Raw genomic sequence first — 72,089 nt, 5'->3', positions numbered from 1 at the left:
GTTTTGTGAATTTTTCACCTTTTTTGCGAATTTTCTTGCTGTTTCGCATAGGAGACTGGCCCATGTACAGTATAGCAGCTGCCATTTTAGCTCGGTCTCTGTAGCTTCCTGCTGCAGCTCTGGCTGCTGGTAGCTCAGATTACACAGCACAGTTGGGAGGGGGAGCAAATTCTTATGGAAGGGGCAGCAGGAGAAGGGAGGGGGAGAGAAGAACAAACTGAGCAGACTCATGCCGTGCCCTGAAGGATTTTTCTGAGAGCAGGAAGTCTGACACAGAAGAACATGTGACACAAAAGAAGACGAGAAATCCTGTGTTTCTTTTGACAGAGGTTGCAGGGTTTCTGTGAGTGCTTATGGCTGTACTTACAGAGACCTTTCTGATAAAGCTTACTGAGTTTTTACCTTTCCTTCTCATTTAAGTCAAATATAAGCAAACGTAGTTATTAAAGGAACAGATTTAAGATGTTAGGGACTATATTTACTGTTCCGACATCCGCAAGCAAAGTCACATTGGTTGCTATAGGTTACTAGACCTGGGCCAAACTTTGCTGCTGTTATTGCTTTAACCCAGTGGTCCCAAACCCTTTTTGCTATTATTATTATTATTATTACATAAGCTCTTTTGGGCAGGGCTCTCTTCCCCTCCTGTATCGGTTATTGGTTGCTTTATATGTTACTCTGTATGCCCAATGTATGGAACCCACTTATTGTACAGCGCTGCGGGATATGTTGGCACTTTATAAATAAATGCTAATAATAATAATAATAATAATCTTTCCATTATCTATCTATCTATCTATCTATCTATCTATCTCTCTTCACCTCTTGTATCGGTTATTGATTGCTTTATATGTTACTCTGTATGCCCAATGTATGTAACCCACTTATTGTACAGCGCTGCGGGATATGTTGGTGCTTTATAAATAAATGTTAATAATAATAATAATAATCTTTCCATTATCTATCTATCTATCTATCTATCTATCTCTCTTCACCTCCTGTATCGGTTATTGATTGCTTTACATGTTACTCTGTATGCCCAATGTATGGAACCCACTTATTGTACAGCGCTGCGGGATATGTTGGCGCTTTATAAATAAATGTTAATAATAATAATAATAATCTTTCCATTATCTATCTATCTATCTATCTCTCTTCACCTCCTGTATCGGTTATTGATTGCTTTACATGTTACTCTGTATGTCCAATGTATGGAACCCACTTATTGTACAGCGCTGCGGGATATGTTGGCACTTTATAAATAAATGTTAATAATAATAATAATAATAATCTTTCCATTATCTATCTATCTATCTATCTATCTCTCTTCACCTCCTGTATCGGTTATTGATTGCTTTATATGTTACTCTGTATGCCCAATGTATGGAACCCACTTATTGTACAGCGCTGCGGGATATGTTGGCGCTTTATAAATAAATGTTAATAATAATAATAATAATCTTTCCATTATCTATCTATCTATCTATCTATCTATCTATCTATCTATCTATCTCTCTTCCCCTCCTGTATCGGTTACTGATTGCTTTATATGTTACTCTGTATGCCCAATGTATGTAACCCACTTATTGTACAGCGCTGCGGGATATGTTGGCGCTTTATAAATAAATGTTAATAATAATAATAATAATAATCAAATAATTCAGAATTTTAAAACTGATTTCCTTTTTCTATGTAGAAATGAAACGGTACCTTATAATTGATCCCAACTAAGATATAAATAATCCTTATTGGATGCAAAACAATCCTATTGGGTTTAATTAATGTTTTATTGATTTTGTAGTAGACTTAAGTTATTGAGATCCAAATTATGGAAAGACCCCTTATCCGGAATACCCCTGGTCCTGAGCATTCTGGATAATGGGTCCTATACCTGTACTTTGGTCCTTGTCCTGAGCAGTAGAACGCTTCCTTGGCTTGGCATATCTGTTGTCATGGCTGTGTAACACATCGGGGAGTTGGGATCACAAGTAATTGGGACCAGAGGTGGCCCGGCTCAGCACAGCCCATGGCCCGGCACCGGTCCCCGGACCCGTTGGGTTGGGGACCCCTGCTTTAACCCAATGTTCATTTTGTTTAACTTCACTATATGGCATCTATAATATTGTATAATAGGAGCCTATTAGGGTGCAGTGGGCCATAAAGTCCAGCAATGCAGTTGACCTGGGAGGAATAACTGACGGGCAATGGCTCAGCTTGATAAATCCTTTGTAGAGAGCAGGGAACCTGCAGAAAACAATCCCTAAGCATTCAGATATTGCCTCACCCCATCAGTTTATTCATTTTATTATTTCTGGTGATCAAGACAAACACTGGAACATTATGAAGCCTACGAAAACGGAAGGATCCTCGGCAAAATGGACTTTCATTTTCATATATTTTGATGGGAACTCTTTTATTGTCCCTTTTAAAAACGTCTTCTTCCATCTCTAAATTTTTAGCGCGCGGAATATAATGTGCTATAAAATCTATGAGTAAGCACTTGGGCGCCTAATTCCAAATATGCGCCCACAGCGAAATAAATACAATTATAAAGCTTCCGTATAAAGGGGGGGGGGGGAAAGAATTCCTAAACATGCCTAATTTTTGAGAGATCATTTAAGGATAGCTCATAAAAGCAGGAAGAAAATAAAGCAGGCTGAGCACTTATGAGTAATTATATTTAATCTATAGACACAGGGAAAAAAAATGAAGTCTATTCACACATAATGAAGTCTTTATGCAAAAGGCTTTACAGATAGAGTGAAAAGGACCGAAAAACGGTAACAAAGAGAACAAAGGAACAGACTGGCTGTAATTATTAAACATAGGCATAAAAGGAGACGGGACAGGGGGCTCTTTAGCTATTGCTGAACGGATGTGAGTTACCCAGCATGCACCAGCAGAACTGTGACATAGGGATGGGGGAATCTATGGATGGAGAGCTACGACATTTGGTAATGGAAAATATTACAGGTATGGGATTCCTTATCCGGTAATAATAAAACAGTACCTGTACTTGATCCCAACTAAGATATAATTACCCCTTATTGGGGGCAGAACAGCCCTATTGGGTTTATTTCATGGTTAAATGATTCCCTTTTCTCTGTAATAATAAAACAGTACCTGTACTTGATCCCAACTAAGATATAATTACCCCTTATTGGGGCAGAACAGCCCTATTGGGTTTATTTCATGGTTAAATGATTCCCTTTTCTCTGTAATAATAAAACAGTACCTGTACTTGATCCCAACTAAGATATAATTACCCCTTATTGGGGGCAGAACAGCCCTATTGGGTTTATTTAATGGTTAAATGATTCCCTTTTCTCTGTAATAATAAAACAGTACCTGTACTTGATCCCAACTAAAATATAATTACCCCTTATTGGGGGCAGAACAGTCCTATTGGGTTTATTTCATGGTTAAATGATTCCCTTTTCTCTGTAATAATAAAACAGTACCTGTACTTGATCCCAACTAAGATATAATTACCCCTTATTGGGGCAGAACAGCCCTATTGGGTTTATTTAATGGTTAAATGATTCCCTTTTCTCTGTAATAATAAAACAGTACCTGTACTTGATCCCAACTAAGATATAATTACCCCTTATTGGGGGGCAGAACAGCCCTATTGGGTTTATTTCATGGTTAAATGATTCCCTTTTCTCTGTAATAATAAAACAGTACCTGTACTTGATCCCAACTAAGATATAATTACCCCTTATTGGGGGCAGAACAGCCCTATTGGGTTTATTTAATGGTTAAATGATTCCCTTTTCTCTGTAATAATAAAACAGTACCTGTACTTGATCCCAACTAAGATATAATTACCCCTTATTGGGGCAGAACAGCCCTATTGGGTTTATTTAATGGTTAAATGATTCCCTTTTCTCTGTAATAATAAAACAGTACCTGAACTTGATCCCAACTAAGATATAATTACCCCTTATTGGGGCAGAACAGCCCTATTGGGTTTATTTAATGGTTAAATGATTCCCTTTTCTCTGTAATAATAGAATTATTTGCTTATAATGGAGTCTATGGGAGATGGCCTTCCTGTAATTCTGAACTTTTCGGATAACAGGTTTCTGGATAAGGGATCCCATACCTGTATTTCAAGTATTGTAACATTAGTAAAATATACCACATAATATAAGGAAATATTTTATTGAGCAATGAATATATTTATCATCAAATATCTTGACATTTAGACTAAATATTTGAACTTTGACTAGTGTCGCATTAGTAAAATATAAGTGTATAATACAAGGAAATATAATTTCATTATTTCAATAGGAGCAATGAATACATGAATCAGTATATGTAGATAATAGGGCTAGAGTAGAATAACCTGTAGTCCCGTAAATCTTGGCTCGGACGCGCGTTATGCACGGACTGATTGGACGGGAACTTTTTCAAGCACTTTACAAATGTCAAATGCGCCGATTTCTGCCGTTATGGCAGTTTATGTTCCACTCTGCTGAGTGAATTGAAGTATTTGCTCCTAATAACTTTGTATTACTGCACCATGGGAATGATTGTGACGGATCCTATTTTGGTATTTTGTGAAAGGGACAGAATGCCGTGCCTCGTTAAGCTGTAATCAGCCGGCTATTCATCCTCGTTACGATGAAGGACTCTTGTTTCAACGAGCCACGTTGGTGTCGTCCGGCAGAGCCAAACCCCCCGCCTGATGGAATTTGTTTGCTTTCCAATCTGACCTGCCACAAATTCCCCGCTAAGACAACAGAATGTACGGCACCTAATTTCATCCCACTCGACAGATATAAAAAAAGGCGCCGTCTCGGAGATGATTCCACCACGCTTGTCCATATTCAGCGTTCGTGGCCGGCGTGGATGCATTTAATCTTTTGTCGGAAAGATGTTATGGAATAAATTGTCTGTAAAAAACACCGCCTTTGGCTGGAATTACAGTTATTCGTTCCCCGAGCGCTCGCTATATTATTTCAGATGTATGTGCGGCTTTTTTGAAATGATACATCGCTATAAGTATAAACGTGCAGCAAATGCATCAGTAAATATACACATTATCCATTACCCAGTACATGTAGTAAGGCACCGAATCCCGGCGTTTTATTAAGGATTCGGTTTCGGCCGGATGTGCGGGCGAATCCTGCTGGGTGGGTTCGGAGGTTCGGCCGAACCCAAAAAAGTGGGTTTGGTGCATCCCACGTAGTAATACAGTTCAATGGGAGACTGGCACTTAAATGCCTAAGGAATGTGGCCCCATTGGGTCCTAGATACTCTCTAGAAGGCAGATTGCTAGCGATGAATGATTTTTTTTCGCTAGGCATGGATTCGCAATGAAATTCTGAATTGTTTCTAGTGACTAATAAATCTGGCCCGTTTCAGTTCGCTTACGGGCGGAAAATTGGTAAAACTCAAAAAATTTGACGTGTGGCACGAACTCATCATCCAAACTCATCACTAATTGTTTCACAAAACTTTGGTAAGAATTTGCTGTGAAAAAAATTGCGGTCAGGTCAAAAAAAGGCACAGTCGCATAAAAAAACGGGGTCGCTTAAAAAAATGCATGGTCAAAATAAGGGTGCAGTCACGTAAAAAGATGCTCAGTCAGGTCAAAAAGGGCTAGGGCACATCAAAAGAAGTTGGTGCCCATCAGTAGAGTTGCTCAGTACCCACATTTCGAGAATTTTTCTCAGTTTCGGGAATTTTTCTGCAGTTTTTAGAACTTTTCTCCAGGCATGGATTCGCTGTGAAATTCCACATTTTGCAATTGGCGCAAAAATTCCCAGTGACAAACATTTGCAGAGTGAGGAAAAAGTGGTGCTTGCGACAAAAAAGGTTGTGTTCATGTCAAAAAAGTTATGGGCGCATAACAGCATTTTGCAAATTTTTTGGTGATATAATAAATTAATTCTTATTTATACAAATAAGAATTTCTATAGAAAATTTGGGTGACTGTGATTCTTGTTCTACAGCAGTGATCCCCAACCAGTGGCTCGGGGGTAACATGTTGCTTCCCAACCCCTTGGGTGTTGCTCCCAGTGGCCCCAAAGCAGGTGCTTATTTTTCAATTTCTGACAAGTTTTAGTTGCATAAAAACCAGCTGTACTGCCAAACAGAACCCTGTAGGCTGCCAGTCCATAGAGGGGCTACCAAATAGCCAAAACAGCTCTTATTTGCACCCCCAGGAACTGTTTCCATGTTTGTGCTCCCTGACACTTTTTCCATTTGAATGTGGCTCACTGGCATAAAAGGTTGGGGATCCCTGCCCCCCAGTAAAGGACTCATTTATCAGTAATGTGGCAGCATCCAAAGTGTAAAGGATAGAAACAAACCTCCATGTTTTTCAAACTGTGCACCTTGCCCAACTGGCAGTGCAGAACGGATCTGCATCCCCCCATGAATATACCTGGCTACATTGGGAACTGCAGTATTCCCAGTGTCAGGGCCGGCCTTAGGCCTATTGGGAGTATTGGGCCCAATAGGACCCCGTACCCATGGGAGCCCCCTCACCAGCAGGAATAAGCACATAAACCTGTCCAGCCCACCCCCAACAATGATTGCCTGACACTGCTGCTATGGGTTCTGGAACATTAAACACAAGTGGGCACCACATTCATACTGCTACCCCTGGGTACCCACTGTCTGTCATTGTGTATAGTGTGCTTTGGGGGGCAATAATCCCTGTATATAGTATGCTTGGGGTGTCAGTGCCCAGTACTTGGGGGCCACATGGTGCCATGAAATGTTGGGGCCAATGGAAGAAGAGAAAAAGGTGAAAAGGCAGGGTTACACCATTAGTCACAGAGCGAGGGGCAGGGACTATTTGCCCCCCCAGCTCTGGAACCATGTGCCAGCTGGCAACGCCTTCTGTAGGGGCCCCGCCAAATTGATCCTAATTGGGCCCCACAGTTTATAACTGGCCCTGTACTGTATATCCAAGAAAAAAATCTCACAAAATCTTATAAAAAGATTCCCATATGCCTAAAATCCATACACAGATTTTACCTACAGCTTTAAAAATCCTTGGGCTAATGAAAACTCCTGTAAAACCCATAGCCTGCAGCCTTGTGCCTTTATATGGGCACAGAACCCCTCAGTGACTGCTAATATCCTTATCATTTACAGTAGGGGGTACATTATCCCTTATAATACATGAGTGATACTCAGAGTTCCCTGTATAACTCACTCTGCAGCCTTGTGCCTTTATATGGGCACAGAACCCCTCAGTGACTGCTAATATCCTTATCATTTACAGTAGGGGGTACATTATCCCTTATAATACATGAGTGATACTCAGAGTTCCCTGTATAACTCAGCCTGCAGCCTTGTGCCTTTATATGGGCACAGAACCCCTCAGTGACTGCTAATATCCTTATCATTTACAGTAGGGGGTACATTATCCCTTATAATACATGAGTGATACTCAGAGTTCCCTGTATAACTCAGCCTGCAGCGTTGTGCCTTTATATGGGCACAGAACCCCTCAGTGACTGCTAATATCCTTATCATTTACAGTAGGGGGTACATTATCCCTTATAATACATGAGTGATACTCAGAGTTCCCTGTATAACTCAGCCTGCAGCCTTGTGCCTTTATATGGGGGGCACAGAACCCCTCAGTGACTGCTAATATCCTAATCATTTACAGTAGGGGGTACATTATCCCTTATAATACATGAGTGATACTCAGAGTTCCCTGTATAACTCAGCCTGCAGCCTTGTGCCTTTATATGGGGGGCACAGAACCCCTCAGTGACTGCTAATATCCTAATCATTTACAGTAGGGGGTACATTATCCCTTATAATACATGAGTGATACTCAGAGTTCCCTGTATAACTCAGCCTGCAGCCTTGTGCCTTTATATGGGCACAGAACCCCTCAGTGACTGCTAATATCCTTATCATTTACAGTAGGGGGTACATTATCCCTTATAATACATGAGTGATACTCAGAGTTCCCTGTATAACTCAGCCTGCAGCCTTGTGCCTTTATATGGGGGGCACAGAACCCCTCAGTGACTGCTAATATCCTAATCATTTACAGTAGGGGGTACATTATCCCTTATAATACATGAGTGATACTCAGAGTTCCCTGTATAACTCAGCCTGCAGCCTTGTGCCTTTATATGGGGGGCACAGAACCCCTCAGTGACTGCTAATATCCTTATCATTTACAGTAGGGGGTACATTATCCCTTTTAAGATGCAGAATAAGTTCAATGTTTGGTTTCCCGCACAGAGCGGCGCTGGTAGGACCCATACGTTAGTCAGATACCATCACTATAAAGCCGTGTTGTACTTTCTCTCTCTCGGAATCATCAGACAGAAGTATAATAGTAATTTATTAGCCATTTTCCAGGACAAAGATTTCAGCGAGATAATCTGCTGTGCGAGGAGAAAAAAAACAGCTGTGATAATATATGAAATAGCCGTCCCTGGGAAATATACATAAGGAATTGATGAGGCAATCTTTATACTCTCAAATACAATAAAATGTTGTTTATTAGCCGCATTTCGGCAGAACAATCTCGGCAAGATGATAAAATAATATTTTAACTGTGGGAAAAACAAAAGTAAAAATACAGGGACTATTTACGGTCGGGCGCTGTAAATAAATAATTGATAATGCCCGTACGGTACTTTCTCAGCTTAAATAAAACGCAACTTCAAATAAACTTTCAGTGCGGTTATTAGAGCCATCAAACTGTGTGACGGCGAGAAGCAGCCGCCGACACGCGGGATATTTCTTCCCAATGATAAGGAATGAAAAAGCACTTATGTATATGGGGGCGAGCGCTCGCGCACTGCGACTGGAACACACAGGGAAGGAAAATAAAGCACTAAAAGTACAGATCAACATGGAAACATTCAGAACTTGGGCAGTGAGAGACATGGGGGGAAATGGGGCACCTTTGGTGGTAAAATAATGACAAGTGAGGCCCCCTCCTACCCTTTCCAAAGGGCCCCCTCCTACACTTTCCAAAGGGCCCCCTCCTACACTTTCCAAAGGGCCCCCTCCTACACTTTCCAAAGGGCCCCCTCCTACACTTTCCAAAGGGCCCCCTCCTACACTTTCCAAAGGGCCCCCTCCTACCCTTTCCAAAGGGCCCCCTCCTACACTTTCCAAAGGGCCCCCTCCTACCCTTTCCAAAGGGCCCCCTCCTACACTTTCCAAAGGGCCCCCTCCTACCCTTTCCAAAGGGCCCCCTCCTACACTTTCCAAAGTGCCCCCTCCTACCCTTTCCAAAGGGACCCCTCCTACCCTTTCCAAAGGGCCCCCTCCTACACTTTCCAAAGGGCCCCCTCCTACCCTTTCCAAAGGGCCCACTCCTACCCTTTCCAAAGGGCCCACTCCTACACTTTCCAAAGGGCCCCCTCCTACACTTTCCAAAGGGCCCCCTCCTACCCTTTCCAAAGGGCCCCCTCCTACACTTTCCAAAGGGCCCCCTCCTACCCTTTCCAAAGGGCCCACTCCTACACTTTCCAAAGGGCCCCCTCCTACACTTTCCAAAGGGCCCCCTCCTACCCTTTCCAAAGGGCCCCCTCCTACACTTTCCAAAGGGCCCCCTCCTACACTTTCCAAAGGGCCCCCTCCTACACTTTCCAAAGGGCCCCTTCTACACTTTCCAAAGGGCCCCCTCCTACACTTTCCAAAGGGCCCCCTCCTACACTTTCCTAAGGCCCTCTCCTACACTTTCCAAAGGCCACCCGCCCCCTCTGTCCATGCAGGGAGAAGAGAAGCTAAAGACGACTAACTAAGAGAAGGTGGAGCTTATGTCTGTGTATGTTGGACAAGCCAAAACGCAATGGGACATCACGGCACAAAGACATACGCACCACCTACCCTCTACTTGTTCAACATACATGGACATAAGCACCACCAGCCACCCAACCCCTTCTTGTACCTATATAATGTATCAGCCAGCACGACTGATTCGGGGAGGGAATTCCAGAACCTCACAGCTCTCACTGTAAAAAATCCTTTCCGAATGTTTAAATGGAACCTCCCTTCTTCTAAATGGAGTGGGTGCCCTCGTGCCCTTTGGAAGGCCCTACTGGTAAATAAAACATTAGAGAGGTTATTATATGATCCCCTTATATATTTATACATTCAGTAGTTATCCTGTCACCTCTTAAGCGCCTCTTCTCCAGTGTAAACAGACCCAACTGGGCCAGTCTTTCTTCATAACTGAGACTTTCCATACCCTTTACCAGCTTAGTTGCCCTTCTCTGGACCCTCTCTAACTCAATCATGTCCCGTTTGAGACCAAAACTATTCTAGATGGGGCCTTACCAACGCTCTCTTTTCTCTTATTGTTCTACTTTCCTTTTATATTATGTACGATTACTTGAGAATGTCAATAAGATAAAGATTTCTGGTTCTGCAACATCTGGAACACAGAGAGGACCACTAGTCCTGCAGAAGGAGATCCCTTTGCCCTGAGCTATCTCTCTTGCTCTATAAATACAGCGATTGAGGCAGTTAATCATTAATATTATCACCATTTCATTTATACAGCGCCATTAAACTGCATGGTGATTAGAACACGCGGCAACAAATCTACAAACAGATGTTACAGAATAAAAAGAAGGAGCAGCGAGGCCTCCTGGCTAAAGCTCATGGTATAACGGGAAGGGAAATTGTAATGGAAGGTTCCTTCGCCCTATGAAAAGCCAAAACTGGAACAGAAATGTATCCTTGAAGGTACAAGAAAGTTGCAGGAAGCGGAGATTTCTACAGTAATAATAAAAGTAAGTTCCAGCCAAGAGTCAAAGGGCTTTTTTGTAGGGTGGGGAGATCTTAAAGGGGTAGTTAACCTTTGAATTAACATTATAATGGCATTGATATTCTGAGACCATTTGCAATTTTTTAGGCCTTTTGCAGTTATTTAGTTTGATGTTCAGCAGCTCTCCATTCGGTGTTTTAGCAACTATCTTTGTTGCTAGGGTTGTATTTACCCTAGCAACCAGGAAGTGGTTTAAAAGAGAGATGGGAATGTAAAAAGTAGAGCGGCACAAATCCATACCTGGAGAATTTTTTTGCCCATCACTAGAGGTGACACAGCCCCCAATATATTAGCTGCAACTTGCACCCAACTGGCACGGCAAAACATGGCAATTTGGGTTTGAAAAATTGTCATTTTTTTATTTTTTTTTTTCCTTATTTTTTTAAGGATTTGTTTTTGGACGGATCTGCGGTCCCAGCCGAACTGAATCTGCATCCTAATTAGCATAAATTAGCATATGCGAATTAGAATTCGGAAACGGTCAAATTGGCAGTGCCATTTTTTTTAATCCCTTCCGATCGATTTGTTCGGGATTAGGCCGAATCTTGCTGGGTGGGTTCGGAGGTTCAACCGAACCCAAAAAAGTAGGTTCAGTGCATGCCTATTTATTATTTTTTTGTGGTTTTTCAGTTATTTATCCCTTCGTTCAGCAGCCCCCCAGTATGGAATTCAGACCCCAATGATTACATGTAGTGATGAGCGAATCTGTCCCGTTTTGCTTCGACGAAATGGCAGAAAATTGGGGAAACGGCGAAAATGTCGCACGTCAAAAAAAAATTGTTGCCCACGGCTATTCTTTCGTCACGCGGCTATTATTTTGTCGCCCGCGGTTATTCTTTCGTCACGCGGCTGTTATTTTGTCACCCGTGGCTATTCTTTCATCACGCGGCTATTATTTTGTCACCCACGGCTATTCTTTCGTCACGCGGCTATTATTTTGTCGCCCGCGGCTATTCTTTTGTCACACGGCTATTATTTTGTCGCACGCGGCTATTATTTTGTCGCACGCGGCTATTCTTTCATCACGCGGCTATTATTTTGTCGCCCGCAGCTATTCTTTTGTCCCGCGGCTATTATTTTGTCGCCCGCGGCTATTCTTTTGTCCCGCGGCTATTATTTTGTCGCCTGCAGCTATTATTTTGTCGCGCGGCTATTATTTTCTTGCCCGCGACCATTCTTTTGATGCGGGCGACAATTTTTGGACGTGCGGTGAATTTTTCTGCTGCAAATTTTTTCTTCCATTTCGTGAAACAATCCGCCAATGGCGAAATGTGGAAATTCACCTCAAATCCATGCCTGGCGAAACATTTCACCCATCACTAATTACATTAATTACACTAAAAAAAACATTTATTTTTGGGCTAATGCAGTCAATATTATTTCTATACTGTACATCTTCATTCTCAAAACAATAAACAAAACACGTCGAAGCCCGATGCTTCCGGAAAAACAAAAAAAGGTAAACAAAGGTTAATATTTATTCTGAATGTGCTCTTGTCATAAATTGCCCTTAAATGTGAGTAAGAGCGCACAGTACATATTTATCAGGTTATTCTGCTCGGCCGCACAACCCACTAAAATAGCCAAAGTTGACAGAATTCATTGGCAGGGAGAGCTGAGCGAGCGCGTTAGCAGCCTGACAACATCTCACAGTTGCTTTGACTTCACAGTGAATAGATGTTTAGCTGCAGAACAATCTCAAATTGAAATATATAATCAATGGTTTTTCTTACAAACTCCAGCCGGTAATTTTCTATGATGTGTTTTGTATTGGGAGAAGGCGATTGTTTTTCTTTCCGTCCGTCAGGGAAAAAGCCCATAGGATTTTATACATAATGGATAAGAAATTTTATTAATATTAATATATATATCTGAAACATATAGTTTAACATCCAGAATGTCTAAAAATATGACTTAGGCTCTGACTGTTAGTGATGAGGGAGTTTTTTTCGTCAGGCATGGATTCCCAGCGCATTTCCATTTTTCGCCATTGCGAATTGTTTCACGAAACTTCTGTGGAGAAATTGATTGCACATCAGAAAAAGTTGCGGTCACGTCAATTGGGCGCGGTCACGTCACGATAGGTGCGGTCGAGTCAAAAATGGGCACGGCTGCATACAAATGGGCGCGGTCTAAATAGTATATGCTAATTAGGATTTGGAAGGGTTAAATGTCCGTATGGAAGTGAAAAATGCACCCTTGGAATGGATTTGGGGGTTTGGCCAAACCCCAAAAAAACTGGGTTCGGTGCATCCCTACAAAAAGTCGCACATCAAACGCATTTTGCAGATTTTTCACCATTTTGCGGATTTTCCTGAGCCGCGGGCAACAAAAAAAAAGATCCAGGCGACAAAAAAATCGTGCGACAAATGCATTTCGCGAATTTTTCACCATTTCGTGAATTTTCTCTCCGTTTCGCGAATTTTATGGTGAAGCGAAACAGGATAGATCCGCTCATTACTACCTCACCTACCTAAGGCTCCTGGAACAGCATTCTGGATTGCTGAGTTAGAGAGTAGGCGGGACCATGTCCATTTCCTGCTACTGGGATTGGCATACTGTGTTTCCCCGAAAATAAGACACTGTCTTTTATTTTTTTAAGCTCCAAAATATGCACTAGGTCATATTTTCGGGGGATGTCTTATTTTTCCATGAAGAAGAATACAGTACACATTTATTCCATCGTTTGGGCGAGATTTATTGCCCAGCCCTAGGTGGGTGTCTTATTTTCGGGGGGGGGCCTTATTTTCGGAGGATGTCCTATTTTCGGGGAAACAGGGTAACCAGCGGAATCACTTGATCACCCGATCCCACTCAGCTGATGTCTGAACAGACAGGTAACCAGTAGTGATGAGCGTATTTTTTTTGCCAGGCATGGATCCGCAGCTAATTTCTGCATTTTGCCATTGGTGAATTGTATTGCGAAACTTGTGAAATTTTGTTTGTCGCACATCAAATTGGGCGCGGTCACATCAAAAAACCTGTGGTCGCGTCAAAAAAAAGTGCAGTTGCATGAAAAAAGTGTGGACGACAAAAATAGATGCGGGCAACAAAAATGAGAAACGGCGACAAAAAAAATTGTACAACAAATGGGTGAATTTTTTGCCGTTTCGCAAAATTTCTTGCCGTTTCGCAAATTTTATGGTGAAACGAAATGGGACAGATTCGCTCATCACTAGTAACTAGAAGCAACTGCTGAGGCTACAAAGAGGCAACTGGGATAATTGTTGCATTAGTGCCTCCCACAGGGGCACCAGTCTGCGGCCATTTCAAGTTGAAAGGCTTATAGCGCAAACTCTTTTTTCCCCAATATTTAACATTAGGAAAGACAGTTAAGGGAGACAGCGGGCCATGAACCTTTCCTCCATTAGAAGAAACACATATCCCCTGCATAGGGAACAAAGGCCCCCAACCAATTAAACCTTATTATTCACTGATTCTATTCTAACTGCCACCTCCCTGGTCCATCCACAAAAATAAAAGAGGGTGTAGGGGCCACCGGGCGCCTTTAGGGCCGGGCAGAAGATCACATGGATGGGGGGGCACCAAATGCTATGACAGCATCACAGAGAGACAACTTGGGGAACAGGGGGAACTTGGGGAACTTGGGCCTAACGCTTTCCCAAGTTTAAAAAGAAAACTTTGCTTCCAATGGGAGCAGAAGCAAAAGAATAAAAGATGCCAGTAGGGGGCGGGGTTGGTTTTTTTAAAAGATTAAGATTTGGGAGGGTCTTTCTGATGGGAGCAGGGGGAGGAGCTATCCCACTGAGTATGACATGGAGTCAGGGTATATAAGGATGGAGCTGGGCACAGTAATGACATAGTATCTAGGATATCTTGTTAATGTAACAAGGTACAAAATTTGGGAAATTTGATTGGTTGGTATGGATTACTAGACCTAAAATAATCTGGGTTTGTTACTACATTACCTCCTATGTCAGTAAAGTATACCCAGCCCTATTTTTATTTTACAGCTGGTTAGTAAAGCACTGCTAGTAAATAAGCTCCAATATTAACCTAAAAAGTAGGGATGAGAGAATTTTTTGCCAGGCATTTTGCCATTGGCAAATTGTTTTGCGAAACTTTCGTGAAAAATTGGTGTGAAAAAAATTTGTTGTGCGAAAAAAAAAGGCGCGGTCGTTACAAAAAAAAACTGGGCGTGGTCATGGCAAAATTGGGCACGGTCACGTCAAAAAGCACAGGTGACAAAAAAAACCAGCCACAGGCGACAAAAAATAGACGCAGGTGACAAAATAGTCGCTGACAACAAAAAAAATCGCACAACAAATGCGTTTTGTGAATTTTCTTGCCGTTTCGCGAATTTTCTAGCGATTTTATAGCGATCACTACTAAAGAGAGAAAATAAAGATATAATATTGTCATTCAAAGAAAAATGATCTCTGTTAATTGGAATGAGCAACATAACAGGATTCCATCAATAGAGAATTATTTTGTATTTAAGAACAGAGGAAGGATTTACTGATATAAAGTTGAACATTGGGGCTCAGTGTTACGTGGGGGGGATAGTAGCAATTAACACTGTGACACTTATAAGAAATATCCAACAGAGAACTTAGCAGAACAAGTCTTTTTGGGATAGAACAAACAATTTTTTTTTAGCAGAAAATATATTCATTCCATGTTTCCTTGATTTTTTTCTTTGCTTTGAGCTCCAGCCGATAACATTAAAGGATTTTATTCCCAAGCAGCACGACCCGGAGGTGCCACCTCAGGCTTCTCTGAGCAGATAATCCTTGTCTGCCAAAACTGGGGGAATAAGAACTCTCAGTCTGTCTGTGCCGAACGTGAGGATATTTACTTTCACTCGCTTTCCTATTCCTGTTTGGCTTCCTTTTAACTCTCACGTAACTTTGTGTCGGGACAGACTCGCACAATCAAATGCTTCTAAAGCTGTGAAAAGACAATTGGGGGCCCATTTACTAAACATTTTTGAGATAAATTTGTATTTTTTCTAAATGTTTTCTAACTTATAGAACATTTCGGAATGTATGCAAAAATTTCGCTAAAATTCCATGATTTTTTCGTGGGTTTCGTTAAATTTCCACACAAAAAAACGTATTTTGTGCAAAGAATACGAACATTTTGGAATTCTTTAACGCTTTGGTTACACTTTCCTCTGGACTATCTTTTCGCCAAAAATTTGTATTTTTTCTAAATGTTTTCTAACTTATAGAACATTTCGGAATGTATGCAAAAATTTCGCTAAAATTCCATGATTTTTTCTTGGGTTTCATTAAATTTTCACAGAAGAAAACGTATTTTGTGCAAAGAATACGAACATTTTGGAATTCTTTAACGCTTTGGTTACACTTTCCTCTGGACTATCTTTTCGCCAAAAATTTGTATTTTTTCTAAATGTTTTCTAACTTATAGAACATTTCGGAATGTATGCAAAAATTTCGCTAAAATTCCATGACTTTTTCGCGGGTTTCATTAAATTTCCACAAAAAATAACGTATTTTGTGCAAAGAATACGAACATTTTGGAATTCTTTAACCCTTTGGTTATACTTTTCTCTGGACTATCTTTTCGCCAAAAATTATTATTTTTTCTAAATGTTTTGTAACTTATAGAACATTTCAAAATGTATGAAAAAATTTCGCTAAAATTCCATGACTTTTTCGTTGGTTTCGTTAAATTTCCACAAAAAGACGTATTTTGTGCAAAGAATACAAACATTTTGGAATTCTTTAACCCTTTTGTTACACTTTCCTCTGGACTATCTTTTCGCAAAAAATTCGTATGTTTTCTAAATGTTTTCTAACTTATAGAACATTTGGGAATGTATGCAAAAATTTCACTAAAATTCCATTACTTTTTCGTGGGTTTCGTTAAATTTCCACAAAAAAAAGTATTTTGTGCAAAGAATACGAACATTTTGGAATTCTTTAACCCTTTGGTTATACTTTTCTCTGGACTATCTTTTCGCCAAAAATTAATATTTTTTCTAAATGTTTTGTAACTTATAGAACATTTCAGAATGTATGCAAAAATTTCGCTAAAATTCCATGACTTTTTCACGGGTTTCATTAAATTTCCACAAAAAAAACGTATTTTGTGCAAAGAATACGAACATTTTGGAATTCTTTAACCCTTTGGTTATACTTATCTCTGGACTATCTTTTCGCCAAAAATTAATATTTTTTCTAAATGTTTTGTAACTTATAGAACATTTCAGAATGTATGCAAAAATTTCACTAAAATTCCATGACTTTTTCGTTGGTTTCGTTAAATTTCCACAAAAAAAACGGATTTTGTGAAAAGAATACGAACATTTTGGAATTCTTTAACGCTTTGGTTAAACTTTTCTCTGGACTATCTTTTCACCAGGTTTGGTCGAGTCCTATGCAAGGCTTCCAAAGCCAGAAAGGTTTTCGTGGCGTTTACGAACTTTTGTGATATTGCGATATTTTCGTACGACCAATAAAAGCATTATCGTGGTTGCTCTGAATTTTTACCATATTGTGTTTTAAGCCCAGAAAATATCAGATTTTAGTAAATGTACCCCTTAGTGGTTCAACTGCTTTAAGTATTTAATATTGTTTCAATTATAAATTGCACAGTAAATGAGTAGTGACGAGCAGATTCAGACTGGGCCACCGGGATGCCAGGAAAAAAAACGTGGGGCCGGGCCCTAGTGGGCCCTGGAGGCCCAGTCCACACTCACCAGCACACCCTGGCCTTTCCACTCTGTTCCACCCTGGAGGCCCAGACCCGATCATTGTTGCTGCTTTCCAGGCTGCCAATGTCCTCCCCCAATGCATTTCACTTACGCGTGCTCAGGGGAGGACATCGGGAAGGTGTCGGCGGCTCCCTGCAGGGGGTTTGGGGGGGTGCGCCAGGGGCCCCTGCAGTGAGTGTGGGTGATGCAGCCAGAGGGGCACCTAGGGGGGCGCCGGCCTCGGTGGGCCCTGCACCCCCCCAGATGAATGAATCTGTCTCATGTCACTGCTAAAAAATTTGCAAAATGCATTGAAGTCAATTAGCAACATTTTTTACGCGCAACAAATTTTAACATACAACTTTTTTTCATATTCCAAATGCGTTAAAGACTAATGTCTCAGTGACATTTTTGTCTCTGAGACGGTTTTGTCTTGGTGACTTTTTTATCTTTTTGTGCAAACTTTTGCAGCAATTTCACAAAAAATTTGCCAATGCGGAAATGCAGAATTTTATTGGGAATTCATGCCTGGCGAATTAAATTTGCTCATCACTATAAATGGGCCTAAAAAAGACAGATATCCATCATGATCCAATGTAAGTCCAAGTGCAACCTAGGGGCGTTGAGTCCTCTGTCAATATTATCGAAATACTCATGATTCAGCAATGCATATAAGCAAATTGTTTTGATTTTACAGACATTTTAGTCAACCCAGCCCCATCTCAGACCATTTCTATCTGTGAATCAAGCCCAACCAGATGTGAAGAGATTCGCACACAAAACCTGCATATTTGGAATCACCATGACTAATCCATATGTTATTTTATGAGCCAATTTGCTCTTTTCCAAGGACGTTCATTGCATTGTTCTTTTTTTTATGTCTACCTAACGCTTTACCTGTGTAATGTGTTTATTTGGAACGACTGTACTTATACTTACAAAAAACCTACAGGAAGTGAAACAAAGTCGAACGTTTTACTGTTACTGCTGCGCTTTTCTTGGGAAAGTGCTTATTTTGCATAATGGTAGACACAAAATGACTTTATCTCCCATATGTTTCTTAAAGCTCCTGGGTGCCGTTCTAAATGGCTCCCATGAAGAGGAGTACACCTTGGAACAATGGAAGCTTCTATATTTCTCATCATAGAACACAAACTTGAGTTTAGAGCAATAAGCTGCTCTCTTTAATCTACAGTTACATTATTCATGTTGCCCAAGGGGTTACCAACAACTGCATTTTGCAATTGTATAAAACTTATAAAATGCTTTGTATAAAGCGGCTTTGAAGCCAGTGCTATACTCTACTAAGAAAACAGGTTGCTCCGTCATTATTTTTCTGAAGTTAAATTGAAGCCCCTTCTCCCCCTTTAGAAGTGTAGCAATAAAAATTGCTGTTGTCAGGGCCACTAAAGGTCCCCATACACGGGCCGATAGAAGCTGCCGATATTGGTCCCTTGGACTAACTCGGTAGCTTATCGGCCCGTGTAGGGGCAGAAACGAGGGGCCTGGCCGACCGATATCTGGCTTGAAATTGGGAAGATATCGATCGGCCAGGTTAGAAAATCCAGTCGGATCGGGGACCGCATCGGCTCGGTGATGCAGTCCCCGAACCGACTGCCCCATTGCCGCGTGCAGAATTCGATCGTTTGGCCCCAGGGTCAAACGATCGAATTCGCCTACATGCCTCCCCGAAGTAGGTGGGGATACCAGTAGGTGGGGATATCGGGTGAAGATCCGCTCGCTTGGCGACATCGCCAAGCGAGTGGATCTGCCCATGTGTGGCCAGCTTAAGACTTGTAGGTATATGTCAGGACCAAGAAAGAAGAAGCTAGACACTGTGGAGTAGGCCAAAATCCAATATGAGGTATTTAGAAGGTAGGCAGTGAACAGAAATTCGGGTACTGGTAGATCCACAATAGAATTAACACATCCAGGAACAATAAGAAGCAGTATTAGCCCACCTGGGAACTTAGGAAACTCAACTTAATCTCCAGCATTAAAGCTGGGTCTTTGGAATCCATTGTCCGGTTTTTGAGGACATTGCCTGTAGAATTCTTGAAGAAAACGAAGACATATTCAAAGCAATGTTTCCAATGGTCTTTATTTTTTATTTCTATGGTTTGCAAATTATTATTAACCTTGCTTTTTTGCATCTTTTTGACCTTCGTCGGGTCGGTTACTCAGCAACATTTTCTTAGAGAGTTTAGCTCTTATCTGTTTCCATTCTTAAGGTGGCCATGCATGGGGCAATTTCAGATTGAAGGTTTTGCTCTGTTTCCATTCTTAAGGTGGCCATGCATGGGGCAATTTCAGATTGAAGGTTTTGCTCTGTTTCAGTTCTTAAGGCGGCCATACATGGGGCGATTTCAGATTGAAGGTTTTGCTCTGTTTCAGTTCTTAAGGCGGCCATACATGGGGCGATTTCAGATTGAAGGTTTTGCTCTGTTCCCATTCTTAAGGTGGCCATACATGGAGTGATTTCAGATTGAAGGTTTTGCTCGGTTTTGATTCTTAAGGTGGCCATGCATGGGGTGATTTCAGATTGAAGGTTTTGCTCTGTTCCCATTCTTAAGGCGGCCATACATTGGGCAATTTCAGATTGAAGGTTTGCTCTGTTCCCATTCTTAAGGTGGCCATACATGGAGTGATTTCAGATTGAAGGTGTTGCTCTTTTTCATTCTTAAGGTGGCCATGCATGGGGCAATTTCAGATTGAAGGTGTTGCTCTTTTTCCATTCTTAAGGTGTCCATGCAAGGGGCGATTTCAGATTAAAGGTGTTGCTCTTTTTCATTCTTAAGGTGTCCATGCAAGGGGCGATTTCAGATTGAAGGTGTTGCTCTTTTTCCATTCTTAAGGTGTCCATGCAAGGGGCGATTTCAGATTGAAGGTGTTGCTCTTTTTCATTCTTAAGGTGTCCATGCATGGGGCGATTTCAGATTGAAGGTTTTGCTCTGTTTCTATTCTTAAGGTGGCCATACATGGGGCGATTTCAGATTGAAGGTTTTGCTCTGTTTCCATGCTTAAGGTGGCCATACATTGGGTGATTTGAGATTGAAGGTTTTGCTCTGTTTCCATGCTTAAGGTGGCCATACATGGGGCGATTTCAGATTGAAGGTTTTGCTCTGTTTCCATTCTTAAGGTGGCCATACATGGGGCGATTTCAGATTGAAGGTTTTGCTCTGTTTCCATTCTTAAGGTGGCCATACATGGGGCGATTTCAGATTGAAGGTTTTGCTCTGTTTCCATTCTTAAGGTGGCCATACATGGGGCGATTTCAGATTGAAGGTTTTGCTCTGTTTCCATGCTTAAGGTGGCCATACATTGGGTGATTTGAGATTGAAGGTTTTGCTCTGTTTCCATGCTTAAGGTGGCCATACATTGGGCAATTTGAGATTGAAGGTTTTGCTCTGATTCCCTTCATAAGGTGGTCATACATGGAGAGATTTCAGTTGTTGATTTGAGTCCTTCAGACTGATTTGGCAGCTTATCTGCCCATGTATGGGCACCCTGTACAGGCCTTCCCAACCAATATCTGGCCTAAAATTGGCCTGATCTTGATCATGCAGGTTTGATTTTCCCATCGCATTGGGGACCGCGTCGGCTCGTTGATGTGGTCCTCGTTCCAACGGCCCATATACCCGCCCTAGGGCTGAATGATCCAAGTAGCCCAATATCACTCATTGTAGGTAATCATATCAGGACATAATCTGCTCATTAGCCGACCTCACCAAACGAACGGATCAGACCATGAGTGCCCAACTTTACATTCAAACTGCTGCTAGGTAGCTGAGATTATTAAGTCAAATAGCAGTTGCTTGTACATTCCCTTCTACTAAACTACATACTGTAGGCGAGGAACCGCAGATATCCAGTACATTCCCTTCTACTAAGCTACATACTGTGGGTGAGGAACCGCAGAAATCTAGTACATTCCCTTCTACTAAGCTACATACTGTGGGTGAGGAACCGCAGATATCTAGTACATTCCCTTCTACTAAGCTACATACTGTAGGCGAGGAACCGCAGATATCTAGTACATTCCCTTCTACTAAGCTACATACTGTAGGCGAGGAACCGCAGATATCCAGTACATTCCCTGCTACTAAGCTACATACTGTAGGTGAGGAACCGCAGATATCCAGTACATTCCCTGCTACTAAGCTACAAACTGTAGGCGAGGAACCACAGATATCTAGTACATTCCATTCTACTAAGCTACATACTGTAGGCAAGGAACCAGAGATATCTAGTACATTCCCTTCTACTAAGCTACATACTGTAGGCGAGGAACCGCAGATATCCAGTACATTCCCTTCTACTAAGCTACATACTGTAGGCAAGGAACCGCAGATATCTAGTACATTCCCTTCTACTAAGCTACATACTGTGGGCGAGGAACCGCAGATATCTAGTACATTCCCTTCTACTAAGCTACATACTGTGGGTGAGGAACCGCAGATATCTAGTACATTCCCTTCTACTAAGCTACATACTGTGGGTGAGGAACCGCAGATATCTAGTACATTCCCTTCTACTAAGCTACATACTGTAGGCGAGGAACCGCAGATATCTAGTACATTCCCTTCTACTAAGCTACATACTGTAGGCGAGGAACCATAGATATCTAGTACATTCCCTTCTACTAAGCTATATACTGTGGGCGAGGAACCGCAGATATCTAGTACATTCCCTTCTACTAAGCTACATACTGTAGGCGAGGAACCGCAGATATCTAGTACATTCCCTTCTACTAAGCTACATACTGTAGGCGAGGAACCACAGATATCTAGTACATTCCCTTCTACTAAGCTACATACTGTAGGCGAGGAACCGCAGATATCTAGTACATTCCCTTCTACTAAGCTACCTACTGTAGGTGAGGAACCGCAGATATCTAGTACATTCCCTTCTACTAAGCTACATACTGTAGGCGAGGAACAGCAGATATCTAATACATTGCCTTCTACTAAGCTACATACTGTAGGCGAGGAACCGCAGATATCTAGTACATTCCCTTCTACTAAGCTACATACTGTAGGCGAGGAACTGCTGATATCTAGTACATTCCCTTCTACTAAGCTACATACTGTAGGGGAGGAACCACAGATATCAAGTACATTCCCTTCTACTAAGCTACATACTGTAGGCGAGGAACCGCAGATATCTAGTACATTCCCTTCTACTAAGCTACATACTGTAGGCGAGGAACCGCTGATATCTAGTACATTCCCTGCTACTAAGCTACATACTGTAGGCGAGGAACGGCTGATATCTAGTACATTCCCTGCTACTAAGCTACATACTGTAGGCGAGGAACTGCTGATATCTAGTACATTCCCTTCTACTAAGCTACATACTGTAGGCGAGGAACCGCTGATATCTAGTACATTCCCTTCTACTAAGCTACAAACTGTAAGCGAGGAACCGCAGATATCTAGTACATTCCCTTCTGGGAACAATGCAGCGGTAGATACCCACGGATGAAGTCTCTGTACATTCAATTCTGTTTATAAATAACTCTAAGTTCATGGTTTGTTAAGAACCCAAACTCATCTAATTAAACAGGTTACACATAGAAACTAAGTCTTAGATTAAATTTAGGATTCATCACTGCAAATGATGCTAAGATTATAATAAAACAACCCGTTATAGATTTTGTGTTTTTCTCTAGAGCCGGCCTCTCTACGGTTTATTTGACTTAATGAGGCTATTTAGAATCCCAGCACAAATGGCTCCAGACCTGCCTGTCTCTCCGTCAGACTAACCTTTATCAAGAGAAAGATCGGCATTAATATGAGCATACACAATAAAAGCCTTATATTTGGCAAATTAGATGTTTTTTTCCCTATCAAACAAGTGTACGTAGAAGTTAAAGACTGTATTAAATTGATCATCAAGAAATTAACCAAAATAATTTATTTACTAAAGGGGCAAGGTTGAAAGTATGAAAACTGGCCTTGGCCGTGCCTTATCAGGGGCAGCTCTTGGAACTGACTAAATAGAAATGAAAGGGAAAATTATATCTTAGTTGGGATCAAGTACAGGTACTGTTTTATTATTACAGAGAAAAGGGAATCATTTAACCATGAAATAAACCCAATAGGGCTGTTCTGCCACAATAAGGGGTAATTATATCTTAGTTGGGATCAAGTACAGGTACTGTTTTATTATTACAGAGAAAAGGGAATCATTTAACCATGAAATAAACCCAATAGGGCTGTTCTGCCCCCAATAAGGGGTAATTATATCTTAGTTGGGATCAAGTACAGGTACTGTTTTATTATTACAGAGAAAAGGGAATCATTTAACCATGAAATAAACCCAATAGGGCTGTTCTGCCCCCAATAAGGGGTAATTATATCTTAGTTGGGATCAAGTACAGGTACTGTTTTATTATTACAGAGAAAAGAGAATCATTTAACCATTAAATAAACCCAAAAGAATCCCCCAATGAGAATCCCAGCTGATCTGTATAAATCCGGCTCCCTGTTCTCTGTTCCTGCAATTGGAGTTGGGAGCAATAAGCACAGTTTCCCAGCACTGAACAAGTCTGCCCCTTTATCCCCATGTCTGATTCCTGTGCCATATAATGAAGGGAAAAATGGCATAATTATCTCTATATGTAAGGTACCAGCAAGGGGCCTGTTTGAAAAACTCAAATGTCTGGTATTTATTAAGTGAAAAAAACCTGAAAAGCCATCTTAAAGCTTGCGAGTTTCTATAGAAGTCAATGGAAATATTGGCAAGTCAAGCCGCATTTTCCAACTCAAATTTTGCAAGTTATTTGAGGTGAAAGAGAGCATTAAATATGCAATTAATTAAATAAATTTGAAAACTGGTATGTAAGCCTATAAATGTTTGTTTGTTGGCACACTTATGGGGTGCTTTAGTTCTGAGGAAGGCAGCCCTCTGTGGTGTCAAAACATTAATCGTAAGTAAGTTTTTTTTGTATTTCCCTTAGAAAAATTCTGGAGTCCATCAGAATTTCTTGTTTTTATGTTTAATGACTGTAAATGGTGATAATTACAGAATGAGAGAAGCATCAATTGTCGGACTGTCCCACCAGGATATCAGGAAAGCTCCCGGTTGGCCCAGGTGTCAGTGGGACCTCTTGCTTCTAACTATTTGGCCAATGGCATGGTCATTCCCTATTTCTGTATAGGAAAAAGAGATGGAAGGATAAAGAAAAGAGACTTGGATAATAAAGAGCTTGAGGGGGAAGAGGTTAAGGGAGGAGAGGAGGAATAATCAGTTAGAAAGTGGGCCTATGGTCCAAGGTTTTCTGGTGGGACCCTGGGATCTCAGTCCGACACTGGAAGTATCACTGACCATGACAAGGGCAGCATTGTCTCTGCAGGAAGTATAACCACCAGCTTACCCTTTCACTTACCTCACACGTATATCCATTTCTGGAACCCTTTCCCCCCCAAGACACAAATAATGACATCCAGGTTTTGTGATAAAGAAAGTCACAGCTTTAGTTACAGATTACAATACATGTATATTAACATTATCAATGTATTAACTTATCAACCAATGTATTTTTTCAACTTTGAAAAGAAAAGAACCATATCCAAGGAATGCTTGCCCAAATACCACTGCTATACTCCTTCCTGGGCTACCTTGCATGCCGGCCACCCAACCCTGTAGGGGGGCAGATGGGCAAGTGAGAACCAGGTAACCAACTTGTCACCCCTCTTGCTGGACCCATGCCCGACAAGAGCCTGCATCAGCACCAGTTGGCTATTCAGACGTAATAATCCATGGCCATAGACCCCCAGGGCAAGCATTCCACCACCCGCTGTGACAAACAAAAAATTTCTGGACCCAAGAGAGTCTCAACCTGTGTAAGGATCTGCTGGGGTTTGATCCCAGGACCTCCTGGTTGTTGGCTGCCCTCCCAACCATTGAGCCAGAAGAGCAGCCAACAAGAGGTAACTGCCTTGTGTTTCCTTTCACCTGTGTCCTGGGCTTGGTAACATCACCCCAGCAGCCTTATTGGCTAGGTGGGGTCAGCCAATCAAGGCTGACTCTGCCCTATTTGAGCCCAGCCCTCCTCACACACGTTGCCTGAACATTGGTTAACATTCAGCACTGTGGCCTGTCCCTAGTTTGTGTTCTTGTTCTGGCTCCTTGTCTTGCTCCTCTGCTCCTTAGCCTTGTTTCCTTGCTCCTCTGCTCCTTAGCCTTGTTTCCTTGCTCCTCTGCTCCTTAGCCTTGTTTCCTTGCTCCTCTGCTCCTTAGCCTTGTTTCCTTGCTCCTCTGCTCCTTAGCCTTGTTTCCTTGCTCCTCTGCTCCTTAGCCTTGTTTCCTTGCTTCCTTACACCTTCGTCTTATTCCTGTTCTCACTCCTTGCTTCTCACTCCTGATCTTTGCCTTTGCCCGCTCTGTCCCATCCTGTCCTGTCTGGTCCCGTCTGGTCTGCGCCCGCTGTGTCCTGTCCTGTCTGGTCCCATCTGGTCTACGCCCTCTGTGTCCTGTCCTGTCTGGTCCCGTCTGGTCTGTGCCCGCTGCGTCCTGTCTGGTCCCGTCTGGTCTGCGCCCGCTGTGTCCTGTCCTGTCTGGTCCCATCTGGTCTACGCCCGCTGTGTCCTGTCCTGTCTGGTCCCGTCTGGTCTGCGCCCGCTGTGTCCTGTCCTGTCTGGTCTCATCTGGTCTGCGCCCGCTGCGTCCTGTCCTGTCTGGTCCCGTCTGGTCTGCGCCCGCTGTGTCCTGTCCTGTCTGGTCCCGTCTGGTCTACGCCCGCTGTGTCCTGTCCTGTCTGGTCCTGTCTGGTCTGCGCCCGCTGTGTCCTGTCCTGTCTGGTCCCGTCTGGTCTACGCCCGCTGCGTCCTGTCCTGTCTGGTCCCGTCTGGTCTGCGCCCGCTGTGTCCTGTCCTGTCTGGTCCCATCTGGTCTGCGCCCGCTGCGTCCTGTCCTGTCTGGTCCCGTCTGGTCTGCGCCCGCTGTGTCCTGTCCTGTCTGGTCCCGTCTGGTCTGCGCCCGCTGTGTCCTGTCCTGTCTAGTCCCGTCTGGTCTACGCCCGCTGTGTCCTGTCCTGTCTAGTCCCGTCTGGTCTACGCCCGCTGCGTCCTGTCCTGTCTGGTCCCGTCTGGTCTACGCCCGCTGTGTCCTGTCTGGTACCGTCTGGTCTACAACCGCTCCGTCCTGTCCTGTCTGGTCCCGTCTGGTCTACGCCCTCTCTGTCCTGTCCTGTCTGGTCCCGTCTGGTCTACGCCCGCTGTGTCCTGTCCTGTCTGGTCCCGTCTGGTCTACGACCGCTCTGTCCTGTCCTGTCTGGTCCCGTCTGGTCTACGCCCTCTCTGTCCTGTCCTGTCTGGTCCCGTCTGGTCTACACCCACTCCGTCCTGTCCTGTCTGGTCCCATCTGGTCTACACCCACTCCGTCCTGTCCTGTCTGGTCCCATCTGGTCTATGCCCGCTCCTTCCTGTCCACGCCCGCTCCATCCTTTAACAGACCCTGCCTAAAGGACTCACCTTCCCATTCTCCCACTCGTAACAACAATGGCGCTGCTTCTCCCGTGCAGTGCTCTTGTGTCTCCTCTCCCTACCTATTACATCACTTCCTACTTCCTCCTAGCCCTGTCACAGTCCTCCTCCATGCACTGCGGGCCGTCCGGAGCCCCTATTATCAGTTATGGGAGTGAAAAATATATTTTTAGAGTGTAATTGTTGGCCTTATCTATACATGATATGTTTAAAACTAGGAATACACTGAATCCTGGATTCGGTTCGGGATTCGGCCGAATCCCAGCGTTTTTTAAGGATTCAGTTTTGGCCAGATCTGTGGTCCTTGCTGAACCGAATCTGGATCCTAATTACCATAAGATAGCATATGCAATTAGGATTCGGATTCAGTTCAGGATTCGCCCGAATCCCGCTGGATGGGTTTGGAGGTTCGGCTGAATCCAAAAAAGTGGGTTCGGTGCATCCCTATTTAAAACGATTAAAATGTTAAACCCCTTGCTGAGTTTGTAAAATAAAGCAGTTACCAGGGAACAATAATTACAGAAGAAGAAGTCGGATAAGTTTGTAGGAGCCTCCCCCCCCTCGCTCTGATTATGCACGGCACAAACTCAAAGGTCAAACTTATTTTTGTTGTCGTTTCAGCGTCAGTCGATGCTTATAGATTTCGTGGATTATTTTCCTAATAAAGTATTCTCCTGACAACAACGCTTCTTTTCGTCAATACATTTTCTTGTTCCGGAAGACCATTTGTCTGCGTCTTTGCTAACACTGCCAACCTTTTCAAAAAGTAAATAGATCCGTGTTGTATTAAAATAGACTGGAACATAACTTTATCTTCGTGAAGCCGATCGATTTTATGGATGTTCCTAACGGTTACAAAAGGACCTCGATGCTTCCAACAGGAACACATATTTATATTTTTTTAAGCTACTGCCAAACTCTTGAAGTATAAGAGGAATATAAGGTATTCAAGGTCAATTACACCCCCAGAATGAATATGAATAATAACCAACAGATATATCAGTAAATATTGCCCTTTTACATCCTTTCCCTTGAGCCGCCATTTAGTGATGGGCTGTGTGCTCCCTCAGAGATCAGCTGACAGGAAGTGATGCAGCTCTAACTGTAACAGGAAGTAGTGTGGGAGCAAAAGGCAGAACTCTGCCCATTCATTGGCTGATGGGGCCTAGCATGTATGTGTGCCTTGGCTTGTTTGTGTGCACTGTGACTCCTATGATCCCAGGGGGCGGCCCTTAATTCTTAGAATGGCAGTTTTCTATTTAGGATTACAGAATGGCACGTACTACTAAAAAAGTATATTTTTATGAAAATGGTTTATTTAGCAATATATTTTTATAGAGATCTACATTGTTTTGGGGGTATAGTTTCCCTTTAAAGGGGACAAGTTCCATATTACAGACCAACTAATTAATTAAAGTAAAAATCTGCCCAGGCAAATGTGGGAAAATAGTAATTGGTAATAGTCAAATTGGGCGTTATCACATCAAAATAGGTGTGGTTGTGTTTAATTGGGTGCGGTTGCATCAAAGTGGGCGTGGCCACTGCAAAAATAGTCACAGTTGCATCAAAATAAGCATAGTCCTGTCAAAAAAGTGTCTGTCAAAAAAAAAAAAAAAACTTTTCAACATTTCAGAAATTTTTCTCAACTTCCTGTAATTTTTCGGCAAAGCAAAATGGGACAGATCAATAGCGATGAGTGCATTTTTTCATCAGGCATGGATTAGCAGCAAAATTTCATATTTTGCCATGGGTGGATTGCCACGAAAAAATTTGGCTAGACAAAAAATCACCAAGACAAAAAAGTTGCAACAAAAAAAACGCCCATTGACTTTAACGTATTTGGAGTAAGAAAAAAAAAAAAGTGTAAACATTTTGCCCGTATAAAAATTTTTGTGTAAACATTGACGCGTGTAATAAGAGTCACCTATTGACTTCAATGTGTTTCGCAATTTTTTAGCCATTTTGCAAATTTCAGCAAATTTTTCACTATGCCACAACTACCTTTGCTGTTGTTTGAACATTCATACACCAAAATAATTTGTCTTCTACATCTGTTATTTTATATTCAATATTGTTGTTATCTCAGTAATAGACTGTATGTGTTATCGTACAGTACATTCCTCTGCAGGAAACAGCACATAGCGAGGTCCCCATGTTCTTCTGGAATGTTTTTCTCCCATGTTCTTCTGAAATGTTCTTCTTTTGTGTTCTTCTGAAATGTTCTTCTCCCGTGTTCTTCTGGAATGTTGTTCTCCCGTGTTCTTCTGAAATGTTGTTCTCCCGTGTTCTTCTGAAATGTTGTTCTCCCGTGTTCTTCTGAAATGTTGTTCTCCTGTGTTCTTCTGAAATGTTGTTCTCCCGTGTTCTTTTGAAATGTTGTTCTCCCGTGTTCTTCTGGAATGTTGTTCTCCCAGGTTCTTCTGAAATGTTGTTCCCCCGTGTTCTTCTGAAATGTTTTTCTCCCATGTTCTTCTGGAATGTTGTTCTCCCGTGTTGTTCTGAAATGTTCTTCTCCCATGTTCTTCTGGAATGTTGCTCTCCCGTGTTGTTCTGAAATGTTCTTCTCCAATGTTCTTCTGGAATGTTGTTCTCCCTTGTTCTACTAGAATGTTGTTCCATTGTGTTGTTCTGAAATGTTTTTCTCCCATGTTCTTCTGGAATGTTGTTCTCCCGTGTTGTTCTGAAATGTTTTTCTCCCATGTTCTTCTGGAATGTTGTTCTCCCGTGTTGTTCTGAAATGTTCTTCTCCAATGTTCTTCTGGAATGTTGTTCTCCCGTGTTGTTCTGAAATGTTTTTCTCCAATGTTCTTCTGGAATGTTGTTCTCCCATGTTGTTCTGAAATGTTCTTCTCCCATGTTCCTCTGGAATGTTGTTCTCCCGTGTTGTTCTGAAATGTTCTTCTCCCATGTTCTTCTGGAATGTTGCTCTCCCGTGTTGTTCTGAAATGTTCTTCTCCCAGGTTCTTCTGGAATGTTGTTCTCCCTTGTTCTACTGGAATGTTGTTCTTCTGTGTTGTTCTGGAATATTGTTCTCCCTTGTTCTACTGGAATGTTGTTCCATTGTGTTTTTCCTATATGTTTTTCTCCCATGTTCTTCTGGAATGATGCTTACACCAAACACTTGAATTGGTTCTTACCTATGTGTAGAAATCTACTCACCATAAGATTATACAATACTCCTTACTCCATACTTGTATGTAGCAATTATTCCAAGACCCTGATATCTGTTTTAATGCCTTTCTATTGCAAAAGCAAGTGTGTAAAGTCATACATATAACTACAATAGTAGGATATAGATACCGGTGGAGCCCATCCAAGCTCATAAATTGTTAAACCTGCAATTCAGTTGAACATTGCCAAGGTTCTTCCAATTAGTGTCACAACACATTTCGCTGTCACAGTTTCACATTGTACTATACATGCATTCCAGTGAAAATGTCAATACCAAAAATCTAATTGGATGAGAACATTCGTAATATAAATTTGCTATGAGGTATGAACATGTAGATGGCCTTATTTTTAAGACAGCAATACTGTATATAACAATAATGTAACAAGTGTACGTCTGAATTAGGCAGCAGTTCCTAGCGAGTTGTGTGTCAAGTTCCTAATTTGTGCGGTAACAACAATCGTGGGAGTCGTTCTACAACAGGGGCCATTGTGACCTCTAACTGCGGCGGCTGTCAGGCCGGGGATCAATCATTCTTCGCTGTAATCAGAACCAGCATCTACAAAGATTAAAAGAAAACCCTCTTTCTCATCTGTGAGATATATTGATTTTTATGATCATAATGTCACAGTGAAATATAACAGGGTAAAGACATGTTTTTGTGTAGCATACCAAATACGAGGAAAAAAAACCCGAAGGCTCAGTCACATTTATCTTTGCAAAGCAGAGCTGTCTGCCAGCGCCAACACTTTCACACTACACTAGCTTGTATATATTTGTACATAGCAAAACTAGCGTCCTGTATAGTGATGAGTGAATCTGTGCCGAAAAATTGGCGAAACAGTGAAAATGTTGCGCGCAACTTTTTTGACACAAGCGACTTTTTTTTTTTTTGACGTGGGCGAAAAATTTTTGATGCTCTGTGAATTTTCCCTCAGTGGATTTTGTTGCACGTTGCATGAAAGAATCCGTCAATGGGGAAACGTGAAAATTTACCATGAATCCATGCCTGGCGAATTGTTTTGCCCATCACTAGTCCTGTGAATTTCCCCGCGGTGGATTTTGTTGCTCGTTTCGTGATACAATCCACCAATGGGGAAATGCAGGGTTATGGGGGATAGCTCTTAGTACTATTTGCCCCAGGGTCTGGTCCGATTGCCATCTTGGAGTCAGGAAGGAATTTTTTCCCCTCTGGGGCCAATTAGAGAGGCTTCAGATGGGTTTTTGCCTTCCTCTGGATCAACTAGCAGTTAGGCAGGTTATATATAGGCATTATGGTTGAACGTGATGGACGTATGTCTTTTTTCAACCTATCTTACTATGTTAAGATGTTTGATTAACAATAAAGTTGGTTGAGGAAGGGGAAACCAGAGCAGGAAGTAAGCGGGAGGCGGCCTTTTTGGCAGTGTGTAGGAAATGGAAACAAGTTTTTGCTGGGAAGGAGAGTCGGGCCAGAGAGAATAAAGCAATAGTCATTGTAAGAGGACAAACCCTTGAAGTAGCCCGGAAGAGCGAGCATGGGACAGGTGGAGCGGAGCGAGGCCATGACAAGGGGGGTGAATAGGGACCCATAGGAAGTTGGTGTATGGGATGCTGGGAGTTGTAGTATCAGAACAGCAAGTGGGAGGAGAAAGAGGCCATATAAATAAATGAAACCGGAAGAAGGCATCCATTACCTCGTGACAGTAGAAGGGAGAAGACAGCGTTCCTGCCCGCCCGCCCTGGAGTACGGGATTTGGGGATAGGTGATAAGTGGGAACTGGTTGATTAGTCGCAGCTTTGGCGTGGTGGGGCTGCCCTAGGGGGAGCCGAAAAGGGGCTAAATAGATTAAGGGACAGGTGCTTTTATGGAGGGGCAGGCCTGGGGGCTAGGCTTTGGGGGGAAAACAGTCATAGTAGGCACAGGAGGTGGGAAAGTTTGGTTGTGGAGGCTCAGTCACAGGCTTGAAAGGGTTCTGCAATTGGCTAAGGTTAATTTAAGGTTAAGTTAAGTTATTATAATGGTAATATTTGTAATGCAGCCTTCAGCGGCTAAATGTTACGTAACCTATGTTTATGTGTAAAGTGTATTGAAGGAAACATTGACTACAATTTTGTTGTGTTTATCAATAAAATAAGCTGCGGCCTTTCCACCCAGAAAATGCAAGTTTGTCTTTTATTGTAAGGGGTGAGACCGGGGGGTGGGTTAAGAGAAAAGGGGACCGTGATTACAACCTCCCCATGTCATGTAAACATTAAAAGGTAAATAAAGAAAAAAAGATTTGGTTTAACATCTGCGTCTTCTAAGTGTTTAAGTGAACTTGCCTACAATATATATATAAACACAGACTCGGGCCCTGGCTACGCACTTAGAACATTTACCGTATATACTCGAGTATAAGCCGATCCGCATATAAGCCGAGGTACCTTATTTTACCTAAGAAAACTGGAAAAACGTATTGACTCGAGTATAAGCCTAGGGTGGGAAATGCAGCCGCTACTGCTAAGTTTCAATAATCAAAATAAAAACCAGAAAATTACATAAATTGAGGCATCAGTGGGGTATATGTTTTCCAATATTTATTTAAAAGAAAAACAGTAAACTAGCTCTGTAAGTGGAGAAGAGGGTCAACAAAAACAATATGAGTACTACCCCACACTCATTGCACATTGGCAAACTGGCAGCAGACCCAGTCCCGGAGGGATGTAAGGGGGAATAAGTATTGCTAGTGGGAGCCTAGGCCAGGGCACTGCAGGGTCTGGTTGCGGGGGGCCTAATTTACACACAAAGGACAGAGGGTGCTAGTCTAGAGGGACCCATGGCACCCGACTCGAGTATAAGCCGAGGGGGACTTTTTTTCAGCACATTTTGGGTGCTGAAAAACTAGGCTTATACTCGAGTATATACAGTAATTAGCAAACAAGCATTTTGCTGCAAAACAGTCATATTTAAAGCCTAAGCAGGAATTTTTAAGCAAACACTTATCTTACTGTAACAGTAAAATTCAGTATAATAATACGGGCTCCCTGGGGGCAAATAAAGGGAAAGTTGCGCCGTATGATGATGGATCATTCCGCTTACATCACACATTACGCCTCTATCTGTTTTCCCTTTGCACAAACGCCGGCTGTTAATCAGCAGGGAAATTAGCATGCCGCCGCAGTAAAATATTTCTTTTTCTTTTTTTGCTTAAGGCCCAATCAAATACAATCAATTGATTAATCATTTCATTCACTTCTGTTCTCTAAAATTAGGAACATGTAAATGAATATTTATGAGAATTTATAATTGCAGACGCCGGCTTGCATAAATTATCAGGTTTTTTTTTTCTTATCGCATGTATTTCTTGCCGCGTTCGCCTCTTTACGGGAAGGCTAACGCCTGGCGTTTGGAATTCATTGGGAGAATCGGCAAAAATAGGGAAATAATAAATAAACAAACAAACTTGGGCGCGACGTGAATGTATTTGCAAACGGAGCGCAGAGATTTCTGTAAGCTTGCAATTAGCTGCCATTTAATATGCCGCGAGTAGGTTAAACGCAGATGTATAATGTGGCTCATTTACTGGGGCTCGCTAAAGTGCGCCGTTCCTTGGATTTCCCAGAATTTCGCACTTTGGCTCCCAAGATGTCTGTATTTTGAACATTGAGCCTATACTTCTTCTGCATATTTTATTAACCACACGTTGACCCCCTTGATTCTTCTGTAGGGACCCATAGGGTTAAGCTCCCTATGGCTTTACCCCTACCTCTTCTTATCTGTACTGTTATTGGGCAGAGCCCTTATACTCAGGTTTCAGTTATGTGACTGTATCCCTTATAGGTTTATACAGGTTGGCCCCTCCCCTTAAAGACTGATATAGTGTCTGGCACGGAGGAGTGGCTTCCTCTTTGGCTGCAGGCTGTGTCCCAAGCAGAGCTCCCTCTGAGCCTGGGAGCAGACTGTAGGCCCCAGAAGCTATTGTGCCCTAGAGGACATCATAACCCTAGTGAAAGTCGGGGACAGGGCCCCGTGAATGAGGACAAGTAAGCACAGCAGATTCATGTAATAGCACTCTCTAGAAGAAGTGAGCATAGTCTGTTTTATTTAGAAAGGGCAGCCATTAGCCCCATCAAAGGAGATGCTAAGGGTTTAGCCTACCCCAGGCTCTGTATTCCTTGCTGTAGGGACCACAGTTAAGACAAAGGATTCAGGCAGTACTTACCCCTGAACCCCAGTTGGCTGTAGGGATCCGTTCCAGTAAAGGGCATCCATCTTGGGACTCCCAGCTACTACCTCTGCATATCTCCATTGTGGGCTATACTGTCTCTAAAGGTCACAACTGCTACTTATCACTGTGACATTCTATATCAACTGCTTGTGAGTATATGACAACCCTGCATAACATTTGTGTCTTGGACAATAAATCTGTATTATAGTTCACCATAAGAATCCTCTGGCATCCATTTATACTATCTGCACCCACACAACCTCAGCTAGTTGTAGTTCAACTACACCCTCAGCTCCATAGCAAATCTCCCACTTAGCGGAGGCCCATGCCTAAGTATTAAGGGTCGCATGTAACACATACTCTACACTACGCTACTAGCCTGGATTTGCCTTATCTAAGTCAAAATAGTGTTATACTTCCTATCTGTATCTTCCTATCTGTATGTTTTTCCATTGGCAGTTCGTTCCACGTCATTTAATTTTCCAACATGCAATAATTTTGTCGTTTCGCAACATCACTAGTAAAGATTAGTGATGAACAAATTTTTTCACCAGGCGAATTTCCACATTTCACCATTGGCGAATACTTTTGTGAAACTTTTGCAGAAATTTGCAGTGGAAAAATATATTGCGCGTCAAAAGTCGTGTCAAAATAGGTGTGGTCGTGCCAAACTGGGCACAGTCGCAGTAAAATGGGCACACAACACCCGCATTTCATACATTTTTCTGTATTTTTGCTAATTTTTTTATCAAAGCAAAATGAGACTAGTGATGAGCGAATCTGTTCCGTTTCGCTTCGCCGAAAAATTTGCAAATCTTTAAAAAGATCCGCGAAACGGCGAAAATGTTGTGCGACAAAAAAAATTTGTCGCCCGCGGCTATTATTTTGCCGCCCGCGGCTATTATTTTGTCGCGCAGCTATTGTTTCGTCGCACGCGGCTATTATTTCCTCGCCCGCGGCTATTATTTCGTCGCGCGGCTATTATTTTGTCGCGCGGCTATTATTTTGTCTCGCGGCTATTCTTTTGACGTCCGCGACAATTCTTTTTTGACGCCGGCGACAATTTTTGGACGTGCGGCGAATTTTTCCGCAGCGAATTTTTTCATCCGTTTCGCGAAACAATCCGCCAATGGCGAAACGCGGAAATTCGCCGCGAATCGATGCCTGGCGAAACATTTTGCCCATCACTAAACGAGACAGATTTGCTCATCACTAGTAAAGACCTTCCAAAATCAATATATTGGTTTTGATCTCCCAACCTGTTAAGATTGATATTTCTTGGTATAGAAATTCCAATGGATTTAAAAAAAAAAAATGATCTTAAACAAAATAGTATAATTATTTTTGAACTTGCATAGACTTGTATAGTGTTTATAGATTGTGCCGTACACTATATTTGATAGAAATGGAGGATAAAATAAGCAGGATTTGCAAAAGGAGAAACTAGAAATGTTCAGTTTGTATCGTGACAGCGGAACACGCAGATATTGTTGATGTTGTACATAGGAACTTGGCTTGTGAAGGGCCTCTATATGTGATATAAAGGAGACTCCAGGATCAGAGATGGCTTGAAGGTAATTAACCTTGTCGGGTCCAGCTGAGGCTCGGTATGAGGAGCAGGATAGAGTCAGATTAGAGTTCATTCTTATCGTGTTCCTACTTAATGTTCAGGCACTAAGGAAATATCAAAAGGAATTTGTTGACGTGAGGATATGAAAAGACATTTGGATATTATAGAGCTGAATCCATAATTCTGCTATTGCCCAAAAACGGAAAACTGTGGCTCGTTTGCAAGAGATGTGTCGCACAATATAATGGCCTCTGGGTGTAAATACCGAGCAAAATTAGGAAAATAATAAAGAAGTTTTACAATCGCTCTTTATTGATTTCTATAAAGGGGGCAAAGAAAAGAAGGCTGGAAAAGAGAGGGGACAACAAACATCTTTAACTGAAGGTAAGTAAAGAAACATTTCACGTATTTTACACTTAGTGCATATATTTGATGTAGGAAAGAATAGAACAGAATAATAAGGGGTTAATACATTGGTTAACAGTTTATTCTCCAATAGATCTTTTCAGCAGACGGGCATCAATTAGAAATAGAAGAGAGGAGGTTCCATCTTAAGATGAGAAGGTTTTTTCTTCGAGTGGTTGTGTTGGCAGATACATCAGAAAGGGCTTTTTAGTAAGTGAGACAATACAGAGTTACTGAATTTATGGCTAAATTGCCTTTTTGACAAATTAGAATATTTGTTTGTCTCTCTGAGGAATTCAGACACAACTTTATATCTATATTTTTGCCATTTTCTTAATTATTTGGAAATGATTGTGGTTTCTCTTGGACCTAAGGCTGACCGTGATGCCTGTAACTAAATACACATTTGGTCAGTGAGAGCAGCATTTAAATGGGATCTAAACCCTCCAAAAACTGTCCCATTGAGCCCACAAATAAGTTGACCAAATCTTAATTGCAACAGTTTCCCAATGAGAATTCTGCAGACCAAAAATGTTATTACAGATTGTGGTGGTTTGCTGAAGCTTGCTTGTCCAAGATTTCTTTTAGGCAGAAGAAAATATGTTATAGAGTTCATGAAAGCATGGCATCACATACAGCAGTGCAGTCTTCTCACAGGTCTTTCCTTGTAGAGATCCAAAACCAGCCTGACTCTTGCAGACTAGGATCCAGGGTCGGACTGGGCCGCCGGGACACCGGGAAAAATCCCAGTGGGCCCCGGCGGCACAGCCCCAATCCTTGCCGGTGCTCCCTCTGCCCGACCGTTCCTCCCCATGCTCGGGGTTAGGGGACGCAGCCGGCGGGGGCACCTGCAGGGCCCCTGGGACGGGAGCAAATTTAGAGAAACTTGCCATGAAAATTTGCTGCAGAAAAATGTGTCTTGAGTCTAAAAAAGTTGCAATCAGGGCAAAATGGGTGTGGTCATGGAAAAAAGGACACACGCGACAAAAAAATGACGCCGGCGACAAAAAATCATGTGACAAATGCATTTTGCTGATTTTTTTTCCATTTTGCCAATTTTTTGGCAACGTGAAACAGGACAGATTCACTCATCACTAGTGAGGGGCAAGTTAAAGGGTCAATATTAATGGAAACAAATGCCCTGTTGTTGCCATGAAAAAAATAGTTTCATTTCTCAGAATTGTGTAGGACAGACACGGGAAGCAATGGCAAGAAACAAAACCGAAGATTTCTAGTTTTCTAGTTTTTTTATTCAAACGAGTTTTCCTTATCAATAAATAAGCGACCATTCGATGTGCGAGTTTATTTGATTTAGAAAAACAAACTCAAATTCACAAGCTCAACAATTGATAAATAAGCCCATTAGATAGGTCCCCAATGCAGGGCTGTATTTACCATATAGGCACTCCAAGGCCTGTGCCTAGGGGGTGGCCTTTAGATGCCCATATGGTAAATAACTTTTTTTGTAACAAAAAAAACCTTTCCACTGCTACTGGACCCTTTCCTATACAATCCAGTGGGAGAGGTGGGGGGGTAGGGGGTACCTCTCTAGTACCGTGCCGGGAAGTGACCTCAATTAAACAATGACACCACTTCCATCGATGGGGACAGCAGTAGTCAATGCCTAGGGCAGCACCGGACCAAAATACAGCCTTACCCAATGAGACTGTTGCTTCCCAACAGTATGGGGCACATTTACTAACCCACGAACGGGCCGAATTCGTCCGATTGCGTTTTTTTCGTAATGATCGGTATTTTGCTATTTTTTCGGAAAATTTTCGCGACTTTTTCGTTACCAATACGATTTGTGCGAAAAAACGCGAGTTTTTCGTAGCCATTCCGAAAGTTGCGCAAAATCTTGCGATTTTTTCGTAGTGTTAAAACTTGCGCGAAACATCGCGCCTTTTACGTTTTAACACTACGGAAAAGGTGCGACTTTTCGCGCAAGTTTTACCGCTACGAAAAAATCGCAAGATTTTGCGCAACTTTCGGAATGGCTACGAAAAACTCGCGTTTTTTCGCGCAAATCGTATTGGTAACGAAAAAGTCGCGATAATTTCCGAAAAGTCGTAAAGTCACGATTCCGAAAAAATCGCAAAAAATACGAAAAAGTCGCAAAATGTTCGTTTTCCAATCGGAATTTTTCCAATTCGGTCGGAATTCGTGTCTTAGTAAATCAGCCCCTATGTCTTACATACAGAGATTATTTTGTAATTTTGGTTCCATGGTATTATCCGCAAAACGCACGTCACGTGATTTTTGCGATGCCAGCGTCTTTATTGGTAATCTGCATTTTTTTTTTTGTGCCCGCGCTTTTTATTGGCGCAACCACGCTTTTTTGACACAACCGCGCCCAATTTGATGTGACCGCATCCAATTGTGACGCGTGAAGTGTAGTCATCATCACTAATGACTACACTTCACTGCTTTAACCCTTGATTATATATTAAGAAATGTTGATGAACGACAGTGTCTTTAGAAGTTCTTTAAATATGACTCAAAATATGAAGAAACGTCATTAAATCTACAGCAAAAATAGTAAAAATTTCATTTGGAAGAAACCTGGTCAATCTGAGTTCATTATTCCTGAATAATGATCTTTCTTACAAATTTGATAGCTGGTTGGTGAGAATTCTGTTTGGAAATGACCTTGTCACGGTCTGATAAGGAAATGTACATGTCACCGATCCAAGATCATAAGACTTTTTGTCACTTCAATCATTCACATCCAGATCAAATAAAGTCAAACGTGTCTCCAGGTGTTAAGCAGAAGGATCCTTCTTTGCAAAATCCATCACTTAACCGTATTATCCGAAATATGAAAATCCATCACTAAATCTAAAGTGACAATAGCAACGACATAATAGGAAGAAGCCTGGTCAATCCGGGGCCATATTGAACATGATTAGTTGTCTCCTTACAAGTTGTAGAAGAGTTTGTTGAGAATCCTGTTTGGCAGAGACTTTGTCTTGGTCTTGTAAGATGTCTCGTAGGTAAGATCATAAGATTGACTATTTTATTGGTTCAGTCATTCATTACGGATCAAATACAATCATACATGCCCCTAGGGGTTAAGCAGAGCATTTAATGATCTGATGGGAAGTCAGTAGAATGAAGGAAATGTGCTTTATAAGGAATATCCCTCCGTGTAGCATTGGCACCAATGAATATATATCTATTATAGCTGAGACAGCAACTTATTATTTCATACTGCGGTGTAAGGGGTCATTATAGAAGTCATTTCTGCAGATACATAGAGAACAAATATCATACAATAAACATCTCATAAACACAGTCTAACATAACACAAATGTTTGTATAAAAAACAACCAACTCTTAAAGAACCATACACCGTAATAACCCAAAAACTGCGCAGCGCAACTGGCGCCGCCAGCTGCCATTCTAGCCCGGAACCACCTACCCCTGAGGTTCCAGGCGTGCCAGCCCCAATTAACTGTTAAACTCCCCTCCTAACCTAACCATTGTTTTCCCCCAACTCAATCACCCTGCCAACTGCACTTCAGTGCCTCCACCTGTTTGGGGAGGGAGGGAGGGTGGGCGTTTTACTGTGCTGCCTAAAATGGATTGAGAAGCGGGAATGGTTTCCTACCATTTATACCCTTGCTGACGCTTCTCCCTGCACCTTTAAATCCACCAATCCCCACTAACTGGGAGTGGCTACATCAGCCCTACGGCTCTGTCATGCCCCTGCTTCCCTACGCTTTTTGCTACGGGTCATTGGGCTACTTTTCCACAAATGGAAAACCATGAAGCAAAGAAAGATCTTCCACTTGTAAAAGAGACATCTGCCATTGACTTCTACATGATTCCGACAGGTTTTAGCTAATGAATTTTTGTCGCATAATAAATTGCAAAAAATTGCAATTTTTTTTTTTTTCAGCAACAGATTCGGGTTTTTGACAACAAAAAAGCCTGACCTGAAAAATTAACTTAAAGGAATGTTTCTGCTAAATTGTACATAGTACAGATGAACACTAGTGATGGGCGAAATGTTTCGGCAGGCATGGATTCGCAGCGAATTTCCGTGTTTCGCGAAATGGATGAAAAAATTTGCCGCGGAAAAATTTGCCGTGCGTCCAAAAATTGTCGCGGGCAACGAAATAATAGCCGCAGGCGATGAAATAATAGGCGCGCAACAAAACAATAGCCGCGGGCGACGAAATAATAGCCGTGCGACTAAATAATAGTCGTGGGCGACTAAATAATAGCCGTGCGACGAAAAAATAATAGCCGGGGGGCGACAAAATTATAGCCGTGCAACGAAATAATAGCCGCGGGCGACAAAATAAAAGCCGTGCGACGAAATAATAGCCGCGGGCGACGAAATAATAGCCGTGTGACTAAATAATAGCCGTGCGACGAAATAATAGCCGTGTGACTAAATAATAGCCGTGCGACGAAATAATAGCCACGGACAAAAAAATTTTTGACGCGCGACATTTTCGCCATTTCACAAATTTTTCGCCATTTTGCGAATGTTTTGAAAGATTCGTTAATCTTTCGGCGAAGTGAAACGGGACTGATTTGATCATCACTAATGAACACATTTTTTTGGCTGATACAAATTCACAATTTTTTTGAGCGAATCTCTAGAATTTCTCCATGTGTTTTGTTCCACTGTAAAAAAAAAAAATCTCTGTACAGTCAATGAACAAGCTGAGGGGTAATTCTTGTTATTAGTGATGAGCGAATCTGTCGCATTTCGCTTCGCTGAAAAATTGGCAAAACTTTGGAAAAAAATAGTGAAATGGCAAAAAATTTGCGTAACGCGGAAAATGACGTGTGTCTTAGAAAATTGTTTCACGCAACAATACGTTTGATGCGCGACAATTCTTTTGATGAGAGAGACAATTCTTTTGACGCAGGCGACAATTTTTGGGTGTGCAGCTAATTTTTCCATGGCAAATTTTGTCGCCCGTTTTGTGAAAAAATCCACCAAAGGAGAAACGTGGAAATTCACAATGAATCCATGCCCGACGAAGAAATTCGCTCAACACTATTGGGCATATTTATCTCTATCAAACTATTTGGATGGCCATTTGTTATCTATCTATGTATCTATCCTTCTGTGCCTTTATTGTTATTTGTCTATCTACCCGAGTCATTTGGAGGTGAAAATATAGCAAAGTTTGGTAATGCACATAATAATTTTGACTTTATGGCCAATAAAATTATTTGTACACAGCACGATATCGTCACAACAAACAATAACGCAAATTAATGTTCTCCTTCATCAGAAGCAACATGAATTGTGAGGTCGTTGACAGTAAAACCTTCACTGAAACCAGCAAAACAAGGGTAAAATAACTTACCTTTGGATGAAACAAAGGGAACATAAAATGCACTTTAAGATTATTAAAGATTACATTATTCCTAAAGTACCCATGTAATCTGCTCACTACTCCAGTAAGCTCAAATAATTGGGCATCAGTGATGAGTAGTGATGAGTGGATCTGTCCAGTTTCGATTCGCCGAAAATTTTTTGAATCTTTCAAAAGATTTCCGAAATGGGGAAAATGTTGCATGTCAAAAAATACGCTCGACGAGCGACAATATATTTACATAGTTACATAGTTACATAGGGTTGAAAAAAGACCAGTGTCCATCAAGTTCAACCCATCCAAGTAAACCCAGCACACCTAACCCACACCTACCAATCTATACACTCACATACATAAACTATATATACAACCACTAATACTAACTGTAGGTATTAGTATCACAATAGCCTTGGGTATTCTGATTGATCAAGAACTCATCCAGGCCCCTCTTATAGGCATTAACAGAGTCTGCCATTACCCCATCACTAGGAAGGGCATTCCCCAACCCCCTCACTGCCCTCCCCGTGAGGAACCCCCTACCCAACATCCCCCGGCAGGGCATTCCCCAACCCCCTCACTGCCCTCCCCGTGAGGAACCCCCTACCCAAAACCCCCGGCAGGGCATTCCCCAACCTCACTGCCCTCACCGTGAAAAACCACCTACGCTGCTTCAAATGGAAGCTCCGTTCCTCTAATCTATAGGGGTGACCTCTGGTGCGTTGATTGTTTTTATGGGAAAAAAGAACATCCCCCAACTGCCTATAATCCCCTCTAATGTACTTGTACAGAGTAATCATGTCCCCTCGCAAAAAACAACCCCAACCTCGACAGTCTCACCTCATAGTTTAACCCTTCCATCCCCTTTACCAGTTTAGTTGCAGTCTCTGCACTCTCTCCAGCTCATTAATATCCTTCTTAAGGACTGGAGCCCAAAACTGCCCCCCATACTCAAGGTGAGGCCTTACCAGGGACCTATAAAGGGGCAAAATTATGTTCTCATCCCTTGAGTCAATACCCTTTTTTATACAAGACAGCACTTTATTTGCTTTAGTAGCCACAGAATGACACTGCCTGGAATTAGACAACTTGTTATCAGCAAAAACCCCTAGATCCTTCTCCATTAAGGATCCCCCCAACACACTCCCATTCAGTAGATAGTTTGCGTTTATATTATTTCTACCAAAATGCATAACTTTGCACTTATCAACATTGAACCTCATTTTCCAGTTTGCTGCCCAGTTATCTAATTTTGTCAAATCGCTCTGCAAAGCGGCAGCATCCTGCATGGAACTTATAGTTTTGCACAATTTAGTGTCATCAGCAAAAATAGAAACAGTACTGTCTATGCCCCCCTCCAGGTCATTAATAAACAAGTTAAAAAGCAAAGGACCAAGGACTGACCCCTGCGGTACCCACTAACCACACTGGTCCAATTAGAAAATGTTCCATTTACCCCCACTCTGTGTAATCTATCCTTCAGCCAGTTCTCTATCCAATTACAAATATTATGTTCTAGGCCAATATTCCTTAATTTGATCATTAACCTTCTGTGAGGTACTGTATCAAACGCTTTAGCAAAGTCCAAGTAGATCCCATCCACTGCCATTCCAGCATCAAGGTTCCTGCTCACCTCCTCATAAAAGGCGACTAAATTAGTCTGGCAAGATCTGTTACACATAAAACCATGTGGCACAAACTAATAGTATTGTGAACTGCAATGTATTCAAGTACCCTATCCCTTATTACCCCTTCCAAAAGTTTTCCTACTACTGATGTCAGACTAACAGGCCTATAGTTTTCAGGCTGAGAACGGGATCCCTTTTTAAATAAGGGCACCACATTAGCAATCCGCCAGTCTCTCGGCACCATGCCAGACCTCAATGAATCCTGAAAAATTAAGTGAAGAGGTTTGGCAATCACAGTGCTCAGCTCATTTAATACCCTGGGATGAATCCCAATCCGGCCCTGGACTTTTGTTTACCTTTACATGTTCAAGTCTCTTTTGAATTTCCTCCTGAGTGACCCACGCGTCAGTAGCTAAATTACTAGCACTGGGCATATTACAAGGGAAGCCTTCATTATCTGGCTCCTCAGATGTATAGACAGATGAAAAATAAGAGTTCAAAATTTCAGCTTTTTCCCCGTTCTCATCAACCAACTTACCCCCCCGTGATAATAAGGTTCCCACCCCTTCTTGCTTCATTTTTTTACTATTCACATAATTAAAAAATAATTTAGGATTCTTTTTACTCCTAGCAGCAATATCCCTTTCCATTTCTATTTTAGCTGCCTGATAGCTTTTTTGCTGCTTTATTTGCCCCCCTGTACCTGATGAAAGCCCCAGCTGTCCCAGCTAACTTGAATGCTTTAAAAGCACGTTTTTTCTTACCAACCTCGACACTAACACTTTTATTCAGCCATAAGGGTTTTGCTTTGCGATGCCTCTCCTTGCTTACAAGGGGGATATACTGTTGTGTATACCTGCAAAGCAATGTTTTAAAGATGTTCCATTTCCCTTCTGTGTCTAACCCCATGAAAAGCCTTTCCCAGTTGACACATTGCAGAGATGCCCTTAAACTGGCAAAGTCTGCACGTCTAAAATTGAGCGTTTTAGTTACTCCCTTATAGAGCTGTCTCTGTAGCATTATCTCAAAGGAGACCATGTTGTGATCACTGTTCCCCAAATGCCCCCCCACACAAATGTTAGAGATGAGTTCATTATTATTAGAAATCACCAGGTCCAAAATAGCGTCATTCCTAGTGGGTTCTTGAACTGCCTGAAATAAAAAGTTGTCATTTAGCATATTTACAAACCTACTAGCTTTTTCTGACTTAGCCACCCCATTACTCCAGTCAATGTCCGGATAATTAAAGTCCCCCATAACAACAACTTGACCCAGTTTTGAAGCCTCCTCCATTTGCAACAATAGCTGGGCCTCATCCCCCTCATCTATACGGGGTGGTTTATAGCATACACCAATGATCATTTTCTTTGTGACCTTCAGCCCTACTGAAATTTCTACCCAAAGAGATTCATTTGATAAAGAGACAATTCTTTTTGTCGCGAGACAATTCTGTTTGATGCAAGAGACAATACATTTAACTAGCATGGCAATCCTTTTGACATCAATTTTTGAATGCCCAGTGAATTTTTCCATGGTGAATTTTGTCGAGCATGGTGAATTCTGTCGCACATTTCACGAAAAAAATCCGTCAATGGCGAAACGCGGAAATTCGCAACAAATCCATGCCTGACGAATTTTTTTCGCCCATCACTTGTTATGAGCAAATCTGTCATATTTCGTTGCAGCAAAAAATTTGCAAAACTATCGAAAAATTGGCGAAATAGTAAAAAATTCACGAAATGCAGATGACCTTTTTGTCATGCAACCACATAACAATTCGGCAATGGCAAAATGTGGAAATTAGCTGAGAATCCATGCCTGGGGACGAAATTCGCGCATCACTATTGGGCATGTTTTTCTCTTTATCAAGCTTTTTGGATGGCCATTAGTTATCTATCTATCTAACTATCTATCCTTCTGTGTCTGTATTGTTATTTGTCTATCTACCCGAGACATTTAGTGGTGAAAATATTGAATATATTGGTAATGCACATAATAATTTTGACTTTATGGCCAATAAAATTATTTGTACACAGCACGATATTGTCACAACAAACAATAACGCAAATGTATGTTCTCCTTCATCAGAAGAAACATGCATTGTGAGGTTACTGACAGTAAAACCTTCACTGAAACCAGTGGGGCAAAGCAAGGGTAAAATAACTTACCTTTGATGACAGAGACAATTCTTTTTGTCGCGTGACAATTCTTTTTGATGACAGAGACAATACGTTTGACGAGCATAGCAATCCTTTTGACGTCAATTTTTGAACGCCCAGTGAATTTTTCCATGGTGAATTTTGTCGAGCATGGTGAATTCTGTTGCCCCTTTCACAGAAAAAATCCGTCAATGGCGAAATGCGGAAATTCGCAACGAATTCATGCCTTGCGAATTTTTTTCACCCATCACTTGTTATGAGCAAATCTGTCATATTTTGCTGCAGCATAAAAATGTGCAAAACTACTGAAACATTGGCGAAATAGTAAAAAATTCACGAAATGCAGATTAATTTTTTGTCATGTTACCACATAACAATTCATCAATGGCAAAATGTGAAAATTAGCTGAGAATCCATGCCTGGGGACGAAATTCACTTATCCCTGCTGGGCATGTTATCCTCTTTATCAAACTATTTGGATGGCCATTTCTTTTATCTATCTATCTGCCTGTCTATCTATCTATATATCTATCTATCTATCATCTATCTATCTATCTGTCTGTCTGTCTGTCTGTCTGTCTATATATCTATCTATCTATCATCTATCTATCTATCTATCTATCTATCTATCTATCTATCTATCTATCTATCTATCTGCCTGTCTATCTATCTGCCTGTCTATCTATCTGCCTGTCTATCTATCTGCCTGTCTATCTATCTATCTATCTATCTATCTATCTATCATCAGTCCTGCTGGCTGATACATTATATAACTTTAAGAAGGGGCTGGATGGATTCTTAACAAGTGAGGGAATACAGGGGTAGGGGGGATAGCTCTCAGTACAAGTGAGGGAATACAGGGGTAGGGGAGATAGCTCTCAGTACAAGTGAGGGAATACAGGGGTAGGGGAGATAGCTCTCAGTACAAGTGAGGGAATACAGGGGTAGGGGAGATAGCTCTCAGTACAAGTGAGGGAATACAGGGGTAGGGGAGATAGCTCTCAGTACAAGTGAGGGAATACAGGGGTAGGGGAGATAGCTCTCAGTACAAGTGAGGGAATACAGGGGTAGGGGGATAGCTCTTAGTACAAGTGAGGGAATACAGGGGTAGGGGGGATAGCTCTCAGTACAAGTGAGGGAATACAGGGGTAGGGGAGATAGCTCTCAGTACAAGTGAGGGAATACAGGGGTAGGGGAGATAGCTCTCAGTACAAGTGAGGGAATACAGGGGTAGGGGGATAGCTCTCAGTACAAGTGAGGGAATACAGGGGTAGGGGAGATAGCTCTCAGTACAAGTGAGGGAATACAGGGGTAGGGGGATAGCTCTCAGTACAAGTGAGGGAATACAGGGGTAGGGGAGATAGCTCTCAGTACAAGTGAGGGAATACAGGGGTAGGGGAGATAGCTCTCAGTACAAGTGAGGGAATACAGGGGTATGGGGGATAGCTCTCAGTACAAGTGAGGGAATACAGGGGTAGGGGGGATAGCTCTCAGTACAAGTGAGGGAATACAGGGGTAGGGGAGATAGCTCTCAGTACAAGTGAGGGAATACAGGGGTAGGGGGGATAGCTCTCAGTACAAGTGAGGGAATACAGGGGTATGGGAGATAGCTCTCAGTACAAGTGAGGGAATACAGGGATAGGGGAGATAGCTCTCAGTACAAGTGAGGGAATACAGGGGTAGGGGGGATAGCTCTCAGTACAAGTGAGGGAATACAGGGGTAGGGGGGATAGCTCTCAGTACAAGTGAGGGAATACAGGGGTATGGGAGATAGCTCTCAGTACAAGTGAGGGAATACAGGGGTAGGGGGGATAGCTCTCAGTACAAGTGAGGGAATACAGGGGTAGGGGGGATAGCTCTCAGTACAAGTGAGGGAATACAGGGGTATGGGAGATAGCTCTCAGTACAAGTGAGGGAATACAGGGGTAGGGGGGATAGCTCTCAGTACAAGTGAGGGAATACAGGGGTAGGGGAGATAGCTCTCAGTACAAGTGAGGGAATACAGGGGTAGGGGAGATAGCTCTCAGTACAAGTGAGGGAATACAGGGGTAGGGGAGATAGCTCTCAGTACAAGTGAGGGAATACAGGGGTAGGGGAGATAGCTCTCAGTACAAGTGAGGGAATACAGGGGTATGGGGGATAGCTCTCAGTACAAGTGAGGGAATACAGGGGTAGGGGGGATAGCTCTCAGTACAAGTGAGGGAATACAGGGGTAGGGGAGATAGCTCTCAGTACAAGTGAGGGAATACAGGGGTAGGGGGGATAGCTCTCAGTACAAGTGAGGGAATACAGGGGTAGGGGGGATAGCTCTCAGTACAAGTGAGGGAATACAGGGGTAGGGAGATAGCTCTCAGTACAAGTGAGGGAATACAGGGGTAGGGGGGATAGCTCTCAGTACAAGTGAGGGAATACAGGGGTAGGGGGGGATAGCTCTCAGTACAAGTGAGGGAATACAGGGGTAGGGGAGATAGCTCTCAGTACAAGTGAGGGAATACAGGGGTAGGGGAGATAGCTCTCAGTACAAGTGAGGGAATACAGGGGTAGGGGAGATAGCTCTCAGTACAAGTGAGGGAATACAGGGGTAGGGGAGATAGCTCTCAGTACAAGTGAGGGAATACAGGGGTAGGGGAGATAGCTCTCAGTACAAGTGAGGGAATACAGGGGTAGGGGAGATAGCTCTCAGTACAAGTGAGGGAATACAGGGGTAGGGGAGATAGCTCTCAGTACAAGTGAGGGAATACAGGGGTAGGGGAGATAGCTCTCAGTACAAGTGAGGGAATACAGGGGTAGGGGGGATAGCTCTCAGTACAAGTGAGGGAATACAGGGGTAGGGGAGATAGCTCTCAGTACAAGTGAGGGAATACAGGGGTAGGGGAGATAGCTCTCAGTACAAGTGAGGGAATACAGGGGTAGGGGAGATAGCTCTCAGTACAAGTGAGGGAATACAGGGGTAGGGGGGATAGCTCTCAGTACAAGTGAGGGAATACAGGGGTAGGGGAGATAGCTCTCAGTACAAGTGAGGGAATACAGGGGTAGGGGAGATAGCTCTCAGTACAAGTGAGGGAATACAGGGGTAGGGAGATAGCTCTCAGTACAAGTGAGGGAATACAGGGGTAGGGGGGATAGCTCTCAGTACAAGTGAGGGAATACAGGGGTAGGGGAGATAGCTCTCAGTACAAGTGAGGGAATACAGGGGTAGGGGAGATAGCTCTCAGTACAAGTGAGGGAATACAGGGGTAGGGGGGATAGCTCTCAGTACAAGTGAGGGAATACAGGGGTAGGGGAGATAGCTCTCAGTACAAGTGAGGGAATACAGGGGTAGGGGGGATAGCTCTCAGTACAAGTGAGGGAATACAGGGGTATGGGGGATAGCTCTCAGTACAAGTGAGGGAATACAGGGGTAGGGGGGATAGCTCTCAGTACAAGTGAGGGAATACAGGGGTAGGGGGGATAGCTCTTAGTACCAGTTGCCCCAGGGACTGGTCCGATTGCCATCTTGGAATCAGGAAGGAATTTTTTCCCCTCTGCGGCAAATTAGAGAGGCTTCAGATGGGGTTTTTTGCCTTCCTCTGGATCAACTAGTAGTTAGGCAGGTTATATATAGGCATTATGGTTGAACTTGATGGACGTGTGTCTTTTTTCAACCCAACTTACTATGTTACTATGTTACTATCTATCTATCTATCTATCTATCTATCTATCTGTCTGTCTGTCTGTCTATGTATCATCTATCTATCTATCTATCTATCTATCTATCTATCTATCTATCTATCTATCTATCATCTATCTATCTATCTATCATCTATCTATCTATCTATCTATCATCTATCTATCTATCTATCTATCTATCTATCTATTTATCCTTCTGTGTCTGTATTGTTATTTGTCTATCAACCTCAGACATTTGGAGGTGAAAATATTGAATATATTGGTAATGCACATAATAATTTTGACTTTATGGCCAATAAAATTATTTGTACACAGCATGATATCATCACAACAAACAATAACGCAAATGAATGTTCTCCTTCATCAGAAGAAACATCGGGAGCTTATGTCCCACGAAAATGATTTCCAGACTTCTGTGCTTTTTCGATACCTATTTGTTTCGCCCGTAATGACACAGGAAACAGAAGACAACATCGAATTCATGGAACATTCATCAAGCCAGACGGAAAGATGAAGAGCAGCTTGCTATGTATATCATGGGAGTAAAGGAGGACTGAATTACAATATATGAATTTAAATCAGTAACCTTTCTAGAACATGAATTTCTAAGATGAAAGTACAAGATCGTAATGTCTTGGGAAGTTCCCAAGGATCTTAAAATAACTCACTAAGTCAGCAAAACTTCATAATAATCCGAGGAGCGTCGTCGTAAAATATCTCACCGCAAAACTTTTTTATTTTTTTTTCCAAGAAAATCATTTTCGGATTTCGGGCTTTTAATACAGAAAGAAAGAGCGAGTGTCTGTCGCACAAATTCAGGGCGAAAACGGCTCTTTCTTGCTTTGTGTACAACAGTAAATTTACAGGGGAGCGCTAACCCGCTGCGAGTGACGGCAATCACTAGGTTTGAAAATACCTTCCGCAGTTATAAGTCATTTTTACAGCCGCTACACAGACAGGCAAAGTGGAAGGTCACACATCAAACAGAACTTTACTCAAACATCAGGGTTCCATAAAGCATTCTCTCGCCGATCCACAACGGCTCACAATCGTATTTTAAAACTATAAAACGACCACATCAGTTCGGATGTTTTTAATAAGCCTTTTTAGGTTTGGGCTTAGGTTTAAATAGTGACGTGGCATTTGCTGTACAGGTATGGGACCTGTTATACCCCAATAAGGGGTAATTATATCTTAGTTGGGATCAAGTACAGGTACTGTTTTATTATTACAGAGAAAAGGGAATCATTTAACCATGAAATAAACCCAATAGGGCTGTTCTGCCCCAATAAGGGGTAATTATATCTTAGTTGGGATCAAGTACAGGTACTGTTTTATTATTACAGAGAAAAGGGAATCATTTAACCATTAAATAAACCCAATAGGGCTGTTCTGCCCCAATAAGGGGTAATTATATCTTAGTTGGGATCAAGTACAGGTACTGTTTTATTATTACAGAGAAAAGGGAATCATTTAACCATTAAATAAACCAAATAGGGCTGTTCTGCCCCAATAAGGGGTAATTATATCTTAGTTGGGATCAAGTACAGGTACTGTTTTATTATTACAGAGAAAAGGGAATCATTTAACCATGAAATAAACCCAATAGGGCTGTTCTGCCCCAATAAGGGGTAATTATATCTTAGTTGGGATCAAGTACAGGTACTGTTTTATTATTACAGAGAAAAGGGAATCATTTAACCATTAAATAAACCCAATAGGGCTGTTCTGCCCCAATAAGGGGTAATTATATCTTAGTTGGGATCAAGTACAGGTACTGTTTTATTATTACAGAGAAAGGGGAATCATTTAACCATTAAATAAACCCAATAGGGCTGTTCTGCCCCAATAAGGGGTTTCAAGGTTTCATGTTTAATTTGAAAAGGACTTTTATTATACAGCTTTGAGACAGGTCCCCTTTAAATAAACCCAATTCAATAATTATCAGGACAGGGAACGGGAGGAAATTCAAAAGACACCAGAACATTATAAACCATAAGCTGTCCTTCACCTCACTATCATTATGTTACCCAATACCTAATACACAGCTCTGACTGTACAGTATCTCCGTTCCCTGTGCAAAATAACTCATTTTAAAGGAGACATATCATATAAAAATTAAGAATGTACCAGGGAATTATACTCCTCTAGATATAGTAGGGTTTGTGCCTAAAAAAGTTGTGTTTCTGACTGATTTATTGAGAAATTCCACCAGAACCCCACTAGTCCCGCCCATCTGTTTCACTTCCTGCTGGCTGGATTCTCTGGATGTGCAGGGGGGGCGGTGGCTCTCAGTTCATGGCAAAGTAGGACAGGAACCAATCAGCAGCTAGGCTGACCTGATAGGGAACTGAAGCCTGTCTTTGCCTGTGTCAGCACAAGACTGTGATTGGCTCTGCCTCTCCTGCTGTGCTTCTGGCAGGGACAGTAAGGAAACGCCCACTCTTCATGTGAAACCCAGACAGGGACCTGAGAGGATCTATAGGGAGCTCCAATAAAGGGGCCATTGTTACAGATAGGGTTAATGTTTAGCCCAAAGGGAAACCAGCACCGGATATTATTCATAATTGCCTACAGGGTTAGGGTTTATCCATTTATCCAATATGTCTCCTTTAAAATGTTTGCCTATAGTGATGAGCAAATTTTTTCGCCAGGCATGAATTTGCAGCAAATTTCCACATTTCGCCATTGGCGAATTGTTCCACGAAACTTCCATTAAAAAATTCCCCGCGCAATAATTTGTTTTGCAGAAATTTTTTGTTGCGCGTCAAATTGGGTGCAGTTGCGACACAAAAGGGTGTGGTCGCGTAAAAAAACGGTGGTCACATCAAATTGGGCAATATGGATGTAGCGAACCTCCAAAAAAAAGTTTGCGAACCCGTTCGCGAACTTACGCCAAAAAGTGCGAAAGTTTGCGAACTTTGCGAACCCCATAGACTTCAATGGGAAGGCGAACTTTAAAACCTAGAAAAGCCATTTCTGGCCAGAAAACTGATTTTAAAGTTGTTTAAAGGGTGCCACGACCTGGACAGTGACATGCAGGAGGGGGATCAAGGGCAAAAATTTCTCTGAAAAATACGTTGTTGACACAGCGTTGCGTAAAAACGCAAGCTATTCCTATGTATACGCAAAGGCAGCTGGCAGACCTAGCGGAAATACGCAGCGTTTTTTGCAATTTCGCACTATTAGCACCATGGAAACGGGATTTGCTTACATCACCAGTACTAGGCTGAAAAACCGCCATGTGTGGCTTGTGCGGCGTTTTTAGGCTGAGAAAAAACGCAGCGGAAAAACGCCTAAGGCAAACCCAAATTGCGAACATCACAAAAAGTTCGCGAACTTCCGATGTTCGCGCGAATTAGTTCGCCGGCGAACAGTTCGCTACATCTCAATTGGGCACAATCTAGTCACAAAAAGGTGCGGTTGCGTCAAAAAGCGCGGGCGACAAAAAATACACGCGGGTGACAAAAAAGAGAATTGCACAACAAATGCGTTTCATGAATTTTTCTCCATTTCGCAAATTGTCTTGCCATTTCACTAATTTTATGGCGAAACGAGACAGATTCGCTCATCACTATTTGCCTATAAATAGGCAAAGTTTTCCCTTTATGAAGTCATTGTAGCCAATGAGGAAGCGACAATAGGGGATAGTAGGGAGGGACCTGTCAGGAAGGGAGTAAATCCAACATCTGATTGGGTACTTGGCACAGAGGAGGCACATTCATAGTAACATAGTAACATAGTAACATAGTAAGTTGGGTTGAAAAAAGACATACGTCCATCAAGTTCAACCATAATGCCTATACCTAACCTGCCTAACTACAAGTTGATCCAGAGGAAGGCAAAAAACCCCATCTGAAGCCTCTCTAATTTGCCTCAGAGGGGAAAAAATTCCTTCCTGACTCCAAGATGGCAATCGGACCAGTCCCTGTATCAACTTGTACTAAGAGCTATCTCCCCTACCCCTGTATTCCCTCACTTGCTAAGAATCCATCCAGCCCCTTCTTAAAGCTATATAATGTATCAGCCAGTACGACTGATTCGGGGAGGGAATTCCACAACTTCACAGCTCTCACTGTAAAAAATCCTTTCCGAATATTTAAATGGAACCTCCCTTCTTCTAAACGGAGTGGGTGCCCTCGTGTCCGTTGGAAGGACCTACTGGTAAATAAAACATTAGAGAGGTTATTATATGATCCCCTTATATATTTATACATAGTTATCATGTCACCTCTTAAGCGCCTCTTCTCCAGTGTAAACAGACCCAACTTGGCCAGTCTTTCTTCATAACCGAGACTTTCCATACCCTTTACCAGCTTAGTTGCCCTTCTCTGGACCCTCTCTAGCTCAATAATGTCCCGTTTGAGCACTGGAGACCAAAACTGAACAGCATATTCTAGATGGGGCCTTACCAGTGCTCTGTAAAGGGGAAGAATAACCCCCTCCTCCCGTGAATCTATACCCCTTTTAATACAGCTCAGAACCTTGTTTGCCCTTGCAGCTGCTGCCTGGCATTGCTTGCTACAGCCAAGTTTATTATCTACAAGGACTCCAAGATCCTTCTCCATTATGGATTTGCCCAGTGCAGTCCCATTAAGGGTATACGGGGCTTGCATATTTTTACATCCCAGGTGCATGACCTTACATTTATCCACATTAAATCTCATCTGCCACTTAGCTGCCCAGATTGCCAGTTGGTCAAGATCCTGCTGCAGGGATGTCACATCCTGGATAGAATTGACTGGTCTGCAGAGTTTTGTGTCATCTGCAAACACTGATACATTACTCATAATACCCTCCCCTAAGTCATTTATGAACAAATTAAACAAAAGTGGACCCAGTACAGAACCCTGAGGGACCCCACTGAGAACCTTACTCCAAGTAGAGAATGTGCCATTAACAACCCCCCTCTGTACCCGATCCTGTAGCCAGTTTTCTATCCATGTGCAAACGACTTCACTAAGACCAATAGACCTTAGCTTAGAAAGCAGTCGTTTGTGGGGAACGGTATCAAATGCTTTGGCAAAATCCAAATAGATTATATCTACTGCATCCCCACTGTCCAGCTTCTTACTTACCTCATCATAAAAAGCAATTAAATTGGTCTGACATGACCTGTCCTTCATAAAGCCATGCTGATTACTGCTCATAATGCCATTCTCCACTACATAATTTTGAATGTGATCCCTTAACAAGCCTTCAAATAACTTGCCCACCACGGATGTCAAACTTACAGGCCTATAATTGCCAGGCTGAGATCTTATTCCCTTTTTAAATATGGGAGTGACATTCACCTTCTTCCAATCCCTAGGTACCATACCTGATGAAAGAGAGTCTGAGAATATCAGAAACAAGGGCCACTGCAATTCTGCCCCTAGCTCTCTCAGTACCCGAGGGTGTATTCCATCTGGCCCAGGTGCCTTGTTTACATTTATCGTGTGTAACCCTTTAAGCACCATATCCTGTGCCAACCACTGTGTAGTTGGAGCTGAGGCAACAGTGAAGCTATTGGGTGAGACTTGGCCCACTGGCTCCTCTACTGTATACACAGAAGAAAAGAACTGGTTAAGCACATCTGCCTTTTCTGTACCCGCTGTAACCATATTGTTATTATAACTCAATGGGGCCACACCCTCAACCTGCATCTTTTTACTATTAATATACTTAAAAAACTTTTTGGGGTTAGTCTTGGCCTCGGCCGCGTTGCGCTCCTCATTTTCTATCTTTGCCTTCCGGATTGCTGTTTTACACACTTGTTATAGTGTTTATAATCATTAAACGCAGCTACTGTCCCCTCTGACTTATATTTCTTAAAAGCTTTCCTTTTTTTCCCTATTAACTTCTTTACCTCAGAGTTAAGCCACATAGGGTGATTCTTACACTTCTACTTTTTCTTATTAATGGAATGAATTGAGAACAGTAATGATTTAATATCATTTTAAATGACAACCATTTCTGCTCTGTATTTTTATCAGAACAGAAAAATATTTGTATTTCAACATCCGACTTCAAATATCAAAGATTTATAATGTAATTAAAGGTTTTCCAGCCAACAATTTCCAGCGTTAACTTTCTGACCTTTCAAAGTGTTAAATATTTCTGTATTAATTATCCAACCGGCTTATTGCACAAACAAACGGCGAAATGAGATCCGGCAAAATTGTTCCATAAAGGGATCGTGGCGCCACTTCCCATCTGCGCTGCGGGGGAACCACGACCCCAACGACTATTTCCTAACGAGGCTAATCGCCCTGTTCCAGGCGCGAGGGGAATTCATTCTTTATTTCCAATCTAAACGAGTCTTTTATCAGTGAGAAAGTTTACTGTCAGTATGAGAAGAGAGTTTGAGAAAATAAAAACATTTATATATTAAATAGGTTGTGTTTTTTTTACATTAAATTTGTTTATTGCGGCTAATAAAATCGCTATAAAATGGCTATAATGAGGGGTTTGTGAATCTATTTCTGCGAACACAGTTGTAGTTACGTTTCCAGAGATGGGTTTTTTTTAATTAAATACGTTTATATCGGCAATGTATGAAATGTATTTAGAATACATTTTTAATAGGGGCAATTTTCAGGGAAATGGAGGCGTATATCAGGCACAAAGTTGCTTTAATTCAGCGCGGATGGGGGGTGATTTATTCTCCTGGGTTTTATACGGAGGAATAAATAGTCGCGGAAAAAGGAAAACTTATTTAATGACTTTTTAGACCTAAAATAGATAATGGGCTGTTTCTGAATGATGTGCTAATTGCATTGTTGATTCCCTTTTCTCTGTAATAATAAAACAGTACCTGTGCTTGATCCCAACTAAGATATAATTACCCCTTATTGGGGGCAGAACAGCCCTATTGGGTTTATTTCATGGTTAAATGATTCCCTTTTCTCTGTAATAATAAAACAGTACCTGTACTTGATCCCAACTAAGATATAATTACCCCTTATTGGGGGCAGAACAGCCCTATTGGGTTTATTTCATGGTTAAATGATTCCCTTTTCTCTGTAATAATAAAACAGTACCTGTACTTGATCCCAACTAAGATATAATTACCCCTTATTGGGGGCAGAACAGCCCTATTGGGTTTATTTCATGGTTAAATGATTCCCTTTTCTCTGTAATAATAAAACAGTACCTGTACTTGATCCCAACTAAGATATAATTACCCCTTATTGGGGCAGAACAGCCCTATTGGGTTTATTTCATGGTTAAATGATTCCCTTTTCTCTGTAATAATAAAACAGTACCTGTACTTGATCCCAACTAAGATATAATTACCCCTTATTGGGGCAGAACAGCCCTATTGGGTTTATTTCATGGTTAAATGATTCCCTTTTCTCTGTAATAATAAAACAGTACCTGTACTTGATCCCAACTAAGATATAATTACCCCTTATTGGGGGCAGAACAGCCCTATTGGGTTTATTTAATGGTTAAATGATTCCCTTTTCTCTGTAATAATAAAACAGTACCTGTACTTGATCCCAACTAAGATATAATTACCCCTTATTGGGGGCAGAACAGCCCTATTGGGTTTATTTAATGGTTAAATGATTCCCTTTTCTCTGTAATAATAAAACAGTACCTGTACTTGATCCCAACTAAGATATAATTACCCCTTATTGGGGGCAGAACAGCCCTATTGGGTTTATTTAATGGTTAAATGATTCCCTTTTCTCTGTAATAATAAAACAGTACCTGTACTTGATCCCAACTAAGATATAATTACCCCTTATTGGGGTAGAACAGTCCTATTGGGTTTATTTCATGGTTAAATGATTCCCTTTTCTTTCACGTATAATTAAAAAAAATGAAGACCAATTGCAAATTGTTTTGGAATCACACTCCCTACAACATACTAAGGGGCCTATTTATCACACTGTGTAAACTAAAAGTTGGTGAGAAAACAGCGTAAAAAGGGGAACAACTCCTTTTATTTATTAAACCCATACACAATTATACACAAATAAGCCTAATGAGTTTGGGGCGAGCGAATGCCCAGCTCACACACAGTAAATATAGATACAGCACGCCGGTTCCTTTAGGGATTCAGCTGACGGCAGAGAGAACTAAATACGGACTCGGCATATGGAACCCGCCTCGTAGAGAATCGCTAATGTCGGGAAATGTTTGTTCTTTTAAAGAACACGAGTGAGTTTAAGGGACGCGGCAAAAATGGCTAAAAATAAACGCTATAATCTGACAAACGCGGCTTCTCCAGCTGTCAGCTGTTCTGCTAGAAAAGGCAGAGATCCCAGCGCAGAACTTGCCGTCCCGATACATGGAAATAGCAACGTACGGCTCAGTCTGCTCCATCTAAATAAACCATTTTCATATAAATATACTTGTTTAGCAGTATGTGCCATTGGGTAATCCTAAATAGGAAACTGCCATTTTAGGTACTAAGGGCCGCCCCCTGGGATCATAGGAGTCACAGTGCACACAAACAAGCCAAGGCACACATACATGCTAGGCCCCATCAGCCAATGAATGGGCAGAGTTCTGCCTTTTGCTCCCACACTACTTCCTGTTACAGTTAGAGCTGCATCACTTCCTGTCAGCTGATCTCTGAGGGAGCACACACCCCATCACTAAATGGCGGCTCAAGGGAAAGGATGTAAAAGGGCAATATTTACTGATATATATATATTCCAGTTTGGGGAGATTCTTTAATAGGTCCCTTAACATAATATAAAAGGCAGGGTATCCATGGCAAATTAGCTGTAGCATACCCACATATACTAAGCCCCTCCCCCCCACAGACAGTGGCAGTTGGGTAGGAGTGGGAGGGCGGTACAATCAGCAAAGGTGCATCCTATGAGTTGAGCTAGGGGGTAGGCAGATAGCATTGCTACTTTTATTCCCCTGATTTTTATATTAAAGCCCTCTCCTACGTCTATCCCAGCCCCTCATTTAAATCAGTGGCCTGGTTGCTAAGGTAACTCGGACCCCAGCAACCAGATAGCTGCTGAAATTCCAAAGTAGAGGGCTGCTGAATATAAAGCTGAATAACTCAAAAACCACGAATAATAAAAAATGAAAACCAATTGCAAATTGTCTACATCTGAGCATTTTTGAAAAAGAAATTGAACTCTATTTTTTCTTCTTTCGTACAAAAATACTGTGGTACGATCCAAAAGTTCTGAAATTTTGGTATCCGCTGCGACAAACACGATTTTTTCGGCCATTGCTACTTTTTATTCCCCTCATTGTTATATTGAAGCCCTCTCCTACGTCTATTCCAGACCCTCATTTAACTCAGTGGCCTGGTTGCTAAGGTAATTCGGACCCTAGCAACCAGATAGCTGCTGAAATTCCAAACTGGAGGGCTGCTGAATATAAAGCTGAATAACTCAAAAACCACGAGTAATAAAACATGAAAACAAATTGCAAATTGTCTACATCTGAACATTTTTGAAAAAGAAATTGAACTCTTTTTTTTCTTTTTTCTGTACGAAAATATTTTGGTACGATCCGAAAGTCCTGAAATTTTCGTATCCGCTGCGACAAATACGATTTTTTTCGCACATTGCTACTTTTTATTCCCCTCATTTTTATATTAAAGCCCTCTCCTACGTCTATCCCAGACCCTCATTTAACTCAGTGGCCTGGTTGCTAAGGTAACTCGGACCCCAGCAACCAGATAGCTGCTGAAATTCCAAAGTAGAGGGCTGCTGAATATAAAGCTGAATAACTCAAAAACCACGAATAATAAAAAATGAAAACCAATTGCAAATTGTCTACATCTGAGCATTTTTGAAAAAGAAATTGAACTCTATTTTTTCTTCTTTCGTACAAAAATACTGTGGTACGATCCAAAAGTTCTGAAATTTTGGTATCCGCTGCGACAAACACTATTTTTTCGGCCATTGCTACTTTTTATTCCCCTCATTTTTAAATTGAAGCCCTCTCCTACGTCTATCCCAGCCCCTCATTTAAATCAGTGGCCTGGTTACTAAGGTAATTCGGACCCTAGCAACCAGATAGCTGCTGAAATTCCAAACTGGAGGGCTGCTGAATATAAAGCTAAATAACTCAAAAACCATGAATAATAAAAAATCAAAACCAATTGCAAATTGTCTACATCTGAACATTTTTGAAAAAGAAATTGAACTCTTTTTTTTTCTTTTTTCGTACGAAAATATTGTGGTCCGATCTGAAAGTTCTGAAATTTTCGTATCCGCTGCGACAAATACGATTTTTTCGGCCATTGCTACTTTTTATTCCCCTCATTTTTGTATTAAAGCCCTCTCCTATTTCTATCCCAGCCCCTTATTCAAATCAGTGGCCTGGTTGCTAAGGTAACTCGGACCCCAGCAACCAGATAGCTGCTGAAATTCCAAACTGGAGGGCTGCTGAATATAAAGCTGAATAACTCAAAAACCACGAGTAATAAAACATGAAAACAAATTGCAAATTGTCTAGATCTGAACATTTTTGAAAAAGAAATTGAACTCTTTTTTTTCTTTTTTCTGTACGAAAATATTTTGTTACGATCCGAAAGTCCTGAAATTTTCGTATCCGCTGCAACAAATACGATTTTTTCGCACATTGCTACTTTTTATTCCCCTCATTTTTATATTAAAGCCCTCTCCTACGTCTATCCCAGCCCCTCATTTAAATCAGTGGCCTGGTTACTAAGGTAACTCGGACCCCAGCAACCAAATAGCTGCTGAAACTCCAAAGTGACGGGCTGCTGAATATAAAGCTAAATAACTCAAAAACCATGAGTAATAAAAAATGAAAACAAATTGCAAATTGTCTACATCTAAACATTTTTGAAAAAGAAATTGAACTCTTTTTTTTCTTTTTTCGTACAAAAATATTGTGGTACGATCCGAAAGTTCTTTTTTTGTATCCGCTGCGACAAATACGATTTTTTCGGCCATTGCTACTTTTTATTCCCCTCATTTTTGTATTAAAGCCCTCTCCTATTTCTATCCCAGCCCCTTATTCAAATCAGTGGCCTGGTTGCTAAGGTAACTCGGACCCCAGCAACCAGATAGCTGCTGAAATTCCAAACTGGAGGGCTGCTGAATATAAAGCTAAATAACTCAAAAACCACGAGTAATAAAAAATGAAAACAAATTGCAAATTGTCTACATCTGAACATTTTTGAAAAAGAAATTGAACTCTTTTTTCTTTTTTTTTCTTTTTTTTTTATCTACGGAGGTTGCCCTTTAAATATGCGCCAACAGGGTTAAGCATGAAAAATGCCTGATTAAGTGCATTTCACTTTCTCTCTGGTTCTGTCCGGGGATCAGCGGAACGGAATACTGTTCCGACAGTTACTTTCCCGTATAAATTCGGCTCTTACGGTGACAGAGCACATTGTGATTGTAAATGACATTTCCACCGGGGAGAGAGCGCTGGCACCTTGTTCCTGGGAGAAACTAAATGAATATATCTGATTCATGGACAAATGTCTCGCCGTCGTCTCTTGACATGACCGTAAAATCAAAGACTGCGCGGCGAGAAAAATGATCCTGCCGACACCTTATTAAATTGCCCTATGAAAAAAGCATAAGGGGGGATTGGAGGGGATTTTGAAAGCAGCAGCGTTTTTACTTGGAACGAGGGAAAAGGAAAGAATATTGCATTGTGGGACAATGGGGAAACCAAATTCATCCTAATGTAAAAGCTCAGGGGAGTCTGACCCCCCCATGTGAAAGTGCTCTATGGAACAACCCCCCGGCTGTGACGGAACGGATACGGTTATTCCCATCTCAGTCCCTAAAGGCACCAATATACGGAAAAATTGGCCTCCAGTTGGGTATAGAGCTTTGTAATCGTGAGAAACAGCACTTTGATCTCTGCACTTGCAGATGTACAGGTGCCCCCAGGGGTCATTTGCAAAGCGCAAAGTGCAAAATAACTGAAACAAATAACCAAGCTTTTGGCACTTTACTGACTGCCCTTTACTTTTATGAATTTCCTTTGAAAAATAGACAACAGAGACCTACATGTCCCCCTTAAATATAACTCCGCCTCCCTTTGGTAGCACTTTATTCATGACTGGTGCAGGCTGCAGCGGAGCCCAGGTTTCCAACCAGGTGCAACATGTAGCCGGACCCCCTGGACCCCCTGGTACTTTTCAAATAAGCACTATGGGATGTAGGACTATTTGCACTTGGGTTTAAAGTAGGGTTGCCACCTTTTGCAGTAGCTGACATCAGGCAGGGTTGCCTAGGGCGCCTGGCCGACTTGGCCTTCCTTGTTCCAACCATGTTCAGGGTGGCTTTAGCCACATCAATAGGCTCACTGGGGCACAATTCATCAGGCAAACTGCATAGGCGCAAGTGGAAGGAGCATGGTTTGGTACAAGTACCTTCAATGAAGCTCTGCTTGTAAATAAGCCCTCTAGTGTTTTAGCAAACAGACCCTCCTGTGGGACGCAGTTCACAGGAAAGTGACAAAATAGCCAATTACAGCCCTTATTCAGCAACCGCCAGGAACTTTATTCATGCACGGCCCCCCAGCACTTTTTTACACTTGAATAGAGCTCAAGGATGTCCTTGGAATCTACCATAAGATTGGAGAACCAACCACACAAATCTCAAATACATAAAATTTCAGGACAGGCAGCAAAATAATCAGACAAGATACTAGGGCTTCAACCTTTGCAGGCTTTTTTCGCCCGGCAAGGGGCGGGCAGTGACACCATGGGGGCAGGGAAGAGGTGGGGTCGTGACAACACAGAGGCAAGGGCCGGGTCAAAACCAGACAGGTGGCAACCCTGCAAGAAACCCATCAGGCATTTAACAGCAATATAATTATATATACAGGTATGGGACCCATTATCCAGAATGCTTGGGACCTGGGGTTTTCTGGATAAGGGATCTTTCCATAATTCGGATCTCCTACCTTAAGTCTGCTAATAAAATTATTTAAACAGTAAATAAACCCAATAGGACTGTTCTGCCCCCAAGAAGGGGTAATTATATCTTAGTTGGGATCAAGTACAGGTACTGTTTTATTATTACAGAGAAAAGGGAATCATTTAACCATTAAATAAACCCAATAGGACTGTTCTGCCCCCAATAAGGGGTAATTATATCTTAGTTGGGATCAAGTACAGGTACTGTTTTATTATTACAGAGAAAAGGGAATCATTTAACCATTAAATAAACCCAATAGGGCTGTTCTGCCCCAATAAGGGGTAATTATATCTTAGTTGGGATCAAGTACAGTTACTGCTTTATTATTACAGAGAAAAGGGAATCATTTTTAAAAATGTGAATTATTTGATTAAAATGGAGTCTACGGGAGATGGCCTTTCCGTATTTTGGAACTTTCTGGATACTGGGTTTCCGGATAAGTGATCTGATGCCTGTATATACATATATATATATAATGGTCCTTATATGATGTTGCCCCATAAAATCACATTTTGGCTCTACATTAACAAGACTGTATTTAAAAAAAATATATTAAATACAAAAGGAACCATTATAGTAGGTTAATTAAACAACTTTATATTAACTAAATAGAACAAATAAGTTCAAGCAATAGATGTATAATTGCATTTATGTAATTAAAACACAAATCATCCCTTTTCTCTATCCAATGAATTGTGAAAAAATGAGCTTTACGCAGCACGGAGCAAAGCGGGGAATGAGGGGCCGGGATGCTCCAGCGGCCGGAATGTTCCCGTGATTAAAGGGCTTCAACTCACTTGAGGAGGAACTTCCTAACCCCATAAGAAGTTTCAAACTTATTTAATAACTATGCGGTTTCATTATATTCCATAGTTACAATTAGAATTGTTCGCAGAAAGGTTACAGTAAGGACAAATAAAATGATGCTTCAAATGACTACTTTCATGGATAATTTAGCAACATATTCCTCCAAAAAACTCAACGTAGTAAGTAAAAAACAAGACATTTTCTCACCCCCAGCAGCCGATCAGCAGAACAATGGGAAGGGAGCAAGATAGCAGCTCCCAGTAGGTATCAGAATAGCACTCAATAGTAAGAAATCCAAGTCCGGCTTGGGACTCCTCCAGTTACATGGGAGTAGGAGAAACAATAGGTTAGCTGAAAGCAGTTCTAATGTGTAGCGCTGGCTGAAAGCTCAGACTCAGGCACACTTTACTGCTGCGCTGCAAGTTGGAGTGATATCCCCCCCCCCTCACCCCCAGCAGCCGATCAGCAGAACAATGGGAAGGGAGCAAGATAGCAGCTCCCAGTAGGTATCAGAATAGCACTCAATAGTAAGAAATCCAAGTCCGGCTTGGGACTCCTCCAGTTACATGGGAGTAGGAGAAACAATAGGTTAGCTGAAAGCAGTTCTAATGTGTAGCGCTGGCTGAAAGCTCAGACTCAGGCACACTTTACTGCTGCGCTGCAAGTTGGAGTGATATCCCCCCCTCCCCCCCACAGCAGCCGATCAGCAGAACAATGGGAAGGGAGCAAGATAGCAGCTCCCAGTAGGTATCAGAATAGCACTCAATAGTAAGAAATCCAAGTCCGGCTTGGGACTCCTCCAGTTACATGGGAGTAGGAGAAACAATAGGTTAGCTGAAAGCAGTTCTAATGTGTAGCGCTGGCTCCTTCTGAAAGCTCAGACTCAGGCACACTTTACTGCTGCGCTGCAAGTTTTACTCAGCAAAATTTAGCAGACAGTGAAATGCGGAATTTAGCGGCAAATTCATGTTAAAATTCCTGCGTCAAAAGGCGCATGATTCAGCAGAAGAGGAAGGATGGAAGCATTGGCGCTAAGCTTGTTGCCAATAAGCGCAATATTTGTGTAGTGATGAGCGAATCTGTCCCGTTTCGCTTTGCCATAAAATTTGGCAAAACGAGAAGAAAATTCACGAAATGCATTTGTCGCGCAATGGTTTTGTCACCTGCATCTTTTTTTTGAGCAAATGCATCCATTTTGAAGCAAGCACGCCCATTTTGACACGACCGTGCCCAATTTGACATGACCACGGAAGTTTCGCGGAACAGTTTGCCAAAGGAAATTCGCTGCAAATCCATGCCTGGCATAAAAATTCGTTCATCACAACATTTGTGTAGTGATGAGCGAATCTGTCTCGTTTCGCTTCGCCATAAAAATTTACCGCAGCAACAAGAAAATTCACAAAATGGTGAAAAAAATCACAAAATGCATTTGTCACACAACGTTTTTGTTGCTGTGTCTTTTTTGTGCAAATGCGCCCATTTTGAAGCAAACATGCCCATTTTTATGCAACCGCGCCCAAATATGCCACAACTGCGCCCATTTTTGGCACAACCACACCCATTTTTGACACGACCACACCCAATTTGACGCGACTGTGACTTTTTTTGATGCACGACAAATTTTTCTGCTGCGAATTTTCACCGAAGTTTCGCAGAACAAATGCGGAAATTCGCAGCGAATCCATGCCTGGCGTAAAAATTCATTCATCACAACATTTGTGTAGTGATTAGCGAATCTGTCCCGTTTCGCTTTGCCATAAAATTTACAGCAACAACAAGAAAATTCACGTAATGGCGAAAAAATCCCGAAATGCATTTGTTGCCCATGTCTTTTTTTGTGCAAATGCGGCCATTTTGAAGCAAACCCGCCCGATTTTGCCACGACTGCGCCCATTTTTGACACAACCACTCCCAATTTGACGCAACCGTTACTTTTTTGTTGACACGCAATGAATTTTTCTGCGCTAAATTTCACGGAACAGTTCACCAAAGGCGAAATGCCTGGCGAAACAATTTGTTCATCGCTACATTCATGGCCATTTTTGTGTTCATATCTATTGAAAGCAACAACACAAGATAAAACTGCTTCCCCAGTACATGACTTGCCTTACAAACCTTTTCCTTATAATAAAATTATAACTTTTATGTGTGTTTTTTGGAGAACTCGTAGTCTTTTTCTCCGGCTAAAAAGAATCCCGTACCAGCAGAGAATAGTAATGAGATGGAGTTTTCCTTTAATATAAAAGCAGCGAGAAAGATTTCAACAAGAGGAGACGGTGATCAAATGGATAATCTAGTTACGTTGGACAGACTGAATGAACTGCAGAAACTTGGGAGATAGAGAGGCCGGGAATGGCAAATTGCTGCAGTCAGCACGTGACAGCACGAGACAACACATTAGCCAGAGAGAGCGTCTCAGCAATTGCCCCCCCCCCCACCCCAAATAACATCAAATAGAAGCATCAAAATGGTTCTGCACTTAAACTCGATTGGATAAAGGTCTCACTTATGGGCAGCAAGGGCGGCTTTGAAATGTGTTTAGGAGCCCCACCCAACCCAGAAACCCCCAATATCCCTATCACTGTAATCTGTTCCTTTATAAATTAGGAATAAATCCCATGTTTATATGCTGAAATCCAGCTGCAAAACAGTTCTCTTTCTGCATCATTTGTAATCCTGGCAGGGGAGGAGGGACTAAACCACTGATGTTACAGATTGTATAAACTTCTCCCCAGCTTACAGACAACATGCAGGAACTACATAACCCACAATGCATTGCAACGGGATGTTCCTTTCCTTATTGACATCACGGGTGCAGCAGGGGATTGTGGGATTGAGTCACCAAGTAGTCAGCCAGATCAGCAGGGGTACAGGGGGCAGGGCTTAGGGAACTGTTCCAAACCATATTATTACATTAAAATATCAGGAAAAGGCTGCATATTTTTTTAATTGATGTATATTCCCCTATACAATATTATAACCAACAAGGAACTAAAATTAACGAAAAAGTTACAGAATAAAACAAAATGAATTGAGGATTTTGCCTCATGAGACTTTACCGTTATTATTATTATTATTAACATTTATTTATAAAGCGCCAACATACCCCGCAGCGCTGTACAATAAGTGGGTTCCATACATTGGACATACAGAGTAACATATAAAGCAATCAGTAACCGATACAGGAGGTGAAGAGAGCCCTGCCCAAAAGAGCTTACAATCTACAAGGAGTAACATATAAAGCAATCAGTAACCGATACAGGAGGGGAAGAGAGCCCTGCCCAAAAGAGCTTACAATCTACAAGGAGTAACATATAAAGCAATCAGTAACCGATACAGGAGGGGAAGGGAGCCCTGCCCAAAAGAGCTTACACTCTACAAGAAGAGTTTACAATCTACAAGAAGAGCTTACAATCTACAAGATCTGAAATGTTGAGGGAAAATAATGGAAGTTGTGCTAAACTGGTCTTCTCGTTAAATCCACACTGATCCTGTACTCTTATAATTACTTTTATAGCTCCCCAGGAAACCCACATACCCCATCTGTAAACAACAATGCCCAGTCATTGGGTGACAGGAGACTTGGGAGCCTGAAGAATTCATCCATACAAACATCTCCTGCAATCCACAAATACTTTTCCATTGCAGTCCCCCAAACTAGGAACTTTGTTCACTAAAGCTTTTCCCAAGTACCGGGGTCTTCTAGAACTTACCTCCTCCACAATGTATATTCCAGTCTCCTTTTCTCCTGCCTGTTCCACTTCCCTCAACTTCTCACTCAATATGACTTGGGTCATCAAGTATCATATTTTCCATGTACAATGGCACAAACTCCCATCACTTACCAAATACTGAAATGTCACTGTATCTTTAGTTCATCCGATCTGTAAATAGTTTGAGAGACCAACATCCCCTGTCTCTGGGGAAAGAATGGTTTCTTCCAGATTTTTAGGGAAAAGGAAGAGGGCTTTTACTTCCTGTGTGTTTTGGTAGCTACAGGGACTGCTACAGACAGCCATTGGGAAAAAGCCAATTGTTTACCTGCATAGAGGGTAAGACCCCCAAGAAATCCTCTCTTAGTTCTTAGTAAGAATTAGCCAGCTTGTGTTATAGGAGTGGGTCAGCATCCACTTAGTGCCAGTCAGGGTAGCCAAGCAGCCCAAAGCTCCAACAGGAGGTCAGTGGGTTAGTTCCCTGGTTGTACACAGGTAGATGCCTGGCAACCCAGAAGAGGGGCCTTAGTGATAAGGAGGGTGTCTCTTATAGAGAGGATTCCCATTCTACAGGCAGTGTCACTGCCGTCACGCAAGAAGAACCTGATGACAAATCAGCTGATACAAATGCAGAAAAGAAGCTGGTGAAAATTTCTAGCAGTGTTTCTGAAGCTGATAGGCTTCAAAAAAGAGCTGAGAGGTTCAATGTTCCTGCCAGCGTGGACAACCAAAAGGCAGCTCGGGCCACAACCTCAGTCAAGAAAGGTCAAATAACAGATGCAAAATCATCGGTCAGCATGGATAAACTGAGAGCACAAAGGTTTGGCCTTAGCGTGTCACCTGTCTCCAAACAGAGTGAAGATGATGAGAAGCTGAAGAAAAGGAAGAAACGCTCTGGTATAGTGACCAGCTCTGTGTCAGTCACCGATGATACCGAGGCAAAGAAGAGGAAAAGAGCAGAACGCCTTGGCCTTGTCTAGCAGCCATTTTTCCATGTTTCCAGAGCTGATAGCAGTCGATAAATAAACAATAATAACAGCACTCTGATCAGAATACAGTAGGCAGTTCTTTGGGGTTCCACTGAGATCCAACATATGGACAGGGCCCACGTAGCTCATTACAAGGCTTTGCATATATGAAAGTGATGTTTTAGGCACTGAGCCAAGATTTAATCTCAACCTAATTAACTTTCATGATAGGATTTAAGGGGTAGGAGAAAAAAAGTGTCCAAAAGTTTCAATCCTACTGACCTGCAGGCTCGACCACTAGTGATGTGTAAGGAAAACCCACACCCGACCCTAACAAGCAAACCTTAACCCTCACCCAACTCTAACCAGCAAACCTTAACCCTCACCCAACTCTAACCAGCAAAACCTTAACCCACACCCAACTCTAACCAGCAAAACCTTAACCCACACCCAACTCTAACCAGCAAAACCTTAACCCTCACCCAACTCTAACCAGCAAAACCTTAACCCTCACCCAACTCTAACCAGCAAAACCTTAACCCTCACCCAACTCTAACCAGCAAAACCTTAACCCACACCCAACTCTAACCAGCAAAACCTTAACCCTCACCCAACTCTAACCAGCAAAACCTTAACCCTCACCCAACTCTAACCAGCAAAACCTTAACCCTCACCCAACTCTAACCAGCAAAACCTTAACCCTCACCCAACCCTAACCAGCAAACCTTAACCCTCACCCAACCCTAACCAGCAAACCTTAACCCACACCCAACTCTAACCAGCAAAACCTTAACCCACACCCAACTCTAACCAGCAAAACCTTAACCCACACCCAACTCTAACCAGCAAAACCTTAACCCACACCCAACCCTAACCAGCAAACCTTAACCCACACCCAACTCTAACCAGCAAAACCTTAACCCTCACCCAACCCTAACCAGCAAACCTTAACCCTCACCCAACTCTAACCAGCAAAACCTTAACCCTCACCCAACTCTAACCAGCAAAACCTTAACCCTCACCCAACTCTAACCAGCAAAACCTTAACCCACACCCAACTCTAACCAGCAAAACCTTAACCCTCACCCAACTCTAACCAGCAAAACCTTAACCCTCACCCAACTCTAACCAGCAAAACCTTAACCCTCACCCAACTCTAACCAGCAAAACCTTAACCCTCACCCAACCCTAACCAGCAAACCTTAACCCTCACCCAACCCTAACCAGCAAACCTTAACCCACACCCAACTCTAACCAGCAAAACCTTAACCCACACCCAACTCTAAGCAGCAAAACCTTAACCCACACCCAACTCTAACCAGCAAAACCTTAACCCACACCCAACTCTAACCAGCAAAACCTTAACCCACACCCAACTCTAACCAGCAAAACCTTAACCCACACCCAACCCTAACCAGCAAACCTTAACCCACACCCAACTCTAACCAGCAAAACCTTAACCCTCACCCAACCCTAACCAGCAAACCTTAACCCACACCCAACTCTAACCAGCAAAACCTTAACCCACACCCAACTCTAACCAGCAAAACCTTAACCCGCACAAAACTCTAACCAGCAAAACCTTAACCCACACCCAACTCTAACCAGCAAAACCTTAACCCACACCCAACTCTAACCAGCAAAACCTTAACCCACACCCAACTCTAACCAGCAAAACCTTAACCCACACCCAACTCTAACCAGCAAAACCTTAACCCACACCCAACTCTAACCAGCAAAAGCTTAACCCTCACCCAACTCTAACCAGCAAAACCTTAACCCTCACCCAACTCTAACCAGCAAAACCTTAACCCTCACCCAACTCTAACCAGCAAAACCTAAACCCCCACCCAACTCTAACCAGCAAAACCTAAACCCCCACCCAACTCTAACCAGCAAAACCTTAACCCTCACCCAACTCTAACCAGCAAAACCTAAACCCACACCCAACTCTAACCAGCAAAACCTTAACCCTCACCCAACTCTAACCAGCAAAACCTTAACCCACACCCAACTCTAACCAGCAAAACCTTAACCCACACCCAACTCTAACCAGCAAAACCTTAACCCACACCCAACTCTAACCAGAAAAACCTTAACCCTCACCCAACTCTAACGAACAAAACCTTAACCCTCACCCAACTCTAACCAGCAAAACCTTAACCACACCCAACTCTAACCAGCAAAACCTTAACCCTCACCCAACTCTAACGAACAAAACCTTAACCCTCACCCAACTCTAACCAGCAAAACCTTAACCCTCACCCAACTCTAACCAGCAAAACCTTAACCCACACCCAACTCTAACGAACAAAACCTTAACCCTCACCCAACTCTAACCAGCAAAACCTAAACCCACACCCAACTCTAACCAGCAAAACCTTAACCCACACCCAACTCTAACCAGAAAAACCTTAACCCTCACCCAACTCTAACGAACAAAACCTTAACCCTCACCCAACTCTAACCAGCAAAACCTTAACCCTCACCCAACTCTAACCAGCAAAACCTTAACCCTCACCCAACTCTAACGAACAAAACCTTAACCCACACCCAACTCTAACCAGCAAAACCTTAACCCTCACCCAACTCTAACCAGCAAAACCTTAACCCACACCCAACTCTAACCAGCAAAACCTTACCCCGCACCCAACTCTAACCAGCAAAACCTAAACCCACACCCAACTCTAACCAGAAAAACCTTAACCCTCACCCAACTCTAACCAGCAAAACCTTAACCTGCACCCAACTATAACCAGAAAAACCTTAACCTTCACCCAACTCTAACCAGCAAAACCTTAACCTGCACCCAACTCTAACCAGGAAACCTTAACCCACACCCAACTCTAACCAGCAAAACCTTAACCTGCACCCAACTCTAACCAGCAAACCTTAACCCGCACCCAACTCTAACCAGAAAAACCTTAACCCTCACCCAACTCTTACCAGAAAAACCTTAACCCTCACCCAACTCTAACCAGAAAAACCTTAAGCCACACCCAACTCTAACCAGCAAAACCTTAACCCGCACCCAACTCTAACCAGCAAAACCTTAACCCACACCCAACTCTAACCAGCAAAACCTTAACCCTCACCCAACTCTAACGAACAAAACCTTAACCCTCACCCAACTCTAACCAGCACAACCTTAACCCTCACCCAACTCTAACGAACAAAACCTTAACCCTCACCCAACTCTAACCAGCAAAACCTTAACCCTCACCCAACTCTAACGAACAAAACCTTAACCCACACCCAACTCTAACCAGCAAAACCTTACCCCGCACCCAACTCTAACCAGCAAAACCTAAACCCACACCCAACTCTAACCAGAAAAACCTTAACCCTCACCCAACTCTAACCAGCAAAACCTTAACCTGCACCCAACTATAACCAGAAAAACCTTAACCTTCACCCAACTCTAACCAGCAAAACCTTAACCTGCACCCAACTCTAACCAGGAAACCTTAACCCACACCCAACTCTAACCAGCAAAACCTTAACCTGCACCCAACTCTAACCAGCAAACCTTAACCCGCACCCAACTCTAACCAGAAAAACCTTAACCCTCACCCAACTCTTACCAGAAAAACCTTAACCCTCACCCAACTCTAACCAGAAAAACCTTAAGCCACACCCAACTCTAACCAGCAAAACCTTAACCCGCACCCAACTCTAACCAGCAAAACCTTAACCCACACCCAACTCTAACCAGCAAAACCTTAACCCTCACCCAACTCTAACGAACAAAACCTTAACCCTCACCCAACTCTAACCAGCACAACCTTAACCCTCACCCAACTCTAACGAACAAAACCTTAACCCTCACCCAACTCTAACCAGCAAAACCTTAACCCTCACCCAACTCTAACGAACAAAACCTTAACCCACACCCAACTCTAACCAGCAAAACCTTAACCCTCACCCAACTCTAACCAGCAAAACCTTAACCCACACCCAACTCTAACCAACAAAACCTTACCCCGCACCCAACTCTAACCAGCAAAACCTAAACACACACCCAACTCTAACCAGCAAAACCTTAACCCACACCCAACTCTAACCAGAAAAACCTTAACCCCCACCCAACTCTAACCAGCAAACCTTAACCCACACCCAACTCTAACCAGCAAAACCTTAACCTGCACCCAACTCTAACCAGAAAAACCTTAACCTTCACCCAACTCTAACCAGCAAAACCTTAACCTGCACCCAACTCTAACCAGCAAACCTTAACCCACACCCAACTCTAACCAGCAAAACCTTAACCTGCACCCAACTCTAACCAGCAAACCTTAACCCGCACCCAACTCTAACCAGAAAAACCTTAACCCTCACCCAACTCTTACCAGAAAAACCTTAACCCTCACCCAACTCTAACCAGAAAAACCTTAAGCCACACCCAACTCTAACCAGCAAAACCTTAACCCGCACCCAACTCTAACCAGCAAAACCTTAACCCACACCCAACTCTAACCAGCAAAACCTTAACCCTCACCCAACTCTAACGAACAAAACCTTAACCCTCACCCAACTCTAACCAGCAAAACCTTAACCCTCACCCAACTCTAACGAACAAAACCTTAACCCTCACCCAACTCTAACCAGCAAAACCTTAACCCTCACCCAACTCTAACCAGCAAAACC

General features: G+C 42.2%; 1 pseudogene; it reads left to right on the top strand.

Annotated features, from left to right (window-relative positions):
- The first annotated feature begins 30,435 nt into the window (after positions 1-30,435).
- On the top strand, positions 30,436-67,454 carry LOC100495164 (annotated as a pseudogene).
- Positions 67,455-72,089: the final 4,635 nt, after the last annotated feature.

The sequence above is a fragment of the Xenopus tropicalis genome, chromosome 1 (assembly GCF_000004195.4).
Source record: "Xenopus tropicalis strain Nigerian chromosome 1, UCB_Xtro_10.0, whole genome shotgun sequence".
Lineage (NCBI taxonomy): Eukaryota > Metazoa > Chordata > Amphibia > Anura > Pipidae > Xenopus > Xenopus tropicalis.
The sequence above is the reverse complement of the archived record's forward strand: the minus strand, read 5'-3'. Positions and strand labels throughout refer to the sequence as shown.